The following is a 72,089-nucleotide window of genomic DNA, read 5'->3' on the forward strand; positions in this document are numbered from 1 at the left end:
TGTAAAATGCGTTAAGGTTCGCCGGTGTTATGGTTTTCTTCAACTCACCTTCACGACGCGGTGTTAGGAATTTGTATAGGGGAAGCGGTCGTTAGAGATCATGGTGTGCAGTGATTTAGGATCGAAGCAACGTTCCTAGTATTGATGTCTCGAGAAGGATGATCATCAGAAAGGTTTAAAGCTGGTAACGAGATATTGGTTCAAGTGCTACAGAGACGGATTTTGAGTTAAGGCAATAACTGGGCAGCGAAGGATGAGGAAGGACATGTGGAAGGTGCCTTGCGATGGTTAGGTTCTGAAAAGGCCAAGTATAAGAAAACAAAAATAGATTAGTTGCTTAAAGGAGATGGTTGACCAAAGTGGGAAAGTGGCAAGGTAGCACATTGGTTACGTGGTAGGATGATTACACGTCTTGAGGAACGTTTGGAGTGATTTGGGATTTAAAATGGACAGTGACTAGGTCTACGGACTTAAAGTTATAATATTAGCTGCTATATGGAGGAAGATTGGATACAACAGGAGGGAGTTGCTTAATATGAAAAAGGATACAACATGACTTTGGATTGGAATGTATTGTTGCACCTCTATTTGATGTCCATGAGGAGTGAATGGACTGGTGCAGCTGGTGAATGAGCTCAGACTAAGAATGATCTACTGATTTCGTAGTAATTGCACCCAGTGCAGCGACATTGGAATATGTCAGCATGTAATTTACACAAGTGGGTTATCTCCGATAAGCAGGTTAGCGGTCGCGTGGTGTTGACGAAACTTCTGCGAAGAATTCTACTGGCTACCCGGTAAGAGATTTAATATGTAAATGTGGCTAGTGGTTCGGAGTGTTTATTAAAGGTTAATAGAAGGATTTCGAGAAATTTTGGCGAGTTGCGTGTGCAGGATCATGTCAACGATGAAGAAAGAATCTCGGTGGATTCCAAAATTTTGTAATTGTAGCTTCAAGCTAAGTGGGAGAGCCCCACCGTCTATGATTGGATTGCATAGTGTCAACTTGTACGGTTTCTGGTTATCGGTGTATTGGTAGGTCATTGCGACTAAGGAAAGAAAACATCAGTGGTAATTTGAGCTAAGTATTTGGGGAATGTCTGCCATATTTGGCCTTATCAATTCATATTCAGGTTTTTGGAGGACTCAAAGTTTATACTTCGTGTAGATGTAATACACAGGAAAGTGAAATAGTCGGACGTTTCCTTGATAAAGTGTCCATGTGCTAGCAGGGCCTTGGAATTGATCATGTTTGGGAACAAGTCAGAGAAGGTGACTCTCAATAACGGTCCTAGTGGATTCAAAAATTTAAAGTGTGGTGTCTAAGGATTTCAAGTCTATAGTATGGTTTAGTATCGAGCTTTTGCAGCAGATTATGAAACTGGGCTTGGAGTAATCTACGCTATCTTCAGGTTGTGGTATACCATTTGAGAAACGGAAGAAAATAACTTCGGACTCATAAAAGAAGTATCAGAATGGGTGTACCAGTTGAAGATGAAAAAGTGCGCACAAGGAGGGGTATGAGATGATTTGCAGATTTTGAAACAGCGTGGTCTCATGAAATAAGGTCACTTGGGATGAGTGCGGATTTGAGCTCGTGACGTAATGAATGAAGCTATTATTATTTCTAAGGAAAGTTGAGAGTAAATTAAGAAACGATGGATCGACTAAGAATGGTTGAATCGGCACGATGGTGGCAATGATCAGTTCCTTCAGCGCATTGAATTATTCATGTGATTTGTGGCAGTACATGCGAGGCTTGACGGCCACCATAATTGATTTTATTTGGAGGAATTCAAGTATTATGACATGTTATATGTAGAGGGATCCCAGAAGAGTTATGGTGGTTTAGACCACTACTTGAGGCCGGTATTTTCTACGGATATGGGAATTCAGTCACGTGTTGCAATGGTTCTCTTGATATGAGTTAAGAAGAAGGTTTCTATATGATGAAGTGTTTACCCTATTAGTGGTTCAGGAGTTATGATGGAATTCTTGTACTCTTGCGCATTGGCGTGGTTAAGTGCACTAAGTAGCATGGGATTCGAAAGTTGAGGATTTAAGATTTTGGTTCGGTGTTGACAAGGATGTCATGAGCTCAGATGAGCAGGAAAGGGATTTAGATGTTTAAAGTATAATGGTATTGTTTTTGGAATTATCTAAGGTCGATGTCAGGTGTAAGAGATCTTGTGTATTGATTTGTGGATTCTTGATATGCTTTACAGCATTAGTGTAACCGGTAGCATGGATGTGCAGACTTGTTACCTGGTGCGGAAGGTCGTGGGAGTGTGTCTCACGGAAAGATTGTGTAAGAGTGGCGTATAGTCACTTGATTGAGTGAAGATTGAAACCAAGTGTGAAGATTGTGGTAATATCGCTGATTCGAGAATTTATGCCTGGAGGGCGCTCGGCTCATTTGGTTGTCGACTATGGAAGTATTGTTTCGGTTATGATGGCTATTCTTCTATGTTATGGGGAAAAGGGTTATTATGGATACTTGAAAGGTTATTAGCCTAGAACGATGCGATCAAAATTGACTTGAGATCTGTGGATGGATTTGAATATGAATATGGGCTCTATATCAGGCCGGATGTGTTCATTTCAGCATAACTGCTCCCTATGGAGGAATATTCAGACGTTGGATGTCGTTTCGTCGTCAGTTATTTCATGTAATACTATATTGTGTCGTGTGAGTTGCGAAATGGCTTGATAATTTTCTTATGTGTTGAGGTTCTGCATAGTGATCGTGTTATGTGAGCAGGATGGCTCTCGAGATTCAGATCATATATCGCACCTTAGTTGTGCTTGAGTTTTGTAGCGTATGGCGCTGTCGGTCCTTCCAAGGATGGTATTATGTACTTAGTGTGCTTGTGTCCGATGTTCGGATATTTTGTAAATAATGAGCATTCTAGTTCGGTAAGTATATTTTTTTATATAGATTCTTTTTGTGCGGATCGGGTTTCACGCTGCAACAGTGTGATGTTGAATACAGTTCCCTATATTCTATCTTGTGTGTTTTGTGTCCCATTTTCTGAGGAAAGTTCATGACACCTTTTCAGTTGTTTAATTAGTCACGTAAGTTGAGAATCTTTTCCATAGTCTATTTTTCTTATGTATCGCATTCGAGTCCATAGCTTATTAGATCATTGTGGCGTCATATGAGACTTTTTGTCATGTCTGAGGTGGCTTATTGCCTGAGCAGTTTATACTAAGTGAGACGAGGTTATTGGATCCGGGATCAGTACGATCGGATTATATGAATTATAATAAAGAGCAAATATCATTATTTGGTCCATAATGAGGCAATGGTTCTTGTCAGAAGGAGAAACTCAATAATTTGTTGGCTCACCAGTTGGTTATGAATTTCTACACATTTCTTCCATCGTGGAAGTAGTTTAAGAGTTGGAACAAGAATTATATGTATCATGAGGTATGTTGTGAACATCAAATTTGTGGAATTTTGGCTATTGTTATCGGAGGATGATATTATGATCATGTGAATGGTGCAGTGCATGGTCTAAATTCAACCAAGGTATGCAACCCTATATTGGTGCATCGTGTAGTGATTGATACAGTGTTCGTAGGTTGGAAACATACATGGTGGAGAATTCTGGATGATAGAATTGGGCTCTAAGGCTTAATCACCTAAATAAAGGGGAGAATCTTCAGATTGGCTCGAGCAAATGTGCTCAATTGGGTGTGGTAGCACGGGTAGGTGCTCGAAGTGTTAAACTGTGATTTTGGACAACTTCAGAACAGTCCTTAGCACATTCAAGGACGAACGTATATTTAAGTCGGAGAGAATGTAACGACCCAACCGGTCGTTCTGACTGTTAGAATCCCGTTCCCCTAAATAAAATTTTTCGTACGTGTTTTAATGATTTATGACTTGCGGGGATGGTTGGTTCGGGATTTGGAAGTGTGTGAGTTGAAATCGGAACACTTAGTTCCTTAAATTAGCTTTAAATGGACAAGTTTGACTTCGGTCAACATTTTGAGAAAACGACCCCGGAATCGGGATTTGACGGTTCCAATAGGTTCGTATGATAATTTTGGACTTGGGCGTATGTCCGAATCGGGTTTTGGATAAACCGGGAGCATTTTGACGCTTAATAGTAAAAATCAACTATTTCAAGGTTTAAAATTCTTTAAATTTGGTTTGGAGTAGGATTTTGAGTAATTGAAGTCCGTTTGGAATTCCGAGTTTGGGAATAGTTCCGTATAGTGATTTAAGACTTGCATGCAAATTTTCGTGTCATTCCGAGTAGTTTAAGTATGTTTCAGCGCATTGGAAGTAAATTGAAGAACTTGAAATTCTTAAGTTTAAATCAATTTTGTTTAGGGTATGATTCCTAGATTTGAGGTTGTTTTACGAGTTCCGAGAGTTCGAACTAGTTCGTTTTATGATTTCAAACCTGTTGGTATGTTCGGACGGGACCCCAGGGGGTCCCGAGTGTTAACCGGACGAGGCTCAGACCAATTTCGGACTTGGGAGAAAAATGCTGAAGCTTTCTGCTTCTGGTACATTCGTACTTGCGCTTGGACAGCCGCAGGTGCGACCCTCGCAGATGTGGGCTTCAATCACAGAAGCGGAAAGGGGAAAGAGGGCCTGCCATCGCAGGTGCGGAATATTGGGCGCACCTGCGAATGCGCAGGTGCGAGAAGTTTTGCGCATATGTGACATTGGCCCAGGCTAGTGGAACTCGCACCTGCGAGGAATTTCCGTAGGTGCGAAAGCCGCATGTGCGGTAACCCTCCGCATGTGCGAAAACGCTGTTCGGGCAGAATGTTAAAAAGGGGCGAGGCTGAGCCATTTTTGTCCGTGTTTCCTTCATTTTTGGGCGATTTTGGAGCTGTTCGAGAGAGGATTTCAACTAGCAACATGAAGGTAAGTTAATTCTACACTCATAGAGTTAAATACATAGATTATGGATAGATTATAACTAGTAATTCTTAGAAATTAAAGTCTTAAGTGAAAAACCTAGATTTTTATAAAAATGAGATTTTAACCACGAAAATAGTTATGAAATTGGGTATAAATTATATATTCAGGTTCTTGAGATTATGGGTAACGTTTCCATCTAAATATTTCCAGAATCCGAGCATGTGGACCTGGGGTGAATTTTAGGAATTTTACCATTTTGTATAAGGTAATTTATTTAATAAATAAATTTCGAATCATTTAGCATATATTAATTATTTTGTATAATATTTGGATAGTTTCGGATTTTTCGGCGTCGAATCGAGAATTCAACGCGATGTGGTAATCGGAAAGTAGACTTTGAGACAAGGTAAGTCTTTTGTCTAATCTTGTGAGGGGGAGATTATCCCATAGGGATTAAATTAAATAATTATTGCTAATTGTGAGGGCTACGTACGCACGAGGTGACGAGAGTCCGTGCGTAGCTACTATTAATGCTAAAGTTCGGGTAGTTTAGGACTCAAAGCATGAATTACTTGTGTAAATTATATTATTTATTTAATTAATATTAATTGATATGTATATATGAATATATTGTGAATTTCTAGATAAAGATATTAAAGGATGGAAATCTCATATGCTTGATTTTCTGTTTAAATTAATTAATTGTCAAAAGAAATTATTCTTCCTTCCCAATTTATCCTATAATAAATATATCCTCCTTCCGAAGGTACATAAGAAAATGTCCTCCTTTCTTGTGGTGCGGGCCAAACGTCTCGGAAGAATAGATGCATCTATGGATCGTGCCGCACATCCCTCGGCAGTGTACACGACACTCTGGATCGGGACATATGTCCTCTGCAGAAATCGTTCTTAATAATAATAATTACGCGATACCTTAATAGTTTATTGCAGCTTGTGAGCAAATTGATAAATTGAAAATCATTGGAATTTATTGAATTATTATTCCTGCTTGTTTAGAATTATTGTTATTCCTGTAAATTAGACTAATTGATAGATTTGGAAATTTATTGGAATTGAAGGAATTTAATTAATATATTGAGAATTACTGTATTGAAGGAATTTAATTATTTCTACTGGTCAATAAAATTACTGTTAAATCTATGAACCACGTTGATATAAATATTTCTATCTCATGATTATTTAAATATTATTGACCCATAGTGAGTGTCAAAGTCGGTCACCTCGTCTCTACCTCTTCGAGATTAGGCTTAATACTTATTGGGTACACATTATTTTCGTACTCATACTGCACTTGCTGCACATCTTATTGTGCAGGTACATATATGTATAGCGGCCTTGTGGACGCAGAGATATGGTTAATAATTGTGGGGACATAGGTGAGTTGCACTCTATATTACGATCCGTAGCTAACAGAGTCTCCTTCAGAGTTATTATATTTTCCTGTCTAATTTGTATTTTGGACAGATGCTATATTTTATTTTTAATTCCCTAGTAAATGCTCATGCACTTATGACTCCAGGTTTTGGGAATGGTTGTGAATTGTTTAGAAATTTAGTTGCTAAAAATATTTATCATTTACTCTATGAGTTTTATCTTTACAATTTCATTGAAGAAACTTTTATTTCAAAAATACTAAAATGGGTAATTAAGTTAATTGATTATGTTTGGCTTGCCTGACAGTGGTGTCTGGCGCCATCATGGCCTTTTGGATTTTGGGTCGTGACATGCATGTATGATGTTTTCAACTTTGGCTGATACCCTCTAAAAAGAAAAGAAAAATGAAAGTTTTAGTTTCTCTGCTAAGAATTTCAGCATCATAACTATCACGACCCAATTTTTCCACCGTTGGGTATCGTGATGGCACCTAGACTTAGGGACTAGGTAAGCCTAACAATAATTAAAACAACAACATTATTTAAATAGAATCTTTTAAAATTCCCAAAACCGGTTGTACAAGTCATAATCTCTACAGAGTGTTTGCTAGAAAACTCTAAATACAACTGTCCAAAAATAAGAATAAACAGTGCAAAACGAAAACTGGAAGGTGACTCTGAAGCCTGCGAATGCAGCAACAGGTTTACCTAGAGTCTCCACAACAACAGTCCACACAGCTAGCTAACGCACAAGTACCTGGATCTGCACAAAAATTTGCAGAAGAGTAGCATGAGCACACCACAGCGGTGCCCAGCAAGTATCAAGACTAACCTCGGTGGAGTAGTGACGAGGAACAGTCAAGACACCCACTGGTCTAATAAACCGAACAGATATACGTACATGAATAACATAAGTATGATGTCTACATAAAGACTATGCAATATGGCTCACAATACAGTAATGGCATTAAAGCAAGAAACAACAAGTATCAACAGAATATCATGAAAATGATGTAGACAAAGTGAATGGAACACAACCTAAATCCGGAATCACGAATACAACAAGGACAAGTAATAACTCAGTAATTACAACCGCTTTTACATCAGGTTTTAGTCAACAACTCCACGAGGTACCGAACCTCGGACAATTCACAACTCACGGGTCTCAATACCTGAACCCTAACACTTGGCATCATGTGCCCTCATAACACCTCATAACTATACTGACAACTCACGTGCCAATAGAGTCATTCTCACATAATAGACAAGTAAGCAAGGGTGAGCATCTATGCTCAACAATATCAAGAGCACCTCTTATCTGATAAGAGTGCTTAACTACGTGTATTCTTATGCAAGTGTCCTAACATATTCCATACCAGCAAATAAGCATAAGGAAGAAGAAGAACGGGCAACACATAGAATATTTTCTCACAACTTTCACAAGATAAAGCTCACACAGGTACGTATACTACTACAAGAATATCAACAACAAGAATGCCCCCGGGCCATAAATCATCACAAATCAATCCCTGACACAGCCCACCTTGTCTCGCCACGTGTGCAATAGTAACATAAATGCCCGCGTTGTCTCGCCACACGTGCATAATAATATTCCTACCTTGTCTCGCCACATGTGCAACCCACACACACACACACACACACACACACACACATACATATATATATATATATATATATATATATATATATATATATATATATATATATATATATATATATATATATATATATATATATATATATATATATATATATATATATCCACACCTTGTCACGCTACATGTGCAAATATCAATAGTAATAATAGCACAGCAGAAACCTCATGCAACCCCATAACAACAATCGCACGGCAGAAACCTCGTGCATCACCACAACAAATACAAATACAACAATGGAAATAATACAAAGTACGACAAGTAAATAAACTCAAGAGCTTTTGAATCACTGGAAAAATGTGGGACCAAATCACAAGAATAACCACAGTCTGAAATGCAAGGCGTAAAGCGAACAGCTCAACAAAGGGAAAACTAAGGTGTAGCAATGAATCCCACAATATACACTTCAACAACAGGGAAGCTAACACAAATCCAATAATTCCATATAAAACAAGTCGACTAAGATATAGGATATCTACTTCTTTTAAGGTTGAGGAAACTACGAAGGATATTCAACAATTCAATTAAGGATAACAGCGAAAAAATAATCATAACCTCAATTAAGACTGAATAATTATAGGATGAAATAATATAAATTCCAAATAAAGATAAGCAGTTATGAAAAGATAGCATGGCTATAAAAGAGATAACAGTTTCAATTAAGGCACATATGAATCAAGTAACGATAATAGTGGATCATGAAGTAATTTATTCTAATTAAGCAGGTAGATGTGAATCTAGTAATTAAGATATATAATCATAACAAGAACAACGGCGTATTCAATGAATACAAGGACCTAAGAACCCTAAAAGGCCAACTTTCCACAACTAAGTCTGTGCACGCACTCATCACCTCGTGCACACAGGCCACAATCAACATAGAAGACTCAAATCCTAAGGGGAAGTCCCCCACACAAGGTTAGGCAAGATACTTACCTCGAACCAAGCTCAAACAGTTCGTAAGAATGCCACTTCCTCAATTATCTGACTCCGAATGGTCCAAATCTAACCAAACACAAGTGCATATCATGAATACAATGATAATAGACTCATCTAATTAATGAAATCAATATTTTAACAAAAATTCCGAAATTTGCCCTAAAAGGTCGACCCGGGCCCACGTCTCGGAATCGGGTAAAATCACAAAATATGAACACACATTCACTCACGAGTCCAACAATATAAGAGTTACACAAATCCGACCACAAATCCCCTTAAAAAACTAGAAATCTTTATAGAAGAAGTTCTTCAATTTTTTCCCAATTTCAACCCCAAAAATCCGAAACTAAATGGATAAAACAACTATAGATTAATGGAATACAACCAAAAATAAGTTAGGAATCATTACCTCAAAGCTTCCTCTGAAATCCCTCAAAAAATTGCCAAATTTCGAGCACTCAAGTCCAAAAACGAAGAATGAAACCAAACCCTCGTATTTCTCTTTTCTGCCCAGGCGTGACCATACCTGCGACTAATTAGTCGCATCTGCGCGACCGCGGGTGCGCATGTCCAACCGCACTTGCGCTTCCTCTCGCTTCTACGTGCCAAAATCCGCTTCTGCGGAGCCGCTGATGCGCACAAATTCTCCGTACCTGCGAATACTGTCAAGTCTAGCTATTCTCGCACCTGCGCCTCAATCTTCACATCTGCGGCATCGTAGATGCGGAATTTTTCCTCGCACCTACGACCCCTGGCACTCCTCCACTTTTCCTCTTCTGCACTTGCCTCTCCGCACCTGCGCTCTCGCACCCGCGGTCTCTTCACCGCAGGTGTGAAAATACTAGAAGCATGAAGACTTAGCAGTAACACAAATCCCACTTTTAATCCGTTAAGCACCCGAAAATCACCCGAGGCCCCCGAGACCTCAACCAAACATACCAACCAATACTAAAACACCATGCGAACTTAGTCGAGCCCTCAAATCACATCAACTAACGATGAAACTACGCATCGTACCATGAATTGAACTTATAAATTTCAAATCTCTCAACTTCCAAAACCCGTGCTGAAACCTATCAAATCAACCCGGAATGACATCAAATTTTGCAGGCAAGTCCCAAATAACATAACGGAGTTATTCCAACTCTCGGAATCGCATTTCGACCCCGATATCAAAAAGTCCACTTCCGATCCAAATCTCCAAAAATTTGACTTTCGCAACTTCAAGCCTAAATCAGCTACAGACCTCGGATTTACAGTCCGGACACGCTCCTTAGTCCAAAATCACCCAACGGAGCTAATGGAACCGACAGAACTCCATTCAGGAGTCATCTTCACATAGTTTTGACTACGGTCAAAATCCTAAGACTTAAGCTTCCATTTTAGGGACTAAGTGTCCCAAATCACTCCGAAACAACCGGTAACCGAATTCAACCACGCACGCAAGTCAATACACATAATATGACGTTGCTCAGGGCTTTATGCCTCTGAACGAGACTTAAATTCTCAAAATGACCGGTCGGGCCGTTACATCATTCCCCTCTTAAACAAACGTTCGTCCTCGAATGTGCTAAGTATCACCTCGAAGTCTTGAAATCACTGAAAGCGCATATTCAACATACACCCGTGGGTGACCCCACATCACCCCAATCCACATAAGCCTGACGACACCATCTTAACTGTAATTTATCCTTTCTTCTAACACCGATAAGCTTTAGAGTCAAAGATTCTCACCTTCCATTTATCTTCAAAAGATATGATTCTAAATCCATAACCGATATCAGTCTCAACCAGCAGTAACAACTCATGCCTACACCCACAAGGTACGACCACACAACAAGACACAACACATATAGGCCCATAATAATATTTCTGAACAAAATAGCTACCCGAAATCAAAACCAGCACCGACAATTAGACCCATATCCATTAGCAACCCGTTTCAAACCCCCATAATGCTAACAATGATGCAAGAAACACAAAGACCTCATAACTATACTCCTGAATCAGCAAATCACAACTAACACCATCGGGCACACACCCGCAAGCCAAAACTTAAGAAGCACATAACGACAATGACTAAATATGTAAAGGGAAACACATAAGAGAAATATCAAACAAGCCCGACAGGCACAACTTTCTAACAATACCCTACTACAAATCAATTCAAAAGGAAAAATCAAAGTACATGAACAAATCATAAGGATCTCATCCTAGTATCACCCTCCACTTCGGTACGCAACTCGGCTCAAACATGTCAAATCACAAGTCGAATACACATCATACCAATGGAAATCTTCCACTAACTCAATTCTGCCAATAAAATCTCAAGACTTGCTAAAATCTCACCCCGATAGAGTATCAAATCACAAATTATAACCAATTTACTCAGGAATCACATCAAGCCTGCCATTATGGACAATATAAATTCACTTCTAGTCTCATAATAATGAATAGAAACAAACGATAGACACGGGCTACCACTCATAGAGTCTCCCAACAGGGGTAAATACCTAAACATAATACTAAGTCATAAACTCACCCATAGGTAGGACAACAAGTAGGGGAACTCACCCCGATAAACAGGACCGAATCAAAATACAAATGGTGCCCCTCTGTAACAAATCAAAAGCATACATGTATGAAATCATCTGGCACAGTGGCCTCAAGCCTACCATACAAAACACATCAACGGGACAGGCCTTCCCCTCTTGGGAGCCCTCTACTCGTCTGAATACTCCACTGTGACATGCCTGTCCGGAGTCTAGGACAATCTCTCACCCTGTGGCTGGTATCTCCATACTCGAAGCAACCTCTCTGCTGACGTGGTTGTGGGAACTGTGCGGTACGGGTACTCTTAGACCCATGAGCACCTGAAACACTGTGCGAAGCTTGAAGTGCAAACTAAACTAGCCACAAAACCTCTACCATGTCGTACCCTGCCTCCAAAATAAGGACCAGTAGACCTCTACGGTCTACGAGGCCTCCTCACTTCCCTGTTCTCTCTCTTGATCTCGCATGTACTCTCTCTTGTGACCTCGCCTATCTTCTCTCTCCTTGTCCCACATGCCCTCTACTCGGCGGGCGATCCCTACCACCTGCTGAAACAAAACATCTGACTCACGACCCATACTGAACCGAATATCATGTCTGAGTCCCTCAATGAATCTACAGACACGCTCTCTAACTGTGGCGAACAAAGCAGGTGCATGCCTAGCCAAATCACTGAATCTCACGGCATACTCTAACACTGACATAGTGCCTTGGCGCAGCTACTCAAACTCCGTGCGCCATGCATCTCGAAGGGACTACGGTACAAACTCTCTCAGGAACATCTCTGAAAACTGAACCCATGTAAGTGAAGCTAACTCGGTTGGGCTACCCAACTCATATGCCTGCCACCGCTGATAAGCCGCTCCCTTAGCTGGAACGTAGTAAAAGCAACCCCGCTCGTCTCCACAATACCCATAGTGTGGAGAATGCGGTGACACTCCTCCAGAAATCCCTGTGCACTCTCTGAAGCCAAATCACTAAATGTAGGAGGGTCATATTTCTTGAACCTTGCAAGTCTAAGCTGCTCTTCCTCAGATGTTGTTGCCCTGACCACGGGCTAAACTGGGACCACAGGCTATGTCGCCATGACACCTGGAGCCTGACCAACATGAACTCGCTGCTCTAGGGTGTGGGCTTCGTGAGCCTGGGCTCCTCCCCCGGTCTGTGAAATAGCTGGTGCAACCGGAATCAACACCGTCTGAGCCAATGTATTAAACATGCTTAGGAACTGTGCTAAGGTCTCATGAAGTCCGGGGGTAACAGCAGGCGCCTCCGGTACCTGCTCCCCAATTGGAACAAATGGAGGCTCCTCAACTGCTGCCCTGGTAGATGTTCTGGCTGTGGCACATACCCCTCGTTGGCCTCTGCCTCTAGCGATACCTGCTCCGGGAGTAGCGTCGTCGATAACTGCAGCTCGTGTCCTCACCATCTGTGAGAGAATGGAATGATAAAAGTTCAAACTCCGAGATCAATAAGCTCGCACGATAGTAATGAAAGAAGTGAAATTGTCCTAATAGTTCTGTAGCCTCTCGAAAATAAGTACAGATGTCTCCGTACCGATCCGCAAGACTCTACTAAACTCACTTATGACTTGTAGCACCTATGAACCTAGAGCTTTGATACCAACTTGTCATGACCCAATTTTTTCTCCGTTGGGTATCGTGATGGCACCTAGTCTTAGGGACTAGGTAAGCCTAACAATAATTAAAACAACAACATTATTTAAATAGAATCTCTTAAAATTCCCAAAACCGGTAGTACAAGTCATAAGCTCTACAAAGTGTTTGCTAGAAAACTCTAAATACAACTGTCCAAAAATAAGAATAAACAGCGCAAAATGAAAACTGGAAGGTGACTCTGAAGCCTGCGAACGCAGTAGCAGGTTTACCTTGAGTCTCCACAGCAACAGTCCACACAGCTAGCTAATGAACAAGTACCTGGGACTGCACAAAAATGTGCAGAAGAGTAGCATGAGCACACCACATCGGTGCCCAGTAAGTATCAAGACTAACCTCGGTGGAGTAGTGACGAGGAACAGTCAAGACACCCACTGGTCTAATAAACCGAACAGATATACGTACATGAATAACAGAAGTATGATGTCTACATAAAGACTATGCAATATGGCTCACAATACAGTAATGGCATTAAAGCAAGAAACAACAAGTATCAACAGAATATCATGAAAATGACGCAGACAAAGTGAATGGAACACAATCTAAATCCGGAATCACGAATACAACAAGGACAAGTAATAACTCAGTAATTACAACCGCTTTTACATCAGGTTTTAATCAACAACTCCACGAGGTACCGAACCTTGGACAATTCACAACTCATGGGTCTCAATACCTAAACCCTAACACTTGGCATCATGTGCCCTCATAACACCTCATAACCATACTGACGACTCACGTGCCAATAGAGCCATTCTCACATAGAAGACAAGTAAGCAAGGGTGAGCATCTATGCTCAACAATTTCAAGAACACCTCTTATCCAATAAGAGTGCTTAACTACGTGTATGCATGTGCAAGTGTCCTAACATAGTCCATACTAGCAAATAAGCATAAGGAAGAAGAAGAACGGGCAACACATAGAATATTTTCTCACAGCTTTCACAAGATAAAGCTCACACAGGTACGTATACCACTACAAGAATATCAACAACAAGAATTCCCCCAGGCCATAAATCATCACAAGTCAATCCCTGACACAGCCCACCTTGTCTCGCCACGTGTGCAATAGTATCATAAATGCCCGCCGCCTTGTCTCGCCACACGTGCATAATAATGTTCCTACCTTGCCTCGCCACATGCACAACCCACACACACACACACACACACACATATATAGATATAGATATATATATATATACATATATATATATATATATACATATATATATATATATATATATCCCACCTTGTCACGCCGCATGTGCAAATATCAATAGTAACAATAGTACGGCAGAAACCTCGTGCATCACCACAACAAATACAACAACAACAATGGCAATAATACGATTTAAAACAAGTAAATCAACGTAAGAACTTTTGAATCACAGAAAAAATGTGGGACCAAATCACAAGAATAACCACAGTCTGAAATGCTAGGCGTAAAGCGAACAACTCAACAAAGGGAAAACTAAGGTGTAGCAAAGAATCCCACAATATAAACTTCAACAACAGGGAAGCTAACACGAATCCAATAATGCCAAATAAAATAAGTCGATTAAGATATAGGATATCTACTTCTTTTAAGGTTGAGGAAATTACGAAGGATATTCAATAATTCAATTAAGGATAACAGCAGAAAAATAATCATAACCTCAATTAAGACTGAATAATTATAGGATGAAATAATATAAATTCCAAATAAAGATAAGCATTTATGAAAAGATAGCATGGCTATAAAAGAGATAACAGTTTCAATTAAGTCACATATGAATCAAGTAACAATAATAGTGGATCATGAAGAAATGTATTCTAATTAAGCAGGTAGATGTGAATCTAGTAATTAAGATATATAATCGTAACAAGAACAACTGCATATTCAATGAATACAAGGACCTAATAACCCTAAAAGGCCAACTTTCCACAACTAAGTCCGTGCACGCACTCGTCACCTCGTGCACACAGGCTACAATCAACATAGAAGATTCAAATCCTAAGGGGAAGTCCCCCATACAAGGTTAGGCAAGATACTTACCTCGAACCAAGCTCAAACAGTCCGTACGAATGCCCTTTCCTCAATTATCCGACTCTGAATGGTCCAAATCTAACCAAACGCAATTGCATATCATGAATACAAAGATAATAGACTCATCTAATTAATGAAATCAATATTTTAACAAAAATTCTGAAATTTGCCTTAAAAAGTCTACCCGGGCCTACGTCTCGAAATCGTGTAAAAATCACAAAATATGAACACCGATTCACTCATGAGTCCAACCATATAAAAATAACTCAAATCCGACCACAAATCCCTTTTCAAAACTCGAAATCTTTATTGAAGAAGTGCTTCCAATATTTCCCAATTTCAACCCCAAAAATCCGAAACTAAATAGAGAAAACAACTATAGATTAATGGAATACAACCAAAAACGAGTTAGTAATTATTACCCCAAAGCTTCCTCTGAAAATCCCTCGAAAAATCGCCAAATTTCGAGCTCTCAAGTCCAAAAACGAAGAATGAAACTAAACCCTCGGATTTCTCTTTTCTGCCCAGGCGTGACCGCACTTGCGACTAATTAGCACCTGCACTTCCTCTCGCTTCTGCGTGCCAAAATCCACTTCTGCGCAGCCGCTAATGTGCACAATTTCTCCGCACCTGCGGAGACTGTCAAGTCTAGCTATTCTCGCACCTGCGCCTTAATCTTCGCATCTGCGGGCATCGCAAATGTGGAATTTTTCCTCGCACCTGCGACCCCTGGCACTCCTCCACTTTTCCGCTTCTGCGCTTGCCTCTCCGTACGTGCGCTCTCGCACCCGCGGTCTCTTCACCGCAGGTGCGAAAATACCAGAAGCCTGAAGACTTAGCAGTAACACAAATCCAACTTTTAATCTGTTAAACTCCCGAAACTCACCCGAGGCCCCCGGGACCTCAACCAAACATACCAACCAATCCTAAAACACCATACAAACTTAGTCGAGTCCTCAAATCACATCAACTAACGATAAAACTATGCATCGCACCATGAATCGAACTTATAAATTTCAAATCTCTCAACTTCTAAAAATCGTGCTGAAACCTATCAAATCAACCCGGAATGACGTCAAATTTTGCAGGCAAGTCCCAAATAACATAACTGAGCTGTTCCAACTCTCGAAATCGCATTCTGACCCCCATATCAAAAATTCCACTTCCTGTCCAAATCTCCAAAAAATCGACTTTCACCATTTCAAGTCTAAATCAGCTACAGATCTCGAATTTACAGTCCGGACACGCTCCTAAGTCCAAAATCACCCAACGGAGCTAATGGAACCTATGGAACTCTATTCCAGAGTCTTCTTTACATAGTTCCGACTACGGTCAAAATCCTAAGACTTAAGCTTCCGTTTTAGGGACTAAGTGTCCTAAATCACTCTGAAACAACCGGTAACCGAATTCAACCACGCACGCAAGTCAATAAACATAATATGAAGCTGCTCAGGGCCTTATGCCGCCGAACGAGACTTAAATTCTCAAAACGACCGGCCGAGCCGTTATGATAACACAGGAAAATTCTTATCGAGTGTAAAAACAATTCAAGAAGGCTAGCATATAACTTTGTATTGTAAGTTATCCAGTATCATATACTGATAGAGTATATTATACTAATCTAGTATATTATACTGATTGACTATGTTATACTGATACTCATCCAGTATAATATACTGATGAGGTATACTGTATAAATATATTAAACTCATAAAATATATTAAAATGATTGAGTATTATAATCATCCCGTATATTAATCTAGTATAATATATACTAAAAAGCATATTAAACTCAACCATTATAATATACTGATCGAGTATTTTATACTTACACTGATCGAGTATATTATACTCATCTAGTATATTATACTTATGCAGTATACATACCATACTAATTGAGTATATTATGCTCATCCAGTATACTATACTAATCTAGTATATTATACTCATACAGTATATCTCTCATAGAGTATAATAATGATCTAGTAAATTATATTGATCTAGTATATTTCACTTTCCAGTAGAAAAAACTGGAAAATAATGCTTCTAAGAACAGACTCCCGGAATAATATACAGCAACCAAAATTTGAAATGCAAGTTATCAGAACCAAAATCTAGTATACGATAGTAGAAATTAATTAAAAGCAAGACTAATTAAAATCAGAGAAACAACAACTTACATTCACAATATCGCTAACATTAACTTTTGATGAATGTTGGAGAAGATATGGTGGATTCACCTTGAAAACCTTAAACTTCTATTAAATAAACAAAAAAATAAACAATTAGATTAAAACAAAACATATGAGCAAAGAAATATGATAAAAAGTCAAATACTATTAACTTACATTTGCATTTGTAAAGAAATCATTATAAAGTGTGTCATATTTTGGACATCCAATGCTTGAGTAAGACAACATCCTAATTGGCCCCCGATCCTCATATTTTGAAATTTGACAAAAATTATTAAACACTTCCATTATCTATACATTGAACAAAAATGGGAATCCAAGCACCGTATAAGATGGGATCTTACCAATTGATTTCTTTTTCACTCACTCAGTTTTTAGAAGATGAGACAAATTATCAATAAACTCATCAAAACAGAAACTGCCCCATGGAAAAGAAAACAAAGCTCTTCGTCGTTTATGATTTTCATAGAACGATCACTTATATTTCGACCTTCAAATTTACCCAATAGAACGGCTTCAAATAGGTAAATTTGTGCAAGCTTTACTGCATCTTCATCGCAGACCTCGACATCAACACATACATCATTTGTTGTACCATCACGCAATAGAGACCGCTTTTGCATAAATTTATACAAAATCTCTACCTTCAAACACTTTTTCACTTCAGAGAAATACCGTTCCTTCAAACGGTTCACTCTAGCAACAACGAAACTATAATCGGATGCCTCAATCTTAAGTCAGGTAATAGTGTAGAAATCATCTTCTGTAAATGCTACATCATGCCCAAAAACATTAAAAACCATTTTGCTTTTATCCTTGTAGAAACGTTGAGATAGCAACATACAATGAGTCAACTTCCCAGAGTGACTCACTTCATTCAACTCTAAAAACTTCCCAAATACATTGTTCTTCAACACATCCATTTGAGTTCCGGACAAAAAGGATGAAATAATTTCCTTAAAATTTCGATCGTCTTTCCAATAACAATCACCAGGAAACCACTCCTTAAAGTCATAAAATCTATCTCCCTCCTAAAATTAAAATACAACACATATAAGAAACATTTCATATAATTTTAAGATAAAAACTTGAATATTTCAGGAATACGTACCTTCAATATACTACTTGAAGATTCCATTTCTATAAAATCATGAAAACAAAGAATATTACTGTAACGACCCGACTGGTCGTTTTGAATATTATAACCCCATTTCTCCATTTACTTCTCAAGTTATGCTTTACAGTTGTTTTATGACTTACCGTGTTAGTTAGTTCGGGTATGTAAAGATTTCGGAGTGAAATGAGACACTTAGTCTCATAATTAAAAACTTAAGTTGGAAAAGTTGACTGGATATTGACTTACGTGTAAACGGCCTCAGATTTAAATTTTGATAATTTTAATAGCTCAGGATGGTAATTTTGGAATTAGGAGCGTGTTCGGAAAATTATTAGGAGGTCCGTAGTGGAATTAGGCTTGAAATGGCGAAAGTCGAAATTTTGGAAAGTTTGATCGAAGGGTTGAATTTTTGATATCGGGTCGAAATCCGATTCTGAAAATTTTAATAAGTCCATTATGTCATTTATGACTTGTGTGTAAAATTTGAGGTCAATCGGACTTGATTTGATAGGTTCCGACATCGTTTGTGGAAACGTAAAATTTCAAAGTTCATTAGGCTTGAATTGATGTATGATTCATGGTTCTAGCATTGCTTGGCATAATTTGAAGTCTCGACTAAGTTCGTATGATGTTTTAGGACTTGTTAGTATGATTTGACGGGTCCTGAGGGGCTTGGGTGTATTTTCCTTTTGGATCATTGGTTGAGAGACTAGTAAAGTTAAGAAATTTGGGAGTTTGACCATGGTTAATATTGGGTCAAGACGGCCTATTTTCAGTGTTTTGAGTGCGCTAGCAGGTCCGTAGCGTGTTTTATGATTGAAATTCATATATGGTTTGTGTGCGGGAGGTTTCGGGTGACTTTCAGTTGGTTAGCGGATCAAAATTTGAACTTAAACAGCTGCTGAAAATTTCTGCTGCTGGAAAAATCGAGGTCATGAAACAATCGAGGTCATGAAAAATCAAATGCCGTAAAAATCGAGGTCATGAAAAATCGAGGTCATGAAAATCAAGGTCATTAAAACCTAGGCTAGGAAATCGAGGTAATGAAAAATCAAGGTCATGAAAACCGAGGCCAAGAAATCGAGGTCATGAAAAATCGAGGTCATGAAAATCAAGGTCATGAAAATCGAGGCTAGGAAATCGAGATCATGAAAATCGAGGTGAGGCCTTGGAAGAAACTTTAAGTTACAAAACGGGGGTTTCGTCCCAATTTTTTCATTTTTGACAAATTGGAGCTTTGGGAGAGGCGAAGTTTGAGAGATTCTCAACGAAAAATATCGGGGTAAGTGATTTTAACTCGAATTTGGTCAATATACACAAATATATCATTGTTTTCATCATTTAATTAGTGTTTTGAGATGGAGATTTGGGGGAAATGAGAAAGAGTTCTTGGACTAGAATTTTGAGGTTTTGAACGGGATTTTGTTATCAGATTTGAGGTTATACTCGTGAGTGGATGGGCTTTCGGGTTTTGTAACTTTTGTCGGGTTCCGAGACGTGAGCCCCACGGGCGATTTTTGAGCTAAATTTCGAATTTTATTGGAAAATTAGTAATTTCTTATGGAATTAATTCCAATAAAATTTATTGACTTGCGGATGCGCAGAAGCGACCCCCTTAACTACAGGTGTGGAGACAGGCCAGATGGAGAAATGCGTTGTAACGACCCAACTTGGCGTTTTAAGAATTAACGCCCCGTTCAATGACTTAAGGTCTTGAGAAACTACGTAATAAGTGTTATGACCCGCAGGTGTGGTCGAGTTTGATTTTCGAAGGATTCAGAATTTAATTAAAAGAACAATTCTTATTTAAGAAGCTTAAAAGAAAAAAGTTGACCGGGGAGTTAACTTTTTGATATTGGGGCCGAAATCCAATTCTGAAAATTTGAATACCTACATTATGTCATTTATGACTTGTGTGCAAAATTTGAAGTCATTTCGGATTGATTTGATATGTTTCGGCGCAAAACATAGAAGTTGGGAGATTCGAAAACTCATAATTCGATTCAAGGCGCGATTCATAATTTTGACATTGTTTGATGAGATTTGAAGCCTCCACTAAGTTCGTATTATATTTTGGGACGTGTTGGTATATTTGGTTGAGGTCCCGAGGGGCTTGGGTGTATTTTTGGATTATTGGTTGAGGGATTAGTAAAGTTAAGAAATTTGGGAGTTTGATCATGGTCAATATCAGATCAATACGACCTCTTTTTAGTATTTTGAGTGCGCGATAAGGTTCGTAGCGTGTTTTATGATTGAAATTCATATATGATTTGTGTCCGGGAGGTTCCGGATGAGTTTCGGGGTGAGTTTTGAGCGAATCGGGGCATTTCGACACTCTGATATTGTTCTGGCACTTTTGGGGGCGCGGACCGCGCATTTTTGGGTGCTGAGGCAAAGGAGGGACGCGGACCGCACATAAGAGCGCGGACAACAGTAGAATTTCGCGCCCGCGCTCAAGATTTCGGCTTCGAAAACCTATATCTTTTGATCTACAAGAAATTTTGAGATGATTCAAAAATGAAAGTTGTATCCCTTCGTGTCTAGTTTTTAGAAAGGTAAAGAAGTCATCATTTGGACATATGTAGAGAAAGTTATGGCCAACATACTAAAGCCTGGCAGTGCTGCCCCAAGAATTTTGCGGCCGCTTCATTTTTTCGCTACCGCGGGACCTGGGGCGTGGCCGCATTTGGAATTTCACGGACCGCGTAGGGGAGTTCAGAGGGTGCACTATATAAACGGGGTTTAGGGCATTATTTCACATTTTGGACTTAGGGAGCTCGATTTGTGGTGATGTTTCGAGGTTTTTTCAAGAAATTCATCAGGGTAAGTGATTCTAACTCGGATTTGGTTAATATACATGAATATATTACTGATTTATAATTAGTACTTTGAGATGGAAATTTGGGAAAAATTGTAGAAACTTCATAAACCACAAATTTAAGATTTGGAGATCGAGTTGTTATTGGAATTCGATGAAATTGGTATGGTTGAAGTCGTATCGGAATGGGTGTTCGAATTTCATGAAAATTTTGTCGGGTTCCGAGGGGCGGGCCCCATGTTGACTTTTTGGAATAAATTTTTAAGTCGACGTTTTATAATCCGGAATTGTTTCCGATGAATTTTAATGAAGTTATTCAACTGATTTGAATAGATTTGAGCGGTCCGGAAGCCAATTCAAGCAAGAAGGCGATTTTGAAACATCGGCATAACTTCTAAAATGTAAGTGTCTTGCTTAACCTCGAGTGGGGGAAATACCACATAGGCATTGAGTATTATGTGCAAACTGTGTAATTGAAAATCATGTACGCGAGGTGACGCGTACGTACTTGGTTTATATATGCAAATTTTGTTGATTAAAATCCTTAGACGCCCTTTGGTATTAAATTGGAAATTATTGACACTTATTAAATCCTCTATTTGTCATGCCTAGATCATTGTTTGTTGAAATTATTTTATATGATGATTTGGTGTGATTGCCACCTTGATTTTATGTGAAATATTATTTTGTTGAGTTGTTCACTCCCGGATATTTTTGTTAAGATTTTGTGCATATTATGGTCGAGCCATGGGCTCCTTATTGTGGAAAATAATGTATTGTTGATTTCTGTGGCAAGTTGTAATATTTGGGCACTTGATGTGCAATTTGTGATATGTTGTAATATTGGGACACTTGAGGTGCAAGTTGTATTATGCTGTGATATTTGGGCACTTGAGGTGCGATTTGTGAAATATTGTGATATTGATACGCATGTGGTGAGATAAGGGTGGTTTGAAACGCGTTGCTAGTAGGGGAACTACTAGAAGTCATGCGGTGATATAAGGCCAGGGTGTTGAAACGCATGCGGTGAGATAATGGTGGCTTGAAACGCGTGGCTAGTAGGAGAACTACTAGAAGTCATACGATGTGATAAGGATGACTAAAACGCGGGATGCTATTTCGAAAAAAATGTGAAGGCTCCCGCAGTGATATAAGAAAATGAGATATTGTGAATTTATTTATGATTTGGGACTACGAGGCGGTACCTCGGGAATGCCCTGTTGATATTTCTTTATTTATATTCTTGTCTTGGGTGATTTTGTTTCATTTAATATGTAAATTCTTGTCTTCTTTTGTGATGTACTAGTTAACTTTATTATTATGTGTTTTTTGCTCCTAGTTGTATTGTGTTGGCTTTGACTTTTTAGCACGAGGCTCTGAAGAAGTATATTTTTGGTTTTTCTTACTGATTTTTGATGATTGAGTTGATTTAAATAAAATAAATTATTATTATGTTTTAAAATAAATAGTTTTACAACCAAACCAGTGGTTTATCTGATGCTTTAATTTAAGTGCAATGTTATTTTCTTCACCCAAATGATTTCAAAAAAAATCAATTCTTTGTTGATTTCTTACTTGATTTAAAAATTTTAAATTCACTTTAGTGGAAATAAATTGATCATGTGGATCTTATATACATTGAGGATATTGGCATGTGAATTGTCCGTGCGGTTGTGATATGAAATGTGGGCACGAGGTGCTGTGATTAAATGATAATGATATTTGGCACGTGAGTTGTCCGTGCAGTTGAGATATGAAATAAGGACACGATGTGCCGGGAAAATATGATAATTTAATTATGGGCACGAAGTGCCGTGGAGATATGAAAAATGGCTGAGATCCGTGTTTATGAAAAATATGAAAATGGGTCGAGACCCTTATTTTTATGATTATAAAATGAGGTGTCACATGGTGACTTTTTAATTGAAGAATTATATTCAAAATATTTATTTGGAAGGATTTTTATTATGAAAGAATTATATTTGAAAAATAATTATTTGAAACTACATTTGAAAGAGAGTTATTTGGAAGAATTATATGTGAAGGATACTTATTTGAATAAATTGGGCGTACTTGTATTTATTAATTGTTGAGTGATATTTATGGTATTCTTGTTGTCTTGTTGCGTATACCACTGGTTGTTTTATCCTTCCCTTATTGCTATCTGTTTCCTAGTATTTTGTATATTATATTGCACAGGTTATTAGACTAGTGAGTGTCTTGACTGTACCTCGTCTCTACTCCATTGAGGTTAGTCTTGATACTTACTAGGTACCAGCAGTGGTGTATTCATACTACACTTCTGCACATTTTTGTGCAGAGCCAGGTATTGGAGATATCGGACTTGAGCAGAGTTAAAGAGGGATCGTAAGGATTCAAGGTAGAGTTGTTTGGTCGTCGTAGTCCCTTGGAGTCTTTTTATTTCATTGTATTGTTAATTTATAATCAAACAGTATTGTATATTCGGTCCTCGTGATCATTCCATATATTCAGTTAAGAGTTCTTGACTCACTACTACCAGTCTTGGGAGGTTGTATATTATAATTATTTCTGCTGTTAGTTTTTTAAAAAAAAAAAAGGCTTCCAAAGGTAATTAAAATTGGCTTACCTAGTCTTAGAGACTAGGTGCCATCACGACGCATGTGGTGAGATTTTGGGTCGTGACATGCGCACATGCGAGAATTTATCCGCAGGTGCGGAATCGCAGGTGCGGTTGTACCTCCGCAGGTGCGAAAAAGGTTGTTGGACAGAATGTTAAAAGGGGCGAGGCTCAGTCGCTTTTGGTCAAAATTTCCTCCTTTTTGGACGATTTTGGAAGTTTTTGGGAGGAGATTTCAACTAGCAACTTGAAGGTAAGTAAATTCTACACACTTTGAGTTAAATACATAGATTATGGGTAGATTATAACCTGTAAATCTTGGAAATCAAGGGTTTAGATAAAAAAACCTAGATTTGTATAAAAATGAGATTTTAACCACGAAAATAGTTATGGAATTGGATGGAAATTGTATATTTCAGTTCTTGAGGTTATGGGTAATGTTTTTCTCCGAAAATTTTCGGAATCCGGACACGTGGGCCCGGAGTGAATATTAGGAATTTTACCATTTTGGATTGGGTAATTAAATCAATAGCCTAATTTCGAATTATTGAGCATGTATTAATTATTTTGTATAACATTTGGATAGTTTCGGAATTTTCAGCAATGAATTGAGACTTTAACGCGACGTTGTGATCGGAAAGTGGGCTTTGAGACAAGGTAAGTCTCTTGTCTAACCTTGTAAGAGGGAATTTACCCCATAGGTGATTTAAATTATTAATCGTTGCTAATTGTGGGGGCTACGTACGCACAAGGTGACGAGAGTCCGTGCGTAGCTACTAATTATGCTATGTCCGGATAGTTTAGGACTCAAAGCATGAATTACTTGTAATAATTGCATCCTTTATTTATTTAAAATGCTGGAATTTTATTATAAATTGTTAGAGGAACAGTAAAAGAGCGAAATTTCATATATTTGAATTTTTGAGCAAATTATTGACTGTTAATAGAAATTATACACCCTTATGTGTTAAAATTATAATATCTTCTCATTTCGGAGGTTCATAAGAAAATGTCCTCTTTTTTTGTGGAGCGGGCCGAACACCTCGGCAGTATAGATGCATCCATGGATCGTGCCGCACGTCCCTCGGCAGTGTACACGATACTCTGGATCGGACCGTATGACCACGGCGGAAATCGTGCCTAATAATAATTATTATACGATACCTTGATATTTTATTGCAACTTGTGAAGTTAATTGATAAATTGGGAATTATTGAAATTGAAAGAATTAATTATTTCAGTTGGTTAAAGAAAATTATTGTTATTCCTATATATCATGTTGATTTAAATAATTCTATTTTAATATTATTGACCCTTAGTGAGTGTCTAAGTCGACCTCTTGTCACTACTTCTTCGAGATTAGGCTTGATACTTACCGGGTACACGTTGTTACATACTCATGCTACACTTGCTGCACATTTTTGTGCAGGTACATATATGTCTAGCGGCCTTGTGGGCACAGAGGTGTGATTAATGCGGGGACACAGGTGAGCTGCATTATATATTATAATTCGGAGCTAGCAGAGTCTCCTTCAGAGTTATTTATATTTTTTTCTGTCCAATTTGTATTCTGGACAGATGTTGTATTTTATTTTACTCCCTCGTAAATGTTGATGCACTTGTGACACCGGGTTTTGGGAGTGGTTATGGATTGTTTGATATTTTAGTTGAGAAAATATTTATCACTTACTTTGTGAGTTCTATCTTTTACTATTTAATTGAAGGAAATTTTGATTCAAAATTTCTAAAATAAATAATTAAGTTAATTAATTATGGTTGGCTTGCCTGACAGTGGTGGCGCCATCACGACCTTTAATGGATTTTAGGCCGTGACAATTAAATGCTGAAAAGTGTATGGCATGTCTTATATATTCATTGGCTTGGTGTAAACAATCGATGCGAATAAGTTTTTATCTTGGATCCACGCACCATTACCCGTTGGTGTAAACACTCGTTGCGAATGTTTCATTATTTACTTATGTTCTACACCAGTAACCCTAAATTCCATTAAGAAAAAAACCCAGAATTTTCACAATCAATTCAATTTTTGGAACTTCATCTCAAAACTTTACCTAATAATATTCTTCCTCCTTGTCACCACACCACAAATGGTCTCCTACCCCATTTCATGAACATTCTTAAAGAAGCTTTTGATTTGGCTAGTCCTGATTTTACCCTAATCTTGAAAACCCTAAACCCTGATTTATTGATTTTATTATGATTATCTCTAACCATAGGCTTCAAAAGCTGCTGCTGAACTTAAAATCCCAGCTGTTGAATTCATTAGCAGTAGCTCTACAATGACTTACATGTTTTAAAGAATCTAGGTATTAAATTTCCTTTCTCGTCGTCTATTTATTATCGTGACTATGAGTTGGCGGTTTTGTGAGTCATTGGTGGATGGAGTTCTGTAATGGAGAGCATGAAAATATTAGAATCGAAATAATCATGTGTCATACGGAAGTTAGCAAAATAAACCTTAAATGACGATAAATTTGACAACAAAAGAGAAATATACCAAAAGAGATACAAACATTTAATGTGGTTCGGCTAATTGACTTACGTCTGCGAGCGAAGATGAGCAATCCACTATATAAAAAAGAGTACAAAATATTGAGGGAACAAACTCACGAAGAGGCAAATACGAGTGCTAGACTAACACTTACCTGAAATTCTCCCCCGAAACAAGACTCTCAAACCCCCTTATGGTTACATTGTGGATACTACTGAATGAGAAGCAAGGATCCTCAATTTACAGAAGTTCAAACCTTTTCCTCCAAGCAAAGGAACTAGTCAAATATGTGAGTATAATTTCCTTCTAAAAGAAGGAAAATCCAATTATGATAAATATGTTGCCCTTTCTTTCAAAAGATAGAAAAACCAAATATGATAAGAAAATCAGGACAAACACCTAACGGAATATGGCGTTCCGATTATCGCCATGTCCATGCATATTTGATCAACCAATTAATTCTAGGCTTGTTGAATAGGTGGGCATTGCTGTTGAAGTTGTGAGGGACAACAATGGGAAACTTCATAGAGAGGAAATTGCAACCATAATCAACCAAGTGGTGTTGGAGATGAACTTATAAGGCAAAAGGCAAAGGATACGAAGGAAATGCTTTGTTCCAAAGAGGATGAAGAAATTGATGATGTTGTCAAGGAGTTGGAAAAGCTTTGTGCCAAGAAAGGTAATATATAATTTCATAGATGGATTCATGATTTGCATTTGATGAGTTCGATCTTTATGTTTTTTAGCTATGAAGTTATAGTACTTTTAGAAATATGAGTTGGAATTATCATTTGTTCGAAATTTTAATGGGTTTTCATATATATGGCTTCTAGTATAGTTTTTAGGTTTTTAGAAAAGACATTACTATTTTAGTATTTTTTGTTTGTTTTGATGGTTAATGGAGAAGGTTTGTTTTGTTGCTCTATTAGGTTGGATTAATCATACTAGCTAGTCTTGAAGTTTATTTTGTTCATTGTTATTAAAGTATAAATTAGTCTTCTATATTTCCTACTATTTTCCAATAAGCATTTGCTTGAATGATCTAAGTGCAATGGTGTCAAATCATGAAAACAACTTTGTTGTTATCTCTTCATTATTTTAACCTTTCCAACTCTTGTTTTTTTTTTAAACAAATAATTCAGGATATAAAGATTCCTATCTTTTTAATAAGAGAATAATCTAAAGCTGCCAAGACATAAAAAGCCTGAATAATTGAATAAATATGCGTATCTAATCAGAACAAATTTAGTTGCATTAAATTCGGTAAAAAGATTGATCTGTCAATATATTGACGCAAGACATGCACTAATTAACCCTTGTCTGCGGAGCATTTTTTTCAAAAAGGTACTTTCTCAATCACTATTAATTTTTTAATTATTATTATTGTTATTGTTGTAGTTCGCAACAAGCTGTCATGCATTTTACCTAATTTCATAGGGTCTGTTATTTTCTATCCGTATAAGTATCCGTTAACTTTATCCACTAAGACTTGAACATCATATTCGAAGAAATTATATACTATTATTTTCATTTATGTTGAAATTTGAACTTGAGACCTCACTTGATCACTTGACCACAACCTTAAATCCATATATTTCATTTACAGCTATGAAAAATATATTTTCAATCACCTAAAGATAAATTGTTGAGTGTGACCTTCACCACTAATTCTATCTTGATAAAAAGTGTATTTGACAGGGCATACTTTTATATTATTTCAGCAAACGTATGTCCTAAATCTTCTTCTCTTTTAATCTCCTCTTACTAGTGGTATCAAACTTTTCTAGTTGGATGTCACTTTCCTCTAAGGCTGTTTAACGGGCGGATCGGGTGGTTATTTACTTTTAATGATTTGGCTTATCGTTTATCGATTTTTAAATGTATTAATCCGCTAGTCACCCAATAAGATATCGGGCGGATTGGTATCGATTTAGCTATTATCGAGCGGTTATCAATTTAGTTTCAGTTGATTGAAATGATGACATTCTTCGATGCCTTATAATGATGACAAACATTATAAATGTCTTTTTTGTAACAGATGAATTGTGTTTTCAACTATGATACTTAGCTTATAGCAATGATTGATATTAGCAGTATTAACCTGGGAGCTGTCACTGCTGGTTGTGGTTGAAGCTATTATTGCTCTGTAAATTTTATTGTAACTAGCTTGTGTTCTTTCTGCTGCTACTCTTTCGGATTTTGCTAAGAAAAGTTGACATGAAACTAGTTAGAAGTTGCAATGCCTCCTGGCTTTGCTTTGGCTATATAGTAAACTGTTTAAAGTTAAAGTTTTGTAACAAAATATGAATGATTCTGGAATATGGTAATCTTTCTGAAACAAAATATATATATATATATATATATATATATATATATATATATATATATATATATATATTCTTAACGGGTTAACGGATTATCCGTTAAGAAAATTGAATAATCAGCCCCCAAACCGATAAGCCATTAATAAAAAAATTTTAATCCGTTCCCCATCCGTTAAACCGTTAACCCGATACTAATAAGCCATTAACCTTCGATTTTCGGTTTTAGTTCGGTTTTGAACATCCCTACTTTCCCCTCTAATCTTACTTATTTTACCATTTACTCATTCGTGTTTAAATCTCACCCATGAAATATTTCATTGGATCATTAATTATCATTATTGTTCCTTTTGTGTAATAATCTATCCTCTTGAGCGAGTGTCTTTCGTAAAACCTTTCTGTCTTTCAGGATAGGGTTAAAATTTGTATATACATTACCATCCTCAGACCTCACTGGATGGTTGTTGTTGTTGTTGTTATTGTTGTGTAACAATAGAATATTTCTCTGAGCGTAACACGTGTAAGGTAATTAGGCGCATGTTACGGGTTTGAATAAAAAAATCTGATATTTCATTTCAGTAAAAAGGATAGAGAATCAAATCATCCAATGAGCTACGAACAGTATGCCAGTAGCCCTCGACCGCTACATATTATATTCTTCCAAAAAGAAAAAGAAAAAAAAAAAGATGACAAGATGACAAGATGACTAGATATTCGACTTGGGTGCCAAGAAAATATAATTTTATTCCAAGATCACAGGTCCCACTATTTTCAACTATAAATTCAATACCTTCCTTCTATATTTCAAGAATTACTTGCATTTGTCTCTTCTTCTTTCCATAATAAAAACCAAAATCTAAGCATTTCTTATCTACAAAAATGAATCTGCAACAAAGTGCAGCTATTTTTTCTGTAATCCCAATATTAGGCTATGTATTACACACCCTTTTCAATGTTCTATGTAATACTGAAAACTCCAAACCTAAAGATGAGATGGAATTAAAGGAGAATGATGCAGCAACTGCTGGTAATATAGCAGCTCAGAAACATTTCAGGCAACTTCAACATTTTCGAGGAGCTTAATATAGAGCTGCTACACAATTGCTTCAGCGGGAGCTCGCTGTCAGTATTGAAAACGTCCTTAGTTCCTCGATTTTTTTACGATGCGAAATCTATAAATAGCTAAATAGTTATTTGGTACTTATTCGAGAATAGGTGTAGAAGGCGGATCTTCCGTATTGTATATGGGTTCTCGAAAACCCAATAACTTTTGCGTGCATCCTATATTTTTATTAGAAATTTATTAAATATCTAATTGTAAATCCAGTTATTATTATTATATATATATATTAATTTAAGTTATAGTAGGAACCAATTAGCTTCAAATCCTAAATCCGTATCTATGTAGAAGATACTTCATTTTTTTGTTAAACCGTAGGATCCCCTCAAGAAAATCTTTTCTTTCATTAGTTTAATGAATCTATCATCAAATTAAGTAGGTTAAGGTTTTTACTACTTCCGGTTCAAAATAAGCTAAGCGGCGTTTGTTAAAATTATTTGATTAAGTTACTCTTTAGATCTCAGATTACTCTTTATTGATCTCTTCTAACTTTTTAGAACATTTATTAGAGCAAGGTTAGCTTTGAAATAAATAATTATTGCATTTTTTTTTTCTCAACACTTATTTTGGACCAAATTTATATGAGTAAAATGACACTTGTTTTGGACTATTTAATTTATGCTTGAGTAACTAAAATATTCTTTAGGCACCCTCCCAATGATATTACCTTTCATTTATTTATTCACTATAGAGATGTCTTGAGAATGGTTGCTCATTGAAAATGAAAAAAACCTAAAAGAATTATATTGGTGACCAAAAAAAAAAAATTGGACAAACACATAAAAGTAAATTAGTGAGTTTAATAAATCATTTATTTCGAAATAAATTTTTATTTGAAGATTATACTGGTAAATAGAAGATTACATTGACAATGTATATAATTATATTACTATATCAGTGAAATTTAATCAAACATAGCAAGTTGTCATTTTATTAACCTGATTACCACATCAAACTTATTAAAATATTAAATATTATTATAAGTCAACTAAACCCGATGATATAAAAATTCATGTACCGAGGGAGGAGCTAGAAATTCGACTACGCGTTTAGCCGAATCAATAGCTTTTGCTCAACGATATATTTGTGTTAAAAATTAATTAAATAAATATGTACAAATATTAATTTTAGAACTCAATTATTAGAATTTGAAGTTGTCTTTCTAAAGTTCAAAACTCATAAATTAAGTTGAAGTCCTGACTTCACCTCTCAGCATATATAAAAATTAATAAAATTTCTTGCCTCATCAGCTCCTTAATTGAGTGAACTCTATGGTGATGCAAATTGAAGAGGGATTAATAAGGTAATAGTCTAATAGAGTAAATGGAGTTATCTTATCTAATTGTTTATGCTATCGCTTTCCATCCACTAAATCATAAAGACAATTAACCAGAAATTGTTTAATGTTAGAAATTATAATATGAACAAACTAAAGAAAGTCGCAGCTCAAAATTAATGGCATTTCCAGAAATTTTAAAACTTGAAATTTACAAAAGGGATGAGGAAAACGAATTGTACGTATTTGTTTCGCAATGAATGCCTTTGATTTATTGCTTCATTCCCATGCTTCTAATGTTATATGTACGAAAAATGGCTAAATATATTTATGTGCTATAAAATAGTTTTAAAATACTCTTCTAAAGCGCATTTTATTTAATGATAAGGTTTTGAATATTCGTCGAATTAGATTTCACAGCTACACATTTGCACAAATATATCCCTAATTTAAATGGAAAAACACGTGTCTATCACATGAATGTAAAACTCACCCCCAATTTTCAAAACCGAATTTCTTTTTTCTTTTTGAATCATAAGTTCAACTCCAAACCAGTGGCGGATCTATATGGTCTCTTGTGGGTGCTCAAACACCCATTATTTTTTACCAGATTTAGTAAATTTATATAGGCAATTCTAAAAGTATTTAGATAATTATTGATTGAGCATCTACGATTAAATTTCTTTCTTTTTTTTTTGAAATTTTTATCGTCGAACATCCATGACTTTAAAATTCTGGATCCGCCACTGCTCCAAACATATTTCTGCAACAACAGCTAACTAACAACTGAGGCAACTCGGATTTGAGCTAATAAAACTGCATGGTTAGTAATATAGAAAAAGTCAAAATATATACTCAAATAACAATGTGAAATTCAATTCAGCAAGAAATTAAGAGAAGAATAGTCCAAATTTTGCCATACTCACTTGCTCGCATGCGTTATTTGCATCAAACAAAATAATTTAATTTTAGCTGTTAAAAATTGAGGTAAACATGCATATAGTTAAGTGATAAATATGTTGAATTCATTACTTTGAAATGTGCGATAAATGTTTACATGTGCTAAATGTCCAACTTATAATATTGATAACAAAAGAAGAGAATAATATTAATTATTAAAGCTAAATTTGAAAAGACATGTATATACCTAAAAAAAATGCAATTATTTTCGTTTAGTTTTAGATTTTTCTTTACTCCCTCTACTTATGCTAATAACAAACAATCAGAAAATAATATAAAAAACTTGAGAGAGAATTTAGAAAAGACAGAGAAAAGAAAACAAAATAAATTCTCATTTCCCTTTATGCCACGTAAGCAAAAGACAGTAATCTGTTTCGAGTCATCACTTCTCAGTCAAACGAAATCTTAAATCAACGGTTACAAATGCCTTTTAATTCCTTATCATCACCGTCCATTTTATTTTCAAATTTTAAATTGCTAAACCCAAAGGTTATTCCCATCATTTCACACAACCTCTAACGCGCGCACCTGAAAAAATACTCAACCGTTTGAAACAACACACAGAGCTATAACAGTCTTCTTTCTTCAACAAACTTCAACTTCCAAACTGTTACTTAACCCCCCCCCCCCCCCCAAACCCCACCCCGCAAAATTCAAAACAGAGAAAAAAACTCAAAACTGAGAAAAAAAATTCAGTTCTAAAAAATGTCTACGAAGATTTTTGAAGCTTACAAGAAGAGTAAAAGAACACCAAATTTCTATGGCTTTCACAGTTTCCTTGATCCGGGTTGTCCAATTAAATCAACGGGACCATTTCGAGATAATGTTCGGTTGTTTCTTCAGCAATGTGCTGAGCTTGAGGAGTATACAGTAGAAGGAATGCAAATTTGGAGTACATTTTTAGTGCATAAAAACAGAGGCGTTGTGATTCCTCTTTATACCATTGAAGAAAACGTGAAGAATAATGACAATAGAAGTTTTTGTGATCACTGTAGATGTGCTGGTAAGTCTTGAAAATTTTAATACTATTTTCTTTTATTTATTGATTTTCTTCATTTTTTTTTGGGGGGGGGGGGGGGGGGGGGAGAGAGAGAGATTAGTTATTTATGTGCTGGTAAGTTTTGAAATTTTTGAACACTCTTTTGTTTTTTATTGATTTTTGAAAGTTGGGTTTGGGGAATTTTTTGATTTGTTCAAGGATTTCTTCATTTTTTTCGGGAGGTTTTGAATTTTGGGGTTTATGGGTTTAAGGATTTTAATCACTTTATATGTGCTGGTAAGTCTTGAATTTGGACACCCTTTTGGTTATTTTATTGATTTTTGAATTTAAGTTTTCGGGAATTATTTTGATATTTTAAATTTGAATTTTGGTCTTTTTTTGTTTTGTGATTTTTTTTTTTTTTTTATAATTATTTTTTGGATTATCCTTTGTGTTTTTGAGGTTTGAATTTTGGTACGTTCAGTTTCAATTTGAACACCCTTTTGGTCGTTCTATTTATTTGTGAATTGCATTATGGAAATTTCCTGTTTTTTACTTTGGTTTTTTTATTTTATTTTTGGGATTTAAGGATTTTTGAGTATTTTGTGATTTTTCAGGTTGGAGTCATCATTTTGTTTCAAAGAGGAAGTACCATTTGATTATACCAGCTGATTGTGAATGGAACCAGCATCTTAATGATGGTGTTTTTGATGATCAAACTCACATTTTGCATGGTTTGATTCATTGTAATGGATTTGGGCATTTGATTTGCATTAATGGAAATGAAGGTGGATCCAAATTTCTCTGTGGCCGCGAAGTTATGGACCTTTGGGATCGTATTTGCACTAATCTTAGAGCTCGGTAATAAACATTTCTCTAAAGTATTTGATGTATTAGATTCTGGTTTTGAATGTATTAGTTGAGTTCTTGAAATATTTTCATCTGTTTTTGAAAGGAAAATCACTGTTGAAGATGTATCGAAGAAGCATTCGATGGATTTACGTTTGTTGTATGGGGTTGCCTATGGGCATACGTGGTTTGGGCAATGGGATTACAAATTTAGCCATGGAAGTTTTGGGATAATGGAGCACAATTATGAAAGAGCTATTGAAATGCTCGGCTCAATTGAAGTTGATCAGGTGATTGATGGTTTCAGATACAGCAGCAGATCCAATGTAATGAAACAGATGGTTGTTTGCTATAGAGGTTTGAGTGACACTCCTTTAACTACGATCCGTGACCTCTTCAGATTCATTCTTGCTGTGAAGTGCAATTCAATTAAGGAGAAGCCAAATGTTGCTCCTGTTGTAAGAGCATGTTCTTCGTCGAGATATTTGATAAGAAATGCTGCACCAAACAAGTCTGAGGGGAAGGAAAAATCAGTGAGGTATAGAAAGTTTTCGAATATAGCAGCATCTCTTGACAGTAGATGGCCAGTGAGAAGACTTGAGTTCACTGCAGATGTGATTGTTGATGCATTGAAAGAAAAGAAGGCAACAAACAGATTTGGGAGTTTTGGGATGAGTAGGCAGGAGGCACGTGATGCTGCTCGTCTCCACATTGGCGATACGGGGTTGATTGATTATGTTCTGAAATCGATGAATAATGTGATTGTTGGAGGCTATGTAGTTCGTCGGGCAGTGAATCGAGCTACAAGGGTGTTGGAGTACACGATTCAGGAGCTTCGGAATTGTGATCAATCTGAACAAGAAAAGCTCCCGGAGCCAGTTCAGAACTATGCTGTTAATCCTGGAACTGATGTTTACAGTGATGTTTTATGCTTGTATAATAATCTGTTATTGAGCTTTGCAGAATCTGATGTGCTAAAGCTAGCTGTTAGGACAGTTTTGGATAGTAAGCATTTTGTGAAGGAATGGCCATTTAGGGATGATCCAGATGACATATTGTTGAGGTTCATTTGTTGCATTTTGCCGAGTTCTAGTGGTTTGGAAGCTGTACTTAGAAAGGGATATCCCCCCGGAGAACTGGTTGATGTTCCGCTACATTCAACAATTGGTGATCTGAAAATAGCTATTGAGTCTGCAATGAGGGACACTTATTGCATTATGGACAATTTTATGGTAACGGATATTGTAGGGATGGAAAGAATGGGAGATTGTGAAGTGCTCTTTGGCATTGTCGAGTCTGGCTCAGAACTTTGGGTTAGGGGTTTTGGATTGGATTTGGAAAGTGAGTTGAAAAATGAAGGAGGGGCTGATAATTGGACAGTGAACTGTAGGTGTGGGGCTCGGGACGATGATGGTGAAAGGATGGTTTCATGTGATATATGTGAGATATGGCAGCACACTCGCTGCTGTGGGATCGAGGATTCTGAGGTTGTGCCACCGTTGTTTGTGTGTGAGGCTTGTTGCACTTCACTTGCACCACCAAGAGCACAGAACAGCTTTGAGTTTGGTCATTATGCGGCATCATTAGTGCCTTGTGATTCTGAATTTGGCATGGACATGATATACTTAGGGGCAGAGAGTGGCAATTCACCTAGGACAAGATTTGTATAGTCGTAACAAGATAATCATCATATAGTTAGTCATATACTTGTGCAGTTTTTCTGTGTTCTTTTCTGTTGTTACACGTTTTACTCGATTCTTTCAAGGACAAACTCAATAATCAATGATGATTCATATATCCTGCGCGTCCCCTGCTTGTTTACGCATTTCTTTCTGCACCTAAAGTCCATTTACTTGTTTGATAGAAAGACATAAGAATGAAAAACAGCAGGCTATAAAGCAGAGTAAATATCTAAAAACTGAAAAACTGAGACTGAAAGAATAAGAGTTGTCTAGGCAAATGTGACTAAAGTGATAAATAAGAACTAGAACTTCTGCTAGTCATAAACTTTACATGGAAAATGTTCCCTCCAAAGGTTCTTGTGGTTCTGAACTATACAATGAACTCTACAATCTCCTCTTTCTCATCTCTAGTTCTACTTTACAAAATTTTATAGGCAAAAGAATTTGCACCACGGTCCTACTCATGATCTCCTCAAGCGGGAAGTGAGATCAATGAACACATCCTCTTTGATAGGTATTGTGAGACCGCCCATTGGATGATCAAATCCAAACTCTTCTTCAGCTTGAGCTAACAAGTCTTGGAATAAAGGCTGGCTCAGGTATGATATTGGCACGACGAATCGTTTCTTCTGTCTCTCTCCTACATATACTGCACAATGTCCTTTTGGAACACCTTCAGACGTTGAAGTCCTTCTTAAGAATCGATTAGCCTGAATAAACGGAATCACTTTGATACCCATTGTCTCAAGGAGTATTTGGTAACTCTAAATGGTGAAGGAACAGAAAGAACAGGAATTTCAGAATTGCACAGAAAATGGAAGTTTTTGTGAATCTGGATACTTGTGTTTTGCTCAAATCCTTTGTTGTTTGAGTATATATAAGTTAATGACAAGTCTCATAACCGGCTGGTGATAGACAACAGCACATGAAGTTTCACATGGTTTTGCCTACTCTGTTATTGTCAAAGAACTTGGACTATAAATTTGTTGAAGAACAACACTAGGCCCTACTGCTTCTCAGATTAAGAACAGAAAGACACCCTTGAAAGAAAAGCCACAAGAATGGATGAAGTTGATGACTTAGTATCACATGGTATTGCCTTCTAACACCTTGACAAGCACTTAGAATTTTAGGCCATATTTGCTTCTAACCTGCAATTGCTCATGTAATGGTTTCAGATTATTGGCATTGGTGAGAAGTAACCAAGTATGAGCTGATATCATTACTAATAGGCCCCAGTTGTCGACCAAAGTAAAGAAAAGAAGAAACTAAGCTTCATCCACAAATTTAAGGCCCCATATCAACATAGCCAACAGGCATCAGCACATGGCTTTGCCTTTGGTTGTTAGTAGCAAAACTTCAGCTCCAACTACAAAGCCTGTCTACAACCTCTTGTATAAATAACCCCCTTTTTCTATGGACATTTTTCATCATCAAGTAAAAGCATTATCTATTCAGCCATCAAAAGGTTCTAAATTTCTAGTTTACTTTCTTGCTTCGCCACTTTCAAGAAAAAGAAAAATGGAAAGAAAGACAATACTCAGTACTAAGAAGCTCATCAAAATGGCAAGGAAATGGCAGAAGTTCGCGGCCAAGCAGAGGAAGAGGATTTCACTTCCAAGAAATGGTAGTGATGCAGACAGTTGTAGTACATCTTCATCCTCTATTGCCGGAAAAGGCCATTTTGTAGTCTATACAACTGATCAAAGGCGCTTCGTTATTCCTTTGGCTTATCTTGAAAATGAGGTCATTATGCAACTTTTAAACATGTCCGAAGAAGAGTTTGGACTACCAAGTGGTGGCCCTATTACATTACCCTGTGATTCGGCGTTCATGGACTACATCATTTCACTAATCAAGAAGGGTGTAGCCGTTGGAGATCTTCTCAAAGCATTGCTCCTCTCAATTCCATCGCGTTGCTGTTCAACTTCTTCTATTAACCAAGAAAGTGGAAATCAACATATTCTTGTTTATTGAGTCATAAGAGACTCTTTTTGTAAATGACAGCTCAAAATAGATTGTATAGCAGGTTAAAAATAGGCAACTGAGAGCTTGTATTATTGTAGATGGAATAGAGCTTTACCTTGAAATTAACCAGATCTATAACTCCTTTGCAATTTTGGCAATTCTCATCTTGGAAATAGCAGCATTATTTTATTGCAGGAAATGAACTTTGTCCATTGAAACTTACAGTCACACGAATCATGCCGTCATAATTCTAAATGACATTGAATCCTTAATTGTAAAGAGTTTAAATCAAGTGAAATCATAAAGTGTTCCCCTTTCAGACTTTCTTTTCAGTTAAATTTCATACTTGATCAATCTAGCTTGAAAAGGAAGCTGCTAATTAGACCATTTAGAATGTAATAATAAAGCTCAGTGGTTACTCCTACAGCACACTAATCAGGCCACCCCTTCGATTCTTGTTTCTGGTAAAAGGCCATAATACCAGAGCCAAGGTCTTAAGAGATGGTAAAATGGTCACAAATATATCAAGATATTTACGTTTGTAGCTAATTGAATGCATCAAATTCTGCACTTCCAGATATTCAGGTCAAGAAACTAAGCTGAGCATGCCATTTTCTCACACTGCATGCACAATCATGTGATTTAATATCTCTTTTTCACTTCCATTAGACAAAATGTGGAGTTCACTTGCTCAGGAGCATGCTCAGATTTACTATATATCTGGAGCTTGTAAACTTAGGAGTTTTAATATACAACCACACAAAAGAGGGTCCAAGAGCTGTAATTAGTGATAGTAAGTAGTAACACTTAATTGCTGGTGTCAATAAAGCTAGCAGCATAGTTGGCAAAATTTCAGGCACATCCGTCTACTAAATGAGGAAACATGAACATATAAAAGGTTTTTGAGTCTTTCCAATCAAGTGACTTGAAAACATTTGCTTGAATAAAGATTGGCTATATTCATTTGACAGGAGGTTAGTCATTTTAACTAACTTTACAAGCAGAAAATCCTTGTTGCTACTACTACTATACAAAATGGTTAAGAAAAAACAAGGAATTGTTTCCCTCATTGTCAAGTCCCACTTAAATGGAAGTGACATCTCTACTATCTCTAATCTTTCTCATTTCCAAAACTATTGCTTTACAAAATTTCATGGGCAGAAGAATTTGCACCATGGTCATACTCATAATCTCCTCAAGCGGGAGGTGAGATCAATGAACACAGCCTCTTTGCAAGGTATTGTGAGACCGCCCATTGGATGATCAAATACAAACTCCTCTTCAGCTTGAGCTAACAAGTCTTGGAATAAAGGCTGGCTCAGGTATGATATTGGCACGACGAATCTCTTCTTCTGGCTCTCTCCTACATATACTGCACATTGTCCTTTTGGAACACCTCCACATGTTGTAGACCTCCTTAGGATTCGATTAGCCTGAATAAATGGATTCATTTTGATACCCATTGTCTCAAGGTGTATGTGGTAACTCTAAATGGTGAAGGAAAAGAAAGAACAAGAATTTGAGAATTGTACAGAAAATGGAAGTTTTCTTTTGTAATCTGGATACTTGTGTTTTGCTCAAATCCGTTGTTGTCTGAGTATATATAAGTTAATGGCAAGTTTCATACTCAACAAGTGATAGACAACGGCATATGAATTTTCACATGGTTTTGCCTACTCTGCTATTGTCAAAGAACTTAGATCATAAATTTATTGAAGAACAACACTAGGCCCTACTGCTTCTCAGATTTGGAACATAAGAGACCCTTAAAATAAAAGCCACAAGAATGGATGAAGTTTATGACTAAGTATCACATGGTATTGCTTTCTAACTCCTTGACAAGAACTTAGCATTTTAGGCCATATTTGTGGAATAACGTCAGGTTTCTCATACTCCGATTAACCTAAACTATTCCTACAGAGTCCCTCCTCTAAAACTCAGCTTTAATGCATTTGTTTTTATAGCAAAACTAGCCAAGATGACAATTCAAAGGTCCCTTATCTACATGACCAGGAAGGGAGAAGCACATGGTTTTGCTTCTAACCTGCAATTGCTCATCTAATGGTTTCTAATTATTGGCATTGGTGAGAAGTACCAAGTATGAACTAATATCAATACTAATAGACCCCAGTTGTCGATTAAAGTAAATAAAAGAAGAAACTTAGCTTCATCCACAAATTGAAGGCCCCATATCATGATATCAACATAGCCAACAGGCATCAGCACATGGCTTTGCCTTTTGTTGTTAGTAGCAAAACTTCAGCTCCAACTCAAAGCCTGTCTACAACCTCTTGTATAAATAACCCCTTTTTCTATTGACATTTTTGATCATCAAGTAAAAGCATTATCTATTCAGCCATCAAAAGTTTCTAAATTTCTAGTTTATTTTCTTGCTTCCTAACTTTCAAGAAAAAGAAAAATGGAAAGAAAGACAATGGTCAGTACTAAGAAGCTCATCAAAATGGCAAGGAAATGGCAAAAGTTCGCGGTCAAGCAGAGGAAGCGGATTTCATTTCCAAGAAATGGCAGTGATACAGACAGTTGTAGTACATCATCATCCTCTATAGTTGAAAAGGGTCATTTTGTAGTATATACAGCTGACCAAGCACGGTTCGTCATTCCTTTGGCTTATCTTGAAAATGAGGTCATTATGCAACTTTTAAACATGTCCGAAAAAGAGTTTGGACTACCAAGTGGTGGCCCTATTACATTACCCTGTGATTCAGCGTTCATGGACTACATCATGTCACTGATCAAGAAAGGTGTAACTGCTGGAGATCTTCACAAACAATTGCTCCTCTCAATTCCTTCATGTTGCTATTCAACTTCTTCTTTTCACCAAGAAAGTGGAAATCAACATATTCTTGTTTATTGAGACATGAAACGCTCATATTTTGTAAACGATAGCTCAAAACAGATTGTATAGCAGATGAAAAATAGGCAACTAAAAGTTGTATTATTACAGATGGAACAGAGCTTTAACATTCTCATCTTGGAGTAGTACTATTATTTTATTGCAGGCAATCAACTTTGTTTATCGAAACTTACAGATGTATGAATCAAAATAACGCAAGTCTAAATGACATGAAAAATTAATTGTAAAGAGTTTAAATGAAGTGAAATAATTAAATGCTCCTTTTCCAAACTTCCTTTGCAGTTAAATTTCATACTTGATCAATATAGATTGATAGGTTTAAGTTTAAGCTTCCTTCTTGATTGTCATCATCAAAAAGGGGGAGATTGATAGGTTTAAGTTTAAGCTTCAATGATGAAAATATTATCTTATGTTATATTTGCAGGACTAACAAAAAAGAAAGAATGGAGATGCTTAGCAAGATGTTGTTGCTACATCAATGATCAATCAAGAGAAGCAAATTTATTCATCCAGAATTAAGCTCACTCCAGGCAGATCAAAGGCATCAACGCTGATGCAAAGGGAAGCTGCAATTCACATCAAACAAAGGGGAAGAAGAAAGGACAAAAGACATGGGAGACAAGTTTAGTGGGAAATACATTTTAGTGGGAGACACTTGGAAGTGGTGCTTCTTGTCATCAAGCACTCCTTGGATTAATTGAAATCCACCAAATAAAGACCATCTGACATACGCCCATCCTCAAGGAAAATATGAAGCATCTCGGTATGGAACAGTGCACTCTATAGATTAAATAACTTCTAGCCCATCTCTCTCGGTATGGAACAGAGCACTCCAAGAGCATTCCAAAAAGAAATCAAAGACACTCTTCTCGAATACAACACTCAGCTCTTTGAAAGAATCAGAGACACCTTGCTGGATTTAAATACATACACACAACAATGCTTGCCTATAAGTTACTCGAAAACTCAAGCAGCAAGTGCGCAACTATATACATTGTATTCTAAGTGTGTGTACTACTTAGTTCAAACACTGAAATCTTTAGTTATCAGTGTCTCAAAAGATAGAAAGATCTAGAATACAAAAGAGAGTTGTGTCAATTACTCAGAACTCAAAGTGTGACACTGTTCGTTGATGGTGAACGCTTTAAAACCATCTGTGTTGTAACAATTTCAAAGATCTTAAGGGAACCCTTATGACCCAAGGGAAACTGGATGTAAGTAGCACAACGGTACCGAACCAGTATAAATCGATGTGTGATATTTACTCTTCTTTACTGCTTACTTTCATTCTGCATTGTGATCAGTCAACTAATACTTGTGTTAGTCGACTAATTTTTAAATAGTCAACAATTCACCCCCCTCCCCTCTTGTACGTTCAATTGGTATCAGAGCAAGGCTCACAATCTTGCCTAACCGCTAGTGAGGAAAAGATCATGGGATCCAATACTGTTGTTGATGCTCTCTTTCAAGAAGGGACCTCTCAGGTCCGACCCCCTTACTTCAACGGTCAGTATTTCTCTCACTGGAAAGTTCGCATGGAAACGTATACTATGTCATATGACATCAAAGTATGGCATGTGATCAAAAAGGAAAATCTTCCTGTTCCTCCCAAGAATGATGCAAACGATCAAGTCATCGTATCTACTGATCTTCTTGACTTGGATGATTACACTGATGAACAAGCTGTTATCATCACTATTAATGCAAAAGCAAAAAGTCTACTGTATAATGCAATCAATGGAGAAGAATATGAAAAGATATCAAGTTGCGAAACTGCAAAAGAAATGTGGGACAAACTGGAAGTCACTTACGAAGGAACCAACAAAGTGAAAGAGACTAGGATAAACCTCTTGGTTCGGGACTATGAGTTATTTCATATGAGGGATGGTGAATCTGTAGAAGAAATATTTTCCAGGTTCAGAAAAATACTTGGAGAACTCAAATCATTTGGAAGACCTATTAAAAGTGGTGAACATGTGAGAAAGATCCTCAGAAATCTACCTACAATTTGGCATGCAAAGGTCATTGCGTTGGAATGTCAAGATCAGGACAAAATTTCCTATTATGAGCTCAGAGGTGATCTAATTGCTTTTGAGAAAACTCATCTTGACAGACAAATTCAAGAGAAGAAGAAAAATGTTGCTTTCAAGGCAACTGTGGCTGAACATGAAGAAGAAGAAGAAGAAGAAGAAGAAGAAGAAGAAGAAGAAGAAGAAGAAGGAGAAGAAGAAGAAGAAGGAGGAGAAGGAGAAGGAGAAGGAGAAGGAGCAGGAGAAGGAGTAGGAGGAGGAGGAGGAGGAGGAGGACATTGCAATGGTCTCTCAAGTCGTAACCAGCATGATGAGAAGAAACAGAAATAACAGAAGATGGAAGTCCAACTTCAGGAAAGGTGGGACTTGAGAGAACATTGCAATGCTCTCTCAAGTCGTAACCAGCATGATGAGAAGAAACAGAAATAACAGAAGATGGAAATCCAACTTCAGGAAACGTAGGATGAGAAATGAAGCTGATAAAAATGATGGAAGGTGTTACGAATGTGGGAAGTTTGGTCACATTCAAGCTGACTGTCCGGAATTAAAGAAGAAGCTTAGCAGAAACTTACAAAAGAAGAAAGCTTTCGGGGCATGGAGTGATGAGGAAGAAACTGATCACGAGAAAATTTCTAACATATGTTTCATGGATCTAAGTGACAATGAAGATTCGGGAGAACTTGGACTAATGGCAGACAGCACCGATGAGGAAGACGACTCAAGAGAACTTTGTTCAGAGTCAGATGAAGGAACTAGTGAGGTACGTACTCCTTTATGCCCTAATTGTTATGAACTTCAAGAATTTGTTGATATTTCTCTTGCAGACATAGAAAGAGTAGTAAATGAGCTTAGAAAAACCAAGAGAGTAAAAGAGAGAGAGAAGAAAGACTGGGCCTTGAAACTAAAAGTGTGTGAAATTGAGTGCGATATGCTTCAAGATGAAGTAAATGAACTTAAGCTTCAATTAAATGGCTTGAAAAAGACCATGAGTCTAGTCCAGTCAAGTCAAATCAAGCTGCTCATCACAAGAAGAAAATCGCTTGTTCTTTTTGTGGTAAAAATGGCCATAGTACTAACAATTGCAGGAATAGAATTAGAGCTGAAAGTAGTACCGGTAACTCTAACAGCTCATCCTGCTCCTATTGTGGTAAAAGAGGTCACATCTCAAATCATTGCAGGTTCAAAAACAACAGAAGATGGGTATGGAGACCAAAATCTTCAAATCAAACTAACACTCAACAGTCTAACCATTTAGGACCCAAGCAAGTTTGGGTACTAAAAATGAGTAATCTTGTTTTGCAGGAACACCGCAAGAAAAATCGAAAAGGAAAATGGTATCTCGACAACGCGTGTTCCAGATATATGACGGGTGACAAACAACTGTTCAAATCAGTCACCAAGCTAGATGGAGGAACAGTTACTTTTGGTGACAAATCCAAAGGAAATATTATTGGTGTTGGAAAAGTTCCTTTAAGCTCAACATGTGATGTAGATGAAGTCTACCTAGTTGATGAACTTGGCTATAATCTTCTCAACATCAGTCAACTATGTGATAATGATTATGAGGTTCATTTTAAGAAACATGGCTGGTTTATAGAAGATGAATCAGGTAATAGAGACAGAAATGTCTACACTATCAAGAACTTAGAAACATTTGGGGATCGAATCTATCTTACATCCATGGTTGAAGATCCCTGGGTTTAGCATAGAAAACTTGGCCATGCAAGCATGCATACTATTCAAAAACTGTCTAAACATGATCTTGTTATTGGACTCCCAAAACTAGATTTTTCGAAAGATCATATCTGTGATGCATGTCAACTATGAAAACAAACTCGCTCATCTTTCAAAGTCAAAAACATTGTTTCTACCTCTAAACCTCTCCAATTGCTGCATATGGATTTATTTGGTCCTACTAGAACTGCTAGTATAGGAGGTAAGAAATATGTTTTTGTTCTTGTAGATGATTTCTCTAAATTTACCTGGGTTATGTTTCTTCGTTATAAAGATGATGCTCTAAAGAATTTTGAATTTTTCTGTAAGAAGGTTCAACGAGAAAATGGATACTACATCTCTACTATCAAAAGTAATTATGGAGGAGAGTTTGAAAGCAGAGCTTTTGAAAATTTCTGTAACAATCAAGGAATCTCTTATAATTTCTCTTCACCAAGATCACCACAGCAAAATGGAGTAGTAAAGCGTAAAAAAAGAACCTTGCAGGATATGGCAAGAACCATGATCGTGGAAAACTCTCTACCTCATCATTTTTGGGCAGAAGCTGTGAGTACAGCATGTCACATCATCAACAGATGTCTGATTCGACCAATTCTAAAAAAACTCCTTATGAACTGTGGAATGGTAAGAAACCAAATATCAGCTATTTCCACCCCTTTGGATGCAAATGCTTCATCCATAACAACGGGAAGGATAATCTTGGTAATTTGATCCAAAGAGTGATGAAGGTATATTTCTTGGTTACTTTCCTTCAAGTAGAGCTTACAGAGTTTATAATAAGAGAACCTTATGTATTGAAGAATCTATTCATGTTGTTTTTGTTGATACTAACCCTCGCCCAAGGAATGAACATATTTCTGAGGATGAGGAAATTTCATCTGCTCCTAAGTTAGTTATTGTAGGTAAGGATCATAAAAATGAGTCAGCTAATCAACAGACTCAATCAGCTGAAGTACCACCAGAAGATTTTGACCTGACCAAATCAGTCGACTACCAAAGAAAGGGTGACTCCAGTAATTACTCCAAATGAATGGAAGAGTGAACCAGGATATCCTCACAAATTCATTATTGGAGATCCACATGAGGGAATAACTACAAGGAAATCTCAAAAGAACAAATCTCATGTAGCTCTCATTTCTCAAATTGAGCCCAAGAAAGTGAATGAAGCTCTAAAGGATTCTCATTGGATTAGTGCTATGAAACAAGAATTAGATCAATTTGAAAGAAATAAAGTGTGGAAATTAGTTCCAAAGCCTCAAAACTCTTCTGTTGTTGGAACTAAGTGGGTCTTCAGAAACAAATTGAATGAATCAGGTCAAGTTGTTTGAAACAAAGCAAGACTAGTGGCCAAGGTTATTCTCAACAGGAAGGAATCGACTATGAAGAAACCTTTGCGCCTGTGGCAAGACTTGAATCAATTCGGATGCTACTCGCTTTCGCTTCTCACAAAGGATTCAAATTATTTCAAATGGATGTTAAAAGTGCGTTCCTAAATGGTTATATCTCTGAAGAAGTATACGTGAAGCAACAGCCTGGCTTTGCAAATGCCACCTTACCAAATCATGTATACAAGCTGACTAATGCCCTGTACAGTCTCAAACAAGCTCTTCGAGCATGGTATGAAAGGTTAAGTTCTTTCCTTCTAAATCAAGGTTTCAAACAAGGTAATATCGATACAACCCTTTTTATTAAGCAATCCAGTTCAGGAAATCTTATTACTCAAATTTATGTAGATGATATTATTTTTAGTAGCCCTAACTCTGTTCTTTGTGAAGAATTTGCTCTTTCAATGAAAGGAGAATTTGAAATGAGCATGATCGGAGAGCTGACCTTCTTCCTTGGGCTTCAAATCAAGTAGTCCCCTAAAGGGATTTTTATCTGCCAAACCAAGTATACCAGGGAGCTTATCAAAAAGTTTGGGATGGAAGATACTAAGGCTACTGGCACTCCAATGAGTCCAACTACCGTGCTAGATGAAGATAGCAATGGAAAGCTGGTTGATGAAACCATGTATATAGGGATGATTGGATCTCTACTATATCTAACTGCCAATCGACCAGATATCATGCTTAGTATGCTAATTTTGCAGGAGACAAGATTGATAGGAAAAGTACCAGTGGGACATGTCAATTGTTAGGAAATGCATTAGTATCTTGACACAGCAAGAAATAAAATTGTGTTGCACCATCAACGACTGAGGCAGAATACCTAGCCGTTGGAAGCTGTTGTACACAAGTTCTATGGATTATGTACCAACTTCTTGATTATGATTTATCTCTTACATCCACTCCTATCCTTTGTGACAATACTAGTGCTATCTGTTTATCAAACAAATTTGTGCATCATTCTAGAGCAAAGCATATAGAAATTAAACATCATTTTATATGTGATCATGTAGCAAAAGGTGACATTGTTTTAAGTTTATTGGTACGGATTCTCAAATTGTTGATATTTTTACAAAACCTCTTTTGGAAGAAAGATTTTGCCTTCTCCGAAAATAAATTGGCATTGTGCCAAATCTGTAAATCAAATATTTCCTTGAAGTGTTTAAAATATTTTACCCTATGCTAGAATATTTTATTTTCTTACTTATATGTGATTTAATTTCTTTTCTGTGTAAGCATAATTTTTGCAAGGACTGTCGTTCAGTCACTGCCAAACCATCACTTCCTTCTGAACTTGGCCTTTCCATTAATCAAGGCGTCTCTTCGCTATTCCCAAAATTTTGAATAAAAACCCTCCATCTCCAATACTCCTATCATTCTCTACCAAACAACCCTTCACACCATGGCAAAAAAAAATCTCTCATCTGCAACCAGACGCAATCGAAGGTTTCAAAAACCCCTTAACACTGAAGTGCCTGTGGATGTGGAGTCGTCCATTGAATCAGATTTTCTCAGAACAGACAATGAAAGCAGCAAATCAGCAAAGCAACAAAAAAATATTGCACCTGTTTCGTCCATTTTTGCCTTTCTTTTCCTTCTTGCTTCCGCAACATAATTCCATGGTATAGCATTAGACTTATAAGACGACGTAGGTACTACCATCACAGTGAAGGGCATTGTTACTTCAACCTCAAACGGAGTTGGTGCAGCTACCTCAACTTCAATTGGTGCCTGAGTCTGTACCATGATAGGTGTGAGAGTGACTGAAGATGTTTCAGAATTATCCCTTTCTCGAATGAGTCCAATTGACCCCTCTGAGTCCCATTCTTCATCAGTTTCTATCACGTTTACTCCTCCACCCATGTGATCTGGGAGAGGATTGTTACGAACATTAGGTGTAGCCTCCTTTGCCTATATGACTTTGGTGTCAATTAATGTCTGAATCTTATCCTTCAAAGTACGACACTCATCAATAGTATGACCTTTCATGCCTGAGTGATAGGCACATGTATTGTTTGGATTAATCCTTTCTTATCTTAGATCGTGCGATTTAAGGATTCATTTCCCTAACAATATGTTATGTTTTCAGCGATGCCTAAGAAGTCTATAGCAACCCATAAGGGAAAGTCCGTGGCTGATGAGACTACTAGTCGAGTGCCACGAGTTACCATGGTTCGGGGAGAGTCTCATAATGAGATTCTATCTCAGACTTCATATACCCCGTCCTTTCCAGAGGAGCTCTGAGAGGCACCAGCTCCAGCGCCTTCCCCTGTACACCTAGCTCCTCAGCCAGATGCACTGGGGCAGGAGATGAGAGATGCTATTCAGCTATTAACTCGATTAGTAGCCGCACGATCTCGGCATCAGGAAGTAGGTATTGGTCATGCAGATAGGGACATCAGTGCGAGGGTTCGTGATTTCATTAATTTGGACCCTCCATTATTCACTGGAGCAGATCCAAACGAGGACCCTCAGGTATTTATCGATAGGATGCAGAGGACTTTGAGGGTAATGAAGGCCATTGCGACTGAGTCAGTTTAGCTAGCTTCCTATAGACCTCAGGATGTTGCAGTTAATTGGTACGAGTCTTGGGAGTTGTCCAGAGGTGAGGATGCCCCTCTAGCGGTATGACATGAGTTTACAGAGGCTTTTCTTCATTATTATCTACCACCAGAGCTTAGTTGGGCTAGCGTTGATAGGTTCTTGACACTTCGGCAGGGTAATATATGTGTTCGGGAGTACACCCTTCAGTTTGATTGTTTGGCTAGGTATGCTCCCACTATTGTAGCTAAGATGGAGGATTGGGTTCACCGGTTCGTGATGAGGTTGGAGACACACCTACTTAACGATTGTATACCAGTCCCACTTCAGCCAGGCATGGATATTTCTCATATTCAGGCATACATTCAGGGTGTAGAGGAGCGTAAGCAAAAGTAGAGGACCGATCGTGAGCATGATAGGGGCCAGAGTAAAAGAGTGAGATCTTCGGGTCCTTCTAGTGAGTTTTGAGGTGGTTAGAGACAACAATACCTGAGGCATCCATCCCATCCATCGGCTAGCGTACCCCCTCAGTTGATGGTAGGAGATTTGATTATTCCACATATTCAGGGCCTCAAGTTCTCAGTATAAGGGTGAGTCAAGTCAGATGAGGCCGCCCTTGCCACGATGTGCTTAGTGTGGTAAGCAGCATGTCGGGCAGTTCTATATGGGGTTGGGTGTTTGTTATACTTGTGGTTATCCAGGCCACGTTTTGAGATATTGTCCGACGAGAAGTGGTGCAATCATAGTTCAGCCAGCAGGATCTATAGCTGGTTCTTCATCATCGGTACGCCCCCACTCCCCCCCGGGCAAGGTTTACAAGAACCAATCGGGCATGGTAGAGGCAGAGGTAGAGCATCTAGCTCGAGCAGTCCTCAGAACCGCATTTATACATTAGCAGATCGACATAATCAGGAGTCGTCACCTGATGTTGTTACAGGTATATTATTAGTCTCCTCATATGATGTATATGCATTGATTGATCCAGGTTCCACCTTATCATATGTTACTCTGTTGGTTGCTAGTAAGTTTGGAATAGAACCTGAGTTGGTTAAACCTTTTGAGGTGTCCACACTTGTTGGGGATCCAGTCATAGCTAGGCGAGTATATAGAGATTGTACAGTAGTAGTTCATAGTCGATCTACAGTAGCATACCTAATTGATTTAGATATGGTAGAATTTGATGTTATACTGGGTGTGGATTGGTTGGCTTCTTGTTATGCCAACATTGATTGTAGATCAAAGATGGTTCGATTCCAGTTTCTAGGGGAGCCTGTTTTGGAGTGGAAATGCAATACGGCATCGCCGAGAAGTAGGTTTATTTCCTATCTCAAGGCAGGGAAGATGATTGGAAAGGGCTATATTTATCACTTAGTTCGGGTACGGGATGTGAAAGTAGAGTCACCAACCATTCAATCTATCCCTGTGGTTAATGAATTTCCCGATATTTTTCTCGATGAGCTTCCGAGTCTTCCGCCAGAGCGAGAAATTGCGTTTTCTATTGACATATTACTAGATACTCAGCCAATATCCATTCCTCCTTATAGAATGGCACCTGCATAGCTGAGAGAGTTGAAGGAACAACTAAGGGACTTGCTTGAAAGAGGCTTTATCAGACCTAGTACATCACCGTGTGGAGCACCTGTGTTATTTGTGAGGAAAAAAGATGGTTCCTTGTGGATGTGTATTGATTATAGATAGTTGAATAAAGTGACGATCAAGAATAAGTACCCGCTCCCGAGGATTGATGATTTATTTGATCAATTGCAATGTGCCAAATGTTTCTCGAAGATAGACTTGAGGTTCGGGTACCATTAGGTAAGGTTTAAGGAGAAAGATATTCCGAAGACAGCATTCAGGACCAGATACAGACACTTTGAGTTTTGTGTTATGTCATTCGGTTTGGCCAATGCCCCAGCAATATTCATGGATTTGATTAACTGTGTGTTCAGACCATTTCTAGATTTGTTTGTGATTGTATTTATTGATGATATATTGATGTATTCTCGTTCAGAGACTGAGCATGCAGATCATTTGCGTACTATGCTCAGAGTTCTACAAAAAGGGAAGTTGTATGCAAAATTCTCTAAATGTGAATTCTGGTTGAATTCTGTAGCTTTCCTTGGCCATATTATTTCAGGTAAAGGTATCCGGGTTGATACACAAAAGATTGAGGCAGTAAAGACTTGGCCTAGACCTATGAAACCAACGAAGGTTTGTAGCTTTCTCAGTTTGGCAGGTTATTACAGGAGATTTGTAGAGGAATTTTCTTCTCTTTCAGCACCATTGACAAAGTTGACTCAGAAGGCAGCTAAGTTTGCAGTGGACCGATGCTTGTGAATGGAGTTTCCAGACATTAAAGGACAGACTAACTTCAGCGCCGGTTCTAACACTCCCAGAGGGAACCGATGGTTATGCTATCTATTGTGATGCTTCGGGCATTAGATTGGTTTATGTACTGGTGTAGTATGGTAAGGCTGTAGCTTATGCTTCTAGACAACTAAGAAAGTACGAAAAGAATTACCCGGCCCACAATCTAGAGTTAGCCGTGGTGATTCATGAACTAAAGATGTGGAGGCACTATTTGTATAGCATTCATGTTGATATCTATACGGATCATAAAAGCCTTCAGTATATCTTCAAGCAAAAGGAATTGAACTTACGTCAAAAGAGATGGTTGGAGCTACTGAAAGACTATGACGTTGATATTTTATACCATCCAGGGGAGGCGAATGTAGTAGCCGATGCCCTCAGTCGTAGATCTATGGGTAGCCTATCATATTTACATCCAGAGAAGAGGGGGATAGCCCATGAGATTTATCAGCTAGCTAGTCTTGGAGTTCGATTACTGGACTTAGGTGATACCGGAGTTACTATTTAGGACACGGCAACATCCTCTTTAGTAACTGAAGTGAAGGAACGCCAGTACGAGGATCATGTGTTAGCTCATTACAGGGATACAGCCCCTCAAAAGGAGAAGACACCATTTAAGATTACAGGAGACAGAATCCTTAGATATTGAGGACGATTATGTGTCACTGATGTTGCAGGGCTATGTCGGCAGGTTATGGGAGAGACTCACTATTCTCGTTGTTCTGTCCATCCAAGAGCAACAAAGATGTATCATGATATCAGGGAAATATATTGGTGGGACCGAATGAAAAAGGAGATAGCAAAGTTTGTTGCTTAGTGCCCTAACTGCCAGTAGGTTAAGATTGAGCATCAAAAACCCGATAGATTATTGCAGACTATAGAGATTCCGACTTGGAAATGGGAAGTAATTCATATGGATTTCATCATAGGCTTACCTCGTACCCAGCGTAAGTTCGATTCTATATGGGTGATTGTTGATAGACTTACAAAATCAACCCATTTTCTGCCTGTTAGGACTACATATTCCGCAGAGGATTATGCAAGGCTTTACATTAAGGAGATAGTACGACTTCATGGTATCCCTATATCTATTATCTCGGATAGAGGATCTCAGTTTACAGCCAATTTCTGGAGGTCCTTCCAAAAAAGATTGGGAACTCAGGTAAGTCTTAGTACAATATTTCATCCCCAAACACACAGAGAAGTTACGCGTACTATTAAGACACTTGAAGATATGTTATGGGCCTGTGTGATAGACTTCATGGGTAGTTGAGATGATCATCTGCCGCTTATTGAATTCGCGTATAATAATAGCTATCATTCCAGCATTCAGATGGCTCCATACGAAGCTCTTTACGGACGAAAGTGTAGGTCGCCTATCAGATGGTTCGATGTTGGGGAAACTAAGTTAGTAGGACCAGAGCTGGTACAACAGGCAATCAAGAAGATTTAGCTTATACAGAAAAGGCTATTAGCAGCTCAAATCCATCAGAAGTCTTATGCGGATAATCGACGACGAGACTTGGAGTTTCACGTTGACAACTGGGTATTCCTAAAGGTATCACCGATGAAAGGCATTATGAGGTTCGGTAAGAAAGGAAAACTTAGAACTCGGTACATTGGACCATATAAGATCATACGCAAGGTAGGCTAGGTAGCATAGACTTGCCTTCTGACTTAGAGTCTGTACATCCAGTCTTTCATGTGTCTATACTCCGTAAATGTATCAGAGATCCTTCTAGAATCGTGACAGTTGATGATGTTCAGGTCATAGATCAGTTATCATACGAGGAATCTCTCATTGCTATACTAGATAGACAGGTTCGGAGATTGAGGACTAAAGACGTAGCTTCGGTGAAAGTACTTTGGAGAAACAATAATATGGAAGAAATGACTTGGGAAGCTGAAGAAGATATGAAGTCTAGGTATCCTCATTTGTTTCCTCTTCCAGAGGAGGATCCGAATGAGACATCACAACCTTTAGGTTCGTGTATGGATTCTTGTTTTAGTAATTATCATTGGTCGTGTGAGGCTATTGTCGTTATTGATGATTGTGGCCCTATGTGGCATTGAATTGTTGAGTTTTCTACAGGAAGGGTTGGTAGTGGTACTGTTACAAAGGCGAATCTGCCAAAAGTTTATATAGATCCCACGGAGTTAAACATTCAAGGACGAATGTTTCTAAGGGGAAGGATGTTACATCTTGCATTTCGTACGTTAAAGTTTTGTCGTAAGTTAATCGATGTAAGCTCGGGAATGAGATTATTTTTGAGGATATAAGTATTTATGTTATTTGTAACAAGTGATAAGTGAGTGTTGTGAAGATTAGAGGGTAAACAAATCAAAGAATGAGTATTCGTTGAAATTTGTCAATTCGGGATAAAATACGGTCCAAGCTATAATATCCCGTATTTATGGACTAGTGCCATACAAGGTACCACATGACCATGATAGTAAGGTATATGAAGTGTATTAGTATTTAAGTAAAATGTGTGCTAGAATTAATTATGTGAATAATGATTAATTGTGGGAATAATGTGGGAAAACAAGTAAATAATTATGGTATTAAATAGGATTAAGTGGATAAGAATTTTTAATGGGTTGCCACATGGCATTAAGTTGGCCAAGGGTGGCACCAATGTGCATAGATGAGTCATAGCACTTGATGTGCCTTGTTTACACGTGAAAGTGCAAGGAATATCCCTTAAGCCTTCATGTTATTCTTCTTTGGCAATTTGAGATATATAAAGGATGTTGAAATCTTTCCTTCTATTGTTGGGGATTCTCTTATTTTGGAACATAGCCAAAAACATACACACATGATACTCCATATGTTCAACAACATGAAGTATGCCATGATCATAAGAAGTGCTTAGTTTTTGTTCAAAGATTTAGAAGGAGCAAAAGTTGTTCTTGGCAAGCTCAAGTAAAAGTGTTTGATAAATTCGTCAAGTAACGTATGTTAAGGATATCCCTTCTTTCCTTTTGGCATGATCCATATGATACAAACGAAACGAGCAAACACACAACTTTCATAAATGTCTCTATTTATAGAAGCACTAGGGGTGTCTATATTCTTGAATTCCTATGTGTCTTATTATTATATCTTTTGTTCATGGGTCTCAAAAAAATAGGTGGTTGATAAAATTTATCCGGAAGCATATTGATCTTATGACATTCCGAGAAATCTTATTAACTTACTTCTTATGTATTTCATTCATTTATACATGTACATTGACCCATGATCAGATGGCATTATATACGTGTATATTATATCTATACGGGATATGGGAAAACATTACGGCGTTATATACGCACCACCATCTGATCAGTTGGTATATATTGATGATTTCTCCCACAGAGGCCGAGATTATATGATGGGATTCCCTTAGAGGCTTGATGATGTTATGTACACATATACCTACGCATGATACGATATTTATACGCACATGCATGACTTTATAAATATTTCAGGATTTACAAAGTTATTTAGACTTACAGGCGGATTCCTTTACTCAATGTTTCTTTTATGTACAAATTTTCATGCCTTACATACTCGGTACATTATTCGTACTGATGCCCCTATTTCCTGGGGCCTGCGCTTTATGTCCGCAGGTGCAGGTAGACAGGCTGACGGTCCCCCTTTTTAGGATCTTTGATCAGCGAGAGTTGGTGTGCTCCACTTGATCTGGAGCTTTTATTAGTTTTGGTACGCTATTTTTGTATGTAAATATGGGTATCACGTGGCCCAGTCCTGTCCTTCATATAGTTATACACTCTATCAGAGGTCTGTAAACAGTCATGTATAATTGGATAGTATGTGGCATTGTCGGCTTCTAGTTTTGGATATATCGTTGTCTATAGCAGCCTTGTCGGCTCGCCCTATCGTATTCCGCATGTATATGTATATATGTCTTTTGGAAATTTCCTCACGTACGTTATTCACGTGGTGTGAACACCTACTTTTGTACTATATTTGAATTTTTATCACCTTCTACTATGTAAATATTTTCAGAAATTTAATATATATTTTTTATCTTTGTTATATATATATATATATATATATATATATATATATATATATATATATATATATATATAGGGTAGAAATTAATAATAATTTAAAAGGTCAATTATTACTTTTAGTATTATTTTTATTATTATTTTTATCTTTACTTTTAAATAAAATGAATTAAAAACCGAAAATTAATTATTATTATTATTATTATTATTATTATTTTAAAACAAATTTCGGATAGGAATTAAAAAATAGGAAAAGTAGAAATAAAAAATTAAAAAGTAAAAGTAAAAGTAGGTGAAAATTGTTTAATAAAAAAGTAAAAGAAAGTGAAAGATTAAGAAAATAAAAGTAAAATAATGTGGAAATTTAAAAAAATAAAAAATAAAAGAAAGTTGAAATTAAAAAATAAAATTAAGGGTAGCTGCAAATATTTTTAAAAAAAAATTAAAATAAGTGTGAAATAAAAAAAGAAAAGTAAAATAATTGGGAAATAAGAAAAGAAAAGTATAAAAGTGGGAATTTAAATATAATAAAAGTAAAAAAAAGTAAGAAATTAAAAAATAAAAGTAAAGGAAAGCGGGGAATTATTTTCTTTTTTTAAAAAATAAGAAAAATGGGAAGCGGAAATTCTTTTTAATTAAAAATAAAAAAGTAAATAAATAATAAAAAATAAAAATCTGAAAATTCCGAAAAAATTTCTATAAATAGAGGAAAAGAGAGAAGAAAAAAAGAGGGAGGAGAGAAAGAGAAAAAAAAATAGGGAGGAAGGAATTGAGAGAAATTTATTTTCTTCTTCTAGGATAAGGAAATTTCTACTCGTGTCATTCTTTTTTCGTCTTTCTTTCAAAAAATCCAACAAAATCACCCCCCCCCCCCAAAACAAATAGCCTTAAACCTAGTAAAAAACAAGCCACTAAATAACCGGTCATGCAAGGTCGATCGGGGTTGCAAGTCGCGATTTGTTGTTCGAGATTTTGTGGTCGGTTATCTTAAAAAATATATGAAATTAAAAAGAAAGAAAAAAAATCATGGTAGTATAGGGTCTCCAATCCCTAGCTGCGTTTTCCAACATCGGGTCTCCACTCCCTAGTTGATGATTTTAGACATAGGGTCTTCACTCCCTAGTCGCTTTTCCAACATAGGGTCTCCACTTCCTAGTTGATTTTATTTTGGACATAGGGTCTCCACTCCCTAGTCGTTTTCCAACATAGGGTCGCCACTCCCTAGTTGATTTTATTTTAGACATATGGTCTCCACTCCCTAGTTTCTTTTCCAACATAGGGTCTCCACTCCCTAGTTGATGATTTTTCAATATAGGGTCTCCACTCCCTAGTTGATGTTTTTAGACATAGGATCTCCACTCCCTAGTCTCTTTTTCAACATAGGGTCTCCACTCCCTAGTTGATGATTTTCCAACATAGGGTCTCCACTCCCTAGTTAATGATTTTTAGACATAGGGTCTCCACTCTCTAGTCTCTTTTCCAACATAGGGTCTTCACTCCCTAGTTGATGTTTTTAGACATAGGGTATCCATTCCCTAGTCTGCTTTTCCAACATAGGGTCTCCACTCCCTAGTTGATGTTTTTAGACATAGGGTCTCCACTCCCTAGTCGCTTTTCCAACATAGGGTCTCCACTCCCTAGTTGATGATTTTTAGACATAGGGTCTCCACTCCCTAGTTGATGTTTTTAGACATAGGGTCTCCACTCCCTAGTTGATTTTATTTTAGACATAGGGTCTCCACTCCCTAGTCGCCTTTTCCAACATAGGGTTTTCACTCCCTAGTTGATTTTATTTTAGACATAGGGTCTCCGCTCCCTAGTCTCATTTCCAATATAAGGTCTTCACTCCCTAGTTGATGTTTTTAGACATAGGGTCTCCATTCCCTAGTCTGCTTTTCCAACATAGGGTCTCCACTCCCTAGTTGATATTTTTAGACATAGGGTCTCCACTCCCTAGTCTGCTTTTCCAACATAGGGTCTCCACTCCCTAGTTGATGTTTTTAGACATAGGGTCTTCACTCCCTAGTCGCTTTTCCAACATAGGGTCTCCACTCCCTAGTTGGAGTTATTTTGAACATAGGGTCTCCACTCCCTAGTCGCTTTTCCAACATAGGGTCTCCACTTCCTAGTTGATGATTTTTAGACATAGGGTCTCCACTACCTAGTTGCTTTTCTAACATAGGGTCTCCACTCCCTAGTTGATAATTTTTAGATATAGGGTCTCTACTTCCTAGTCACTTTTCCAACATAGGGTCTCCACTCCCTAGTTGATTTTATTTTTAGACATAGGGTCTCCACTCCCTAGTCGCCTTTTACCAACATAGGGTCTCCACTCCCTAGTTGATTTTATTTTAGACATAGGGTCTCCACTCCCTAGTCGCTTTTCCAACATAGGGTATCCACTCCCTAGTTGATTGATATTTTAGACATAGGGTCTCCACTCCCTAGTCTCTTTTCCAACATAGGGTCTCCACTCCCTAGTTGATGATTTTCCAACATAGGGTATCCACTCCCTAGTTGAAGATATTTTAGACATAGGGTCTCCACTCCCTAGTCTCTTTTCAAACATAGGGTCTCCACTCCCTAGTTGATAATTTTTCAACATAGGGTCTCCACTCCCTAGTTGATGATTTTTAGACATAGGGTCTCCACTCCCTAGTTTCTTTTCCAACATAGGGTCTCCACTCCCTAGTTGATGTTATTTTAGACATAGGGTCTCCACTCCCTAGTCGTCTTTTCCAATATAGGGTCTCCACTTCCTAGTTGATTTTATTTTTTACATATGGTCTCCACTACCTAGTCACTTTTTCCAACATAGGGTCTTCACTCCCTAGTTGATTTGATCTTAAATGTAGGGTACACCATTCCCCGATATCTTTGCCAATATAGGGTATCCCATTCCCTGGCAACATTTTTCCAACATAAGGTACACCAATCCTTAGCTGAGACATCCTTTTGACAATAAAAGAACACCATCCAAAAAACAAAATGACATTTTCAGGGTACACCACTCCCGACCTTTTATTGCTTTCAATAAAGAAGTAGTTTAGAATTTTGTTACAATAACTCACGAAATTTTCTTAGTGCAAACTGGGGTAGAAAAAGTTCGTTCGATTGTTTGTTTTGGTGTCTGAGTAGGTTTTACCTTGAGGCAAGGGTTCGAGATGACCAAAAGAAGAAGTCTCAATTCAGAATAAAAGAAAAGAAAATAATAAGTGAATCCAAAATGCAAAAGCAATTGAAAAGATGTGGAATGCTAGGACATGACTGAAGCCACAGGCATTGGAGTCCCGTTTTAATTAGAAGAAGCTATAGAACAATGAACTAGAACTTACAGCTAGCGAGCATCAAGGTTTAGATCAGAATCTGCATGAAGAACCAGTCAAAACTCAAGATCAAGTTTATGAAGACTCATAAATAGGAATCTTGTAACTCATAATTGATAGGCTTGTCTAGTTTCTTTTTTATTTTGATATAATAGCAGGACCGCGGACCGGAGCCTCGACGAAACCTCACTCGACTCCTCAGCTCATCATTCCACCATTCTTCTTGAACTACACGCGACCTGATTCTCCTATAACCCGGGATATGTAGGTTGTCCAAAACCAGGACTCGGTTGCACCTTATCTTTTATTTCTTTTCCTTTTGAATAATGGTTTGGTCAAAAATTAGTCACGTGGCTCACTTAGTCTTTGCCTGAAAACTCTTCATGTTTCCAAGCAAAGAGGGGCAGCTGTGAGCACCTAATTTTTTACTATATTTGAACTTTTATCACCTTCTACTATGTAAATATTTTCATAAATTTAATATATATTTTTTAGCTTTGTTAGTAGAAATTAATAATAATTTAAAAGGTCAGTTATTACTATTAGTATTATTTTTATTATTATTTTTAACTTTATTTTTAAATAAAATGAATTAAAACCCTAAAATTAATTAGTATTATTAATTTTTTTTAAAACAAATTTCGGATGAGAATTAAAAAATAGGAAAAGTAGAAATATAAAATTAAAAAGTAAAAGTAAAAGTAGGTGGAAATTGTTTAATAAAAAGTAAAAGAAAGTGAAATATTAAAACAATAAAAGTAAAATAATGTGAAAATTTAAAAAAATGAAAAGTAAAAGAAGGTTGGAATTTAAAAAATAAAAGTAAGGGTTGCTGAAATTTCTTTTTAAAAACAATTAAAATAAGAGGGAAATAAAAAAATAAAAGTAAAATAAGTGGAAAATAAAAAAAGAATAGTATAAAAGTGGGAATTTAAATATAATAAAAGTAAAAAAAGTAAGAAATTAAAAAATAAAATTAAAGGAAAGTGGGGAATTTATTTTTAAAAAAAAATAAGAAAAATGAGAAGTGGAAATTCTTTTTAATTAAAAATAAAAAATAAAAAATAAAAAAAATCTGAAAATTCCGAAATTTTTTTCTATAAATAGAGGAAAAGAGAGAAGAAAAAAAGAGGGAGGAGAGAAAGAGAAAAGAAATAGGGAGGAAGGAATTGAGGGAAATTTATTTTCTTCTTCTGGGATAAGAAAATTTCTACTCGTGTCATTCTTTCTTCGTCTTTCTTTCAAAAAATCCAGCAAAATCACCCCTCCCCCCCCCCCCCAAAAAACAACTAGCCTTAAACCTAGCAAAAAACAAGCCAGTAAATCACCGGTCTTGCAAGGTCGATCGGGGTTGCAAGTCGCGATTTGTTGTTCGAGGTTTCGTGGCCGGTGAAAGCTCCAGTCAATACTCGTCAAATTGTTTAGTGCTCTTGTAATTTTATCTCTGTTAATTTATATCAAAGGTCCGTTATTTCCCTTTCTTCACTGATTATAATTGTCCATTTAACTTCTTGTCTATTGACTATTGGTGTGATTATTGGGTAGCATGAAGTAGCAGTTCACTCTATTGATATTTGGATCATTTGAATCTGATTGTTTCCTCGTTCATATGTTTATTGGACCATGATGTTAATTTTAGAGTTGCAAAGTTTTGTTTTGAGTTGATTTAACCGGATAAAGGGTCTATTGAATTACTGTAATTTGGCTTGTTTCATGAGATTGTGGTGTCATTAGTTTTATTTAAAAAATGTACAGAATATGGGATAATGTGTTGGATAATTTGCTTGGGCCATGATTTGTTTCTAAGGAATTTTTTTTTTTTTTGGCTGTTGGAGAAGAAAAGATTTTGGGCCAAAAGATTTAGTCTCATCATACCCAAAGTAATAAATAACATAGCTAGCCCATCTTTCTCTAAACTAGCCCACTTTTCTATAAATAATAAATCTAATTCTTCCACAAATAATTACATACCCCATGACCTTACAATAATCTCAAAATTAGTAATTGAATAATATTCGAACATCGTAGCTTGCTTTAGGCGCGATTAATAATAAATCATTGTGATTGTGGGTACGGTTCTCGTGGCATGGTCACGATACGTAATCCCCAATTCGAGTGTGCGTTTCACGTGACTCGACCACAACTTCAAACAAAAATAAATAAAATTAAACACGTTGTAGATTGCGGGTGCGTTTCACGTGATGCGATTTGCGATGTGTATAAACAACGAGCGTACGACAACGTAACTCGTCTCATATTAATTCCATAAAAGTTTAAAATACAGTAATGTAATAAAAGCGGTAAAAGAAATAAAAATGCACATATAGGTTTAAAACATGTATTATGCCAATTATTAATAGTTGAGCGACTGTGCTAAAACCACGAAACTCGGGAGTGCCTCACACCTTCTCTCGAGTTAACAGAATTTCTTACCCGATCTTCTGTGTTCGCAGACCATAAATAAGAGTCAATTTTTCTCGATTTGGGATTCTAAAATAAATCGGTAACTTGGGACACCATAAATTATTCAAAGTGGAGACTCTGAATAAATAAATAATCCTATTTCGAATAATGTCACTTAAATTGAAAAAACTCCCTATCCCCTATCCCCTCGGGAAAAAAGAGGTGTGACACGTGGTTCAGCAGTTTATTGACAGATGTTAATTATGACCTACCCTTAATTCATGTTTATATCTTAGACACGTGTTTAGGGGTGTTCGACAGGTAGGACCCGGGCACTCATCATGACCCATCGATTTGGGTCGTGACACTTTAAATATATGCATTTATGGTTATGTGATTTGCGGGGTTGATTGTTGTGATTTCGGGATAGTTTTGGATTGATTTGGGACACTTAGTCCCTTAGTTGGAGGCTTAAGTTGTAAGAGTTTGACTTTTATGTAGATGACTCCGGAATGGTATTTTGATGGTTCCATAGCTTTCTTAAGGTAATTTTGGACTTAGGCGTGTGTCCAGATGTAGATTTGGAGGTCCGTAGATTGATTTGATGGTTTTGGCGAAAGTTGGAAGGTTGAAGGTTTGGAAGGTTGATATGTTTGACCGATAATTGACTTTTTGATACCGGTTTCGAATTGTAGTTTCGAAAACTGGCATAGGTCCGTTATGTCATTTAGGAATTGCATGGAAATTTTGAGTTCATTCTGAGTTGATTTGACATGATTCGGTATGAGTTTTAGAAGTTGAAAGTCCATTAGTTCATTAGGCTTGAATTGAGATGTGATTTGTAGTTTTGATATTGTTATGTGTGATTTGAGGCCTCGAGTAGGTCCGAGATGTGTTTTGGAATTGGTTGATGTGATTGGACGGGATCCCGGGGGCCTCGGGTATGTTTGAGATGAGTTTCAGACCATTTCCTCTTGTTTTGGATTGTTATTAGCTGATGTCTAGTTTCCTTCTTCGCGATCGCGAAAAGGAAGTCATGATCGCGTAAGGTTATCTGGTGGCAGGTGGGTTTTTCCCTTCGCGCTCATGTAGTGTGGGACGCGTTTGTGGAGCTTAGGGAGGCCGAGTCTTCCCGATCGTGAGTGGGGAATCGTGTTCGCATAGAAGGAAGGTCTGGCTGGGGTGGCACGCGTTTGTTCTTCGTGATCGCCTGGGCTAGGCCTCGTTCGCGTAGATACTGTGAGTTTGGATATCACTTTCGCTACTGGTATGTCGCATTCGCGAAGAATGATTTGGCAGTTGGGTGAGTTTGTTCTTCGCGATCACGAAGGTTTTTCCGCGATCGCGATGTGTATGTCCGGGCGGAACTATTTAATACTCTATTTCTAGGGCTTTTGTTATTTTATAATATTTTGAGTTAGAGAGCTCGGTTTTGGGCGATTTTGAATTGTATTTTCACGATTCAAATTGGGGTAAGTATTTTTAACTCGGATTTATTTATATTTCATGATTTCAACCTTGAATTTAGTGATTATTTGATGAATCAAATTGAGGAAATTGGGGATTTTAGTAAAAACTTTTCTAAAATATAAATTGATGATTTGACGGTCGATTTGAGGTCGGAATTTGATGATGTTGGTATGGTTGGACCCATATCGGAATAGGTGTTCGGAATTTGTGAGTTTTGTTGGGTTTCGGGGTGCAATCTCGGGGTTGACGTTTTAAGTTGACTTTTTTATTTAAGTTAAAGATCGAAGCTTTATTATTAGGAATCGTTTTCTATGGATTTTATTTATGATATAAGTTATTTTGGCTAGATTTGAGCCGTCCGGAGGTTGATTTGCGCGGGAAGGGCATATTAGTGGACTGATTTAGCTTGTTTAAGGTAAGTATATTGCCTAACCTTATGGTGAAAAATACCCCTTAGGTTCTAGCCCTATTTTGTTTGCTTCCATGATGTGAAAAGTAACGTGTACATGAGGTGACGAGCGTGTATGCGGGTACTATGTGTGATTTTGACTGGATTAGACCGTAAGTTGTTAATATGCCTTTATGTGATAGTGAACTTTATATGAAACATGTTGAAATCACTTTACGACTACTTGATCATGATCAAAACGTTGATTTAGCCATAATTAAGTTTTATTTAATTGAACACCCCTCCGTTGTTATGAATATTTGCTATGTCCTTGTGCGCCATTGTCCGAAGTAATGAGATTATATCTCGATATGACTTGGTATCATTGTTATGATATTGTGGCACTTGGTATTGTTGTTTCGTGGTATCAAGGCACTTGTGGACATGTTGAGTTGATAGATTGGGGGTGTTAGCATGAGACTTTTATAGTGCGATTGTGTCTATTATTGTGCACGTGGGGTAAAATAAGGGTGGCGTTATCTCGGGTTGCCCACGTGGAGAAATAAGGGTGGCTATATGTGCATGTGATGAAATAAGGGTGACTTATCATTTTATGTGCACATGCAGCGTAATAAGGGTGGAATTTTGCTAATGTTATGTTATATTTCGAGGTGTCTTCTTGTTTTTGTGATTGTGTTGAGATGGGGCTGATATTTTATTCTCATAATTATTTTTGAAAGCTTACGTTTTGCACTTACCTGAGTTAATGACTTTATTTTACATTTCATCACATGCCTTATCTCTATTTGATGTTTCGTAATCAAATGTGGGTTTTACTACCTTGAGTTGTTAGTACATATTCTAAAGGGGGTTGTGATTACTGTTTTCAGTCATATTTTAATTATCAGTTTTCTTTGATTTATTCATTATACAGGTTATTTTTCTAGTGAGGATCAAACGACTTGTACCTCGTCAATACTCCACCGAGGTTAGCCTTGATACTTACTGGGTACCGATTGTTGTGTACTCATACTACGCTTCTGCATATTTTTGTGCAGATCCAGGATCTTCGAACCGGACTGATCGGCAATGAGGCAATTCATCCACCGGAGACTTCAAGATATCCCTGCATGATCCGACCGCAGGCGTCGGAGTCATCCTCTTGTTTCATTTATATTGTTTATGTACTTCAGATAGTACTATATTTTTTAGATAATCTCGTGTATTCAGTTAGAGCTTATGACACTATACCACCTAGTTCTGGGAAGTTATATTGAGTATTGTTGCTTGGGCATGTATTACTCATATTTTTGTATTAATGTTAAACTCTGTTTTCGTTATATCGTGCTTTTATTTTTTAAATAATGTTAAGTGCCTAGCTTACCTAGTTTGGAGACTAGGTGTCATCACGATCCTTAAGGTGGGATTTCGGGTCATGACAATAGCAAAACGCAATCAATTCCATAGGAAAAATAGAAAAGAAGAAAGCCCAACTTAAAATATATTAAAATATGTTAAGTGCAAATTTCTAAATCCAAAAGGATAAAAGTTGGATTGAAAATCATTGATTGTGTTTTCATAGGATATGCAACCAATAGTAAGACCTATCATTTTTTGCTTCATAAATCAGAAAATCCTGATATTCATATTAATACGGCGATAGAATCAGATGATACTGAATTCTTTAAAAATATTTACTTGTATAAAAAAGAATGTGAGTCGCCGATTAAGAAATCTAAGTGACCCCGGGAAGAAACAAAGGAAAGTACACTTAATGAGAAAAATTCAAGACATAGTAAACGCCAAAGGAGAATACTACCTTTGAACTAGATTTTCTGACATTCTTGTTGGAAAATGAGTTTCAAATGTTTAAAAGAACAATATTGGAAAGAATTAGTCAATAATGAAATAGAATTCATATTAAACAAATATACTTGGGAATTGATTGATCTTCCTCTAGGAATCAAACCTTTAGGTTCCAAATGGATTTTCAAGAGGAAAATGAAAGATGATGACACTATTTAAATATAAGAAAGACTTGTTGTCAAAATATTTAGACAACGAGAAGGTCTTAATTATTTTGACGCATACTCATCGATAACGAGGATTACATCCATTCGAGTGTTAATGGTGTCGGCAGCCTTGTACAGTCTTCAAATACATCATGTGGATGTTAAAATAATATTTTTAAATGGAGATTTGGAGGAAGAAATTTACATGGAACAACCTGAAGGGTTTGTAGTTCTTGGAAAAGAAAAGAAGGTATACCGAACGAAGACAAGAACCCCACCAGTGGCAAGCAAAATTTGACCAAATAATGTAATCAAATGGGTTTAAGATTAATGAGTGTGATAAATTTATCTACATTAAGAACACTCCAAATTACATAGTCATTATTAGTTTATATGTTGATGATATGTTAATAATGAATAAAGACATTGTCGAAATAAATGCTACTAAGCATATTCTTGCTAGCAAGTTTGATATATTAAAGGTTGGAACCAAGTATGGGGATTTGGTACTAACGATAATGTGAGAATTTATGCTTGAAGGGCGCTTGGTTCATTTGGTGGTGGAATGTGGAAGTTTGTTCCGGATTTGACGGATACTCTTATGTGTCAGCAATTGCTGATTTAATTTTAGAAATTAAAATTCATAGGATTCCTCAAGGTCTAGAATTTTCTCAATCTCATTACGTTAAAATGGTACTTGAAAAATTCTAGTATTTAGATTTCAAAGTTGCCGACTCTGATTAAAGTAAATGTCATCTTACAAAGAATCTAGGTCGGAGCAAGTCTCAGTTGTACTACACTCGAGTGTTAAGAAGTTTTGTACATCATGAATTGTACAGAATTTGACATAGCTTGTGTGGTAAGTAAACTGAATCGTTACACAAGTAATTCCGACCAAACTCATTAGATGGAAATAAAATGAGTTTTGAAGTATTTAAAGCACACCCAAATTATGCTTTGCACTACAATAAGTACCCCGCGATAATTGAAGGACATAGTGATGTACATTGGACATCGAATCAGCAAAAACTAAATTCACAACCGGGTACATTTTTAATATTGTTAGAGGAGCAGTATCTTAAAAATCGTCCAAACAGACATGCATCGCTCGCTCTACAATGAAGTATGAGTTTATAGCTTTAGACAAGGTTGGTGAAGAAGCTGAATGGCTCCGAAATTTCTTAGATAATTTTTTATTTTGGCCCAAACTAGTGGCTCCTATATGCATGCATTGTGATAGTCAAGCAGCAATAGGAAGGGTAAGCGTTATGTATAACAGGAAATCTCGTCATATAAAACGAATATATAATACCATTGGACAATTATTTTCTAGTAGGATTATCACAATTGACTACGTATAATGTATTTGATCAGCTTATAAAAAGTCTAACTAGAGAGGCGGTTGATAAATCATCAAAGAAAATAAGACTATGGTCGAGGACAAGTCATCATGGCGGTAACTCTTCCTAACTTACCGGTGATCCCAAGATCTAGATTCAAGGAGATCAAACAAAGTTATGATTGATGGTTCAACATTGTCAAATAAAATTTTATTTTATTCTTGTGATGAAGACAATATCCGGTATCAAAGATAAAGCGTTAATACTTTCTAATGGTTTCTAAATTTGATATGAGATTATCAAATAGTGTATCTACGAACTTGTCACTCCCCGAACTTGGGGAGGCGTGGATGGCACCCGATGTCGTGCTGGCCCGAGCGAACCACTCTGTACCTCATGATCATTTGGCCAAAACTAGAATATACATAGGCCGAGTTGGCTGAACTCATTCCTTTTGTAACTATCATGGGCCAACATATCCACAACTCATAATGTACAACTGTAAGTGGGAAAATACTGTTTCACCGAACTATTTTTCTTAAAACATGAATATATTTGGACCGTCAAGGCATCTGACATACTGTACAAAATGAACCTCTATCTACAAAGCCTCTAAGATTAGGTGACATCAAATGGGACAGGGTACCGGCCTACCTATAAGTCTGTAGAAAAACTCTGACACGATGACTCATAGACTCGGCTGTACTACGAATGAGGTAGAGTCTTACCGATACTTTGCTGAATGTCAATCTCGTCTACTATGAGGGCTCGTCAAACTGATTATCTATACCTGCAGGCATGAATGCAGCGTCCCCAACAAAAGGACGTCAATACGAATAATGTACGGAGTAAGTAAGGCAGAAATGAAACATAACAATAAGTCAACATTAATTAAAGACATATAAGAATCAATCTGAATCTCTGAAGTGCCACCATATATGCATACTCCTATATATATAATACTTCTCTTTGAGACTATTATCCATATCGTATGATGCATGACTGCCCAACTGATCAGTGATAACTGTCCGACCGGCCGTAGCGCGGTGGTAAATGCATGACTGCCTAACCGGCCGTAACTCGGTGGTAAATGTGTAACTGCCCAACCGACCATAGCTCGGTGGTAAATGCATGACTACCCGATCGGCCGTAACTCGGTGGTAAATGAATATGCATGACTGCCCAACCGGTGATAAATAATGATACATAACTGTCCAACTGATGGTAACTGCGTAACTGCCCAACCGGCCGTAGCACGGTGGTAAATGCATGAAGATGCATGTATCACTATATTAAAAATATTAACATCTTTATCAAATACCTCAATAGGGAACTAGATATATACTTAGACATGCTTGAATACTTTACCGTAATGAATAACATTTACATCCTTAACTGCTAAGAGTAGAACCATGTATGCAATAACATTACTTTTACGTATCATTACTTGAATCATGCCAAAAGAAAGAAAGATTAGCCTTAACATAACTCAATTCACTCTTTTGATAACTACGACTAGTAAATCCTTTTCATAAACACCTAACCTCGAATGCTCATACGAACTCGTTAGCTACTATAGCTCCGTCATCACGAATAGTATCTTAATATTTTGTGATTTGCTGTTGTTGAAATCCGCAGATAGATACGACTCTGCTCTTAGTTTTCGCTGATTACACAAGAAAATACAATATCTCTCTCCTTCAAAATACAATATCTCTCTCCTTTAAAAGTGAATGGAAGGAAAATAACTCCTATGTCTCCATTTTGAAAATAACTCCTATGTCTCCATTTTGAAAATAACTCCTATGTCTCCTTTTAAACACTCCGCCAGTTGTCCCTTTTTTCAAAGTCCCATTTTGATAATTCCACCTATTTTAATGAATGCATGAGTCATAATTTTTCTAAGGCAAAAATCTGTCACGTGATGTTCTTATCCAAAATATTTTAGATAATTACCAATTATCCGTATAATTAAAAATTATTTTAAATTATTTAAAATATTATTATTAAAATATTAATAAATTATGGTACCATATAAAATCAATACATACATTGTTATTTCATTAAAACATTCATGTAAAAATACATATATTTTCTCAACTTATAATTTTTCTAATCTCATATAAAGAGTAAAAATTCTCGTACGCTTAATTCTTAAAATGGTAAAAAGATAACCTTCTTTTCTTGTGAGAAAAAAAAAATCTATCTTTACAATAAAGAAAATCTCATTTATAAACTTTCTCAAATTATGTATATAATTTACCATATTCGAAAATAGTAATAATGGTAACTATCCAAAATTATACTTATAAAACTTTTATTAAAATACTCCACTTCAAAAAAAATACCACACTAACATAATATCTAACGGTATCAACGTTGTAAATTACAAAGGTCTCATAATAATAATGTCTTAAACCCTCTTTAACCTCCTAATAGATAATCCCTTCGAACACATGTGGATTTACTACGGCACGTCCTAATGCTAAGGTACGGGATGTAACATCCTTCTTCCCTTTAGAAACATTCGTCCTCGAATGTTAACTCTTAGAGATTTTTAAAACTTTCGCTAGGGTCTCCCCTGTATACTAAACTAAAACCCAACCTCTATTTGAGATCTGGACTATTCACAACCTTTTGTACTTGAGTATCTCGTATCTTCTTCACCTTTACCTTACTTACCTTTCAATCTTGTATCGTATCTTCTGTTTCTTTCATAACTTCCCTTCCACATAAGTAGAAATTACATCTACACCTTAAATATTTATTGTGATAGCACCTCTAGTGCATACAAAATTCGTTGAAAACTTTATACTGACTTCTTACAACTTAGCTCTATGGCACGATCTGGAAACAAAAGAAGGGTAACATTTCCTAAATTCCCTATAGCCTCTCAATTATAAATGTGGCGCGCAACACACCCATAAGTGAGACTCTACTAGGCACGTCTTTGTAGACTTCCTAGGACACGACCCGCTCTGATACCACTTTGTCACGTCCCGAACCTGGAGAGGCGTGGTTGGCACCCGGTGTCGTGCTGGCCCGAGCGAACCACTCTGTAACTCATGATCATTCGGCCAAAACTAGAACATACATAAGCCGACTTGGCTGAACTCATTCCTTTTGTAACTATCATGGGACAACATAGCCACAACTCATAATGTACAACTGTAAGTGGAAAAACACTGTATCACCGAACCATTTTTCTTAAAACATGAATACATATGGGCCGTCAAGGCCTCTGACATACTGTACAAAATGAACATTTGTCTACAAAGCCTCTAAGATTATGTGACATCAAATGGAACAGGGTACCGACCTACCCATAAGTCTGTAGAAAAACTCTAACACGATGACTCATAGACTCGGCTGCACTACGGATGAGGTGGAGTCTTACCGATCTTTTGCTGAATGCCAATCTAGTCTACTATGAGGGCTCGTCAAACTAATTATCTATACCTGCAGGCATGAATGTAGCGTCCCCAACAAAAGGATGTCAGTACGAATAATGTACGGAGTATGTAAGGCAAAACTGAAACATAACAATAAGTCAACATTAATTAAAGACATATAAGAATCAATCTGAATCTCTGAAGTGCCACCGTATATGCATACTTATTATACTCATATATATACAATGCTTCTCTTTGATACTATTATCCATATCGTATGATGCATGACTGCCCAACTGATCAGTGGTAACTGCCCGACCAGCCGTAGCGCGGTGGTAAATGCATGACTGCCCGACCGGCTATAACTCGGTGGTAAATGTGTAACTGCCCAACCGGCCGTAGCTCAGTGGTAAATGCATGACTGCCCAACCGGCCGTAGCTCGGTGGTAAATGTGTAACTGCCCAACCGGCCGTAGCTCAGTGGTAATTGCATGACTGCCCGACTGGCCGTAGCTCGGTGGTAAATGAATATGCATGACTACCCAACCGGTGGTAAATAATGATACATAACTGCCCAACCGGTGGTAACTGCGTAACTGCCCAACCAGCCGTAGCATAATGGTAAATGCATGAAGGTGCATGTATCACTATATTAAAAACATTAATATCTTTATCAAATACCTCAATAGGGAACTAGATACATACTTAAGTATGCTTGAATATAATTTTACTGTAATGAATAACATAGACATTTTTAACTGCTAAAGAAAGAAGGATTAACCTTAACATACCTCAATCCACTCTTTTGCTGACTACGATTAGTAAATCCTTTTCATAAATATCTAACCTCGAATGCTCATACGAACTTGTTAGCTACTAGCTCCGTCATTACGAATAGTATCTTAATATTTTATGACTCGCTGTTGTTGAAATCCGCAGATAGATACGACTCTACTTTTAGTTTTCGCTGATCACACAAGAAAATACAATATCTCGCTTCTTCAAAAGATGTCCCTTAATTTAAAAGTGAATGGAAGGAAAATAACTCCTATGTCTCCTTTTAAACACTGCCGCCAGCTGTCGCTTTTTTCAAAGTCCCATTTTGATCATTCCACCTATTTTAATGAATGCATGAGTCATAATTTTTCTAAGGCAAAAATCTGCCACGTGATGTTCTTATCCAAAATATTTTAAATAATTATCAATTATTCGTATAATTAAGAATTATCTCAAATTACTTAAAATATTACTATTAAAATATTATAATATTAATAAATTATGGTACCATATAAAATCAATACATACATTATTATTTTATTAAAATATTCATGTAAAAATATATATATTTTTTCAACTTATAATTTTCCTAATCTCATATAAAGAGTAAAAATTCTCGTACGCTTAATTCTTAAAATGGTAAAAAAATAACCTTATTTTCTTGTGAAAAAAAAAATTTCTATCTTTACAATAAAGAAAATCTCATTTATAAACTTTCTCATATTATGTGTATAATTTACCATATTCGAAAATAGTAATAATGGTAACTATCCAAAATTATACTTATAAAACTTTTACTAAAATACTCCACTCGAAAGAAAATATCATACTAACATAATATCTAACGGTATCAACGATGTAAACTTACAGGGTCTCATAATAATAATGTCTTAAACCCTCTATAACCTCCTAATAGACATAATGTAATGACCCAACCGGTCATTTTAACTTTTAGAACCCTGTTCCCTAAAATAAAACTTTCCGTATGTGCTTTTAATGATTTATGACTTGCGGGGATGGTTGGTTCGGTATTTGGAAGTGTTTGGGTTGAAATCGGAACACTTGGTTCCTTAAGTTGGCTTTAAGAGGCCAAGTTTGACTTCGGTCAATATTTTTGAGAAAACGACCCTGAATAGAATTTTGACGATTCAAACAGCTCTGTATTGTGATTTTGGACTTAGGATCGTGTTCGAAATTTTATTTGGAAGTCCGTAGTTAAATTAGGCTTGAAATGGCAAAAATAGGAATTTAAGTTTGGAAGTTTGATCGGCGAGTTGACTTTTTGATATCGGGGTCGGAATCCAGTTCCGAAAATTTACATAGCTCTGTTATGTCATTTATGACTTGTGTGCAAAAATTTGAGGTCAATCGGACTTGGATTGATAGGTTTCGATACATAATGTAGAAGTTGAAAATCTTAAGTTTCATTAAACTTGAATTGGGGGATGATTCATGGTTTTAGCGTTGTTTGGTGTGATTTGAGGGTTCGACTAAGTTCGTTTGATGTGTTTGGGACTTGTTGGTATAATTGGTCGAGGTCCCGAGGGGCTCGGGTAAGTTTCGGACGACTAACGGATCACTTTTAGCATTTGGAACACTGCCGATAACTGCTGGTATTTTCTTCTGGTATCCTTATACGCGATCACGTAAGTTGGTGTGCGATCGCGTTGAGTAATTTAGGCAGAGGTGGATTTGTTCTACGCGATCGCGTGAATGGGGTTGCGATCGCGTAGGGTTAATTTGGGCAGCTGGGGATTTGTTCACTACGATCGCGTGGACACGTCCGCAATCGCGTAGGATTGGCCAGTGTGTGTATCGTGATCGCGTGTCATTGTTTGCGATCGCGTAGGGAAAATTTGAGAGGAAGTTGGGCCACGCGTTGTGCTACGCGATCGCATGAAGAGGGATGCGATCGCGTAGAGTCGGAACCTGGTGCATCGCGATCGCGTGGGACTTGATGCGATCGCGTGGGGTTAATGTTTGGGCAGAAAAATTTGCGCTACACGATCGCGTGTGGAAGTTCGCGATCGCGTAGAAAAAATCACTAAGCAGAGAGTTTATGTTCTGAAAATGGATCCATTTTTAACGATTTGGAGCTCGGATTTAGGCGATTTTTGGGAGCTTTTCAGAGAAAACAACGGGGTAAGTGTTCATAACTCAATATTGATTAAATTACTCGAATCCATCACTATTTTTATCATTTAATTAGTGAATTGAGTTGGAAAAGTTTGAAAACCCTCTTGGATAGATTTGAGGATTTGAGGGCCGAATTGTTATCGAAATTTAGTGATTTTGGTATGGGTAGACTCGTGGTTGAGCGGGTGTTCATATTTTGTAACTTTCGTCGGATTTCGAGATGTGGGCCCCACGGACGAATTTTTAATTAATTTCAGAATTTTTATTGAAAATGTAGTATTTCCTTATAGAATTGATTCCAATAATTTTAGTGATTGTATCGAATTAGTTTGGCTAGATTCGAGCT

At 37.0% G+C, this 72,089-nt stretch overlaps 5 protein-coding genes across 5 annotated transcripts; 4 read left to right on the forward strand and 1 right to left on the reverse strand.

Annotated features, from left to right (window-relative positions):
• The first annotated feature begins 29,502 nt into the window (after nt 1-29,502).
• LOC104088958 (PHD finger protein MALE MEIOCYTE DEATH 1) lies at nt 29,503-35,688 on the forward strand. Its single transcript, XM_009593745.3, has 3 exons — nt 29,503-33,066; nt 33,660-33,903; nt 33,998-35,688. The coding sequence occupies exons 1-3, from the start codon at nt 32,769-32,771 to the stop codon at nt 35,559-35,561; spliced, it is 2,106 nt and encodes a 701-aa protein (XP_009592040.1). The 5' UTR covers nt 29,503-32,768; the 3' UTR covers nt 35,562-35,688.
• Nucleotides 35,689-35,838: 150 nt separating this feature from the next.
• LOC104088959 (auxin-responsive protein SAUR21-like) lies at nt 35,839-36,416 on the reverse strand. The gene has a single exon (XM_033654214.2). It carries the CDS (start codon nt 36,311-36,313, stop codon nt 36,035-36,037), a length of 279 nt encoding a protein of 92 aa, XP_033510105.1. The 5' UTR covers nt 36,314-36,416; the 3' UTR covers nt 35,839-36,034.
• Nucleotides 36,417-36,819: 403 nt separating this feature from the next.
• On the forward strand, nt 36,820-37,667 carry LOC104088960 (auxin-responsive protein SAUR68-like). Its single transcript, XM_009593747.4, has one exon. The coding sequence runs from the start codon at nt 36,990-36,992 to the stop codon at nt 37,548-37,550; it is 561 nt and encodes a 186-aa protein (XP_009592042.1). The 5' UTR covers nt 36,820-36,989; the 3' UTR covers nt 37,551-37,667.
• Nucleotides 37,668-41,849: 4,182 nt separating this feature from the next.
• On the forward strand, nt 41,850-42,776 carry LOC138893189 (uncharacterized). Its single transcript, XM_070176965.1, has one exon. The coding sequence runs from the start codon at nt 41,850-41,852 to the stop codon at nt 42,774-42,776; it is 927 nt and encodes a 308-aa protein (XP_070033066.1).
• A 52-nt stretch (nt 42,777-42,828) lies between these two features.
• On the forward strand, nt 42,829-44,150 carry LOC138893190 (uncharacterized). Its single transcript, XM_070176966.1, has 2 exons — nt 42,829-43,593; nt 43,749-44,150. The coding sequence occupies exons 1-2, from the start codon at nt 42,829-42,831 to the stop codon at nt 44,148-44,150; spliced, it is 1,167 nt and encodes a 388-aa protein (XP_070033067.1).
• Nucleotides 44,151-72,089: the final 27,939 nt, after the last annotated feature.

The sequence above is a fragment of the Nicotiana tomentosiformis genome, chromosome 5, assembly GCF_000390325.3.
Source record: "Nicotiana tomentosiformis chromosome 5, ASM39032v3, whole genome shotgun sequence".
In the NCBI taxonomy this organism is placed as follows: Eukaryota; Viridiplantae; Streptophyta; class Magnoliopsida; order Solanales; family Solanaceae; genus Nicotiana; species Nicotiana tomentosiformis.

Excerpts from the sequence above, each read along its gene's own strand:
- LOC138893190 (XM_070176966.1), top strand. The coding sequence starts at position 42,829 with ATGCTCTCTCAAGTCGTAACCAGCATGATGAGAAGAAACAGAAATAAC. Across the intron at positions 43,594-43,748 it reads CTCATCCTGCTCCTATTGTG|GAACACCGCAAGAAAAATCG; the intron begins GTAAAAGAGGTC and ends CTTGTTTTGCAG.
- LOC104088960 (XM_009593747.4), top strand. The coding sequence starts at position 36,990 with ATGGACATTTTTCATCATCAAGTAAAAGCATTATCTATTCAGCCATCA.
- LOC104088959 (XM_033654214.2), bottom strand. The coding sequence starts at position 36,313 with ATGGGTATCAAAGTGATTCCGTTTATTCAGGCTAATCGATTCTTAAGA.
- LOC138893189 (XM_070176965.1), top strand. The coding sequence starts at position 41,850 with ATGGGATCCAATACTGTTGTTGATGCTCTCTTTCAAGAAGGGACCTCT.
- LOC104088958 (XM_009593745.3), top strand. The coding sequence starts at position 32,769 with ATGTCTACGAAGATTTTTGAAGCTTACAAGAAGAGTAAAAGAACACCA. Across the intron at positions 33,067-33,659 it reads TGATCACTGTAGATGTGCTG|GTTGGAGTCATCATTTTGTT; the intron begins GTAAGTCTTGAA and ends GTGATTTTTCAG. Across the intron at positions 33,904-33,997 it reads TGCACTAATCTTAGAGCTCG|GAAAATCACTGTTGAAGATG; the intron begins GTAATAAACATT and ends TGTTTTTGAAAG.